The sequence below is a fragment of the Trematomus bernacchii genome, unplaced genomic scaffold (genome assembly GCF_902827165.1).
Source record: "Trematomus bernacchii unplaced genomic scaffold, fTreBer1.1, whole genome shotgun sequence".
Lineage (NCBI taxonomy): Eukaryota > Metazoa > Chordata > Actinopteri > Perciformes > Nototheniidae > Trematomus > Trematomus bernacchii.
In genome coordinates, this window is record NW_022987584.1 from 1079112 (window position 1) to 1151200 (window position 72089).

Genomic DNA, 72089 nt, shown 5'->3' on the forward strand with positions numbered 1-72089 from the left:
TCAGCAGGAGAGGACTCTTTAAAGTAGAGACACTACATACTGATATACACCTGAACATCAGCAGGAGAGGACTCTTTAAAGTAGAGACACTACATACTGATATACACCTGAACATCAGCAGGAGAGAACTCTTTAAAGTAGAGACACTACATACTGATATACACCTGAACATCAGCAGGAGAGGACTCTTTAAAGTAGAGACACTACATACTGATGTACACCTGAACATCAGCAGGAGAGGACTCTTTAAAGTAGAGACACAACATACTGATGTACACCTGAACATCAGCAGGAGAGGACTTTTTAAAGTAGAGACACTACATGCTGATATACACCTGAACATCAGCAGGAGAGGACTCTTTAAAGTAGAGACACAACATACTGATGTACACCTGAAGATCAGCAGGAGAGGACTCTTTAAAGTAGAGACACTACATACTGATATACACCTGAACATCAGCAGGAGAGGACTCTTTAAAGTAGAGACACTACATACTGATATACACCTGAACATCAGCAGGAGAGAACTCTTTAAAGTAGAGACACTACATACTGATATACACCTGAACATCAGCAGGAGAGGACTCTTTAAAGTAGAGACACTACATACTGATATACACCTGAACATCAGCAGGAGAGGACTCTTTAAAATAGAGACACTACATACTGATATACACCTGAACATCAGCAGGAGAGGACTCTTTAAAGTAGAGACACTACATGCTGATATACACCTGAACATCAGCAGGAGAGGACTCTTTAAAGTAGAGACGCTACATACTGATATACACCTGAACATCAGCAGGAGAGGACTCTTTAAAGTAGAGACGCTACATACTGATATACACCTGAACATCAGCAGGAGAGGACTCTTTAAAGTAGAGACACTACATACTAATATACACCTGAACATCAGCAGGAGAGGACTCTTTAAAGTACAGACACTACATACTGATATACACCTGAACATCAGCAGGAGAGAACTCTTTAAAGTAGAGACACTACATACTGATATACACCTGAACATCAGCAGGAGAGGACTCTTTAAAGTAGAGACACTACATACTGATGTACACCTGAACATCAGCAGGAGAGGACTCTTTAAAGTAGAGACACAACATACTGATGTACACCTGAAGATCAGCAGGAGAGGACTCTTTAAAGTAGAGACACTACATACTGATATACACCTGAACATCAGCAGGAGAGGACTCTTTAAAGTAGAGACGCTACATACTGATATACACCTGAACATCAGCAGGAGAGGACTCTTTAAAGTAGAGACACTACATACTAATATACACCTGAACATCAGCAGGAGAGGACTCTTTAAAGTACAGACACTACATACTGATATACACCTGAACATCAGCAGGAGAGAACTCTTTAAAGTAGAGACACTACATACTGATATACACCTGAACATCAGCAGGAGAGGACTCTTTAAAGTAGAGACACTACATACTGATGTACACCTGAACATCAGCAGGAGAGGACTCTTTAAAGTAGAGACACAACATACTGATGTACACCTGAAGATCAGCAGGAGAGGACTCTTTAAAGTAGAGACACTGCATACTGATATACACCTGAACATCAGCAGGAGAGAACTCTTTAAAGTAGAGACACTACATACTGATATACACCTGAACATCAGCAGGAGAGGACTCTTTAAAGTAGAGACACTACATACTGATATACACCTGAACATCAGCAGGAGAGGACTCTTTAAAATAGAGACACTACATACTGATATACACCTGAACATCAGCAGGAGAGGACTCTTTAAAATAGAGACACTACATACTGATATACACCTGAACATCAGCAGGAGAGGACTCTTTAAAGTAGAGACACTACATGCTGATATACACCTGAACATCAGCAGGAGAGGACTCTTTAAAGTAGAGACACAACATACTGATGTACACCTGAAGATCAGCAGGAGAGGACTCTTTAAAGTAGAGACACTACATACTGATATACACCTGAACATCAGCAGGAGAGAACTCTTTAAAGTAGAGACACTACATACTGATATACACCTGAACATCAGCAGGAGAGGACTCTTTAAAGTAGAGACACTACATACTCATATACACCTGAACATCAGCAGGAGAGGACTCTTTAAAGTAGAGACACTACATACTGATATACACCTGAACATCAGCAGGAGAGGACTCTTTAAAGTAGAGACACAACATACTGATGTACACCTGAAGATCAGCAGGAGAGGACTCTTTAAAATAGAGACACTACATACTGATATACACCTGAACATCAGCAGGAGAGGACTCTTTAAAGTAGAGACACTACATGCTGATATACACCTGAACATCAGCAGGAGAGGACTCTTTAAAGTAGAGACACAACATACTGATGTACACCTGAAGATCAGCAGGAGAGGACTCTTTAAAGTAGAGACACTACATACTGATATACACCTGAACATCAGCAGGAGAGAACTCTTTAAAGTAGAGACACTACATACTGATATACACCTGAACATCAGCAGGAGAGGACTCTTTAAAGTAGAGACGCTACATACTGATATACACCTGAACATCAGCAGGAGAGGACTCTTTAAAGTAGAGACACTACATACTAATATACACCTGAACATCAGCAGGAGAGGACTCTTTAAAGTACAGACACGACATACTGATATACACCTGAACATCAGCAGGAGAGAACTCTTTAAAGTAGAGACACTACATACTGATATACACCTGAACATCAGCAGGAGAGGACTCTTTAAAGTAGAGACACTACATACTGATGCACACCTGAACATCAGCAGGAGAGGACTCTTTAAAGTAGAGACACAACATACTGATGTACACCTGAAGATCAGCAGGAGAGGACTCTTTAAAGTAGAGACACTACATACTGATATACACCTGAACATCAGCAGGAGAGAACTCTTTAAAGTAGAGACACTACATACTGATATACACCTGAACATCAGCAGGAGAGGACTCTTTAAAGTAGAGACACTACATACTGATATACACCTGAACATCAGCAGGAGAGGACTCTTTAAAATAGAGACACTACATACTGATATACACCTGAACATCAGCAGGAGAGGACTCTTTAAAGTAGAGACACTACATGCTGATATACACCTGAACATCAGCAGGAGAGGACTCTTTAAAGTAGAGACACAACATACTGATGTACACCTGAAGATCAGCAGGAGAGGACTCTTTAAAGTAGAGACACTACATACTGATATACACCTGAACATCAGCAGGAGAGAACTCTTTAAAGTAGAGACACTACATACTGATATACACCTGAACATCAGCAGGAGAGGACTCTTTAAAGTAGAGACGCTACATACTGATATACACCTGAACATCAGCAGGAGAGGACTCTTTAAAGTAGAGACACTACATACTAATATACACCTGAACATCAGCAGGAGAGGACTCTTTAAAGTACAGACACGACATACTGATATACACCTGAACATCAGCAGAAGAGAACTCTTTAAAGTAGAGACACTACATACTGATATACACCTGAACATCAGCAGGAGAGGACTCTTTAAAGTAGAGACACTACATACTGATGTACACCTGAACATCAGCAGGAGAGGACTCTTTAAAGTAGAGACACAACATACTGATGTACACCTGAAGATCAGCAGGAGAGGACTCTTTAAAGTAGAGACACTACATACTGATATACACCTGAACATCAGCAGGAGAGAACTCTTTAAAGTAGAGACACTACATACTGATATACACCTGAACATCAGCAGGAGAGGACTCTTTAAAGTAGAGACACTACATACTGATATACACCTGAACATCAGCAGGAGAGGACTCTTTAAAATAGAGACACTACATACTGATATACACCTGAACATCAGCAGGAGAGGACTCTTTAAAGTAGAGACACTACATGCTGATATACACCTGAACATCAGCAGGAGAGGACTCTTTAAAGTAGAGACACAACATACTGATGTACACCTGAAGATCAGCAGGAGAGGACTCTTTAAAGTAGAGACACTACATACTGATATACACCTGAACATCAGCAGGAGAGAACTCTTTAAAGTAGAGACACTACATACTGATATACACCTGAACATCAGCAGGAGAGGACTCTTTAAAGTAGAGACACTACATACTGATATACACCTGAACATCAGCAGGAGAGGACTCTTTAAAGTAGAGACACTACATACTGATATACACCTGAACATCAGCAGGAGAGGACTCTTTAAAGTAGAGACACAACATACTGATGTACACCTGAAGATCAGCAGGAGAGGACTCTTTAAAATAGAGACACTACATACTGATATACACCTGAACATCAGCAGGAGAGAACTCTTTAAAGTAGAGACACTACATACTGATATACACCTGAACATCAGCAGGAGAGGACTCTTTAAAGTAGAGACACTACATACTGATATACACCTGAACATCAGCAGGAGAGGACTCTTTAAAATAGAGACACAACATACTGATGTACACCTGAAGATCAGGAGGAGAGGACTCTTTAAAGTAGAGACACTACATACTGATATACACCTGAACATCAGCAGGAGAGAACTCTTTAAAGTAGAGACACTACATACTGATATACACCTGAACATCAGCAGGAGAGGACTCTTTAAAGTAGAGACACTACATACTGATATACACCTGAACATCAGCAGGAGAGGACTCTTTAAAGTAGAGACACTACATACTGATATACACCTGAACATCAGCAGGAGAGGACTCTTTAAAGTAGAGACACTACATACTGATATACACCTGAACATCAGCAGGAGAGGACTCTTTAAAGTAGAGACACTACATACTGATATACACCTGAACATCAGCAGGAGAGGACTCTTTAAAGTAGAGACACTACATACTGATTTACACCTGGACCCATATTTAAAAATACGAGTCTGTAAAATAAACCCCACAATGATGAAGTTTGTTTTCTCCTTAAAGCTCCCATGTCATGCTTTTCCGGTTATTACCCGTCCCCTTGTGTTATGAAGGTTTCTCTGCATGTAAACGGTCTGCAGAGTCAAAACCCCTCAAAGTACACCCTGTAGCGAGTAAAACTCTAACACAGAAAATACCTCCCCAAAACGCCTCGTTGGAGATTTCTCATTTTCCATTGTTTACTTCCTGGGTATCGCTACGTAGGGATACCCAGTAGCCACGCCCAGAGCTATGAGCCCAGAGCTATTTACACCTCTGCCAGCCTTTCACGAAACAAAGCAATTACGTAACAATATCAAGCCACACTTATTGTTTTTACTTCGGCTGTGAGTGTTTGTGTGTGCTCAGGATGAGTTTCGCTTGTTCTAGCTTCATCGCCAAACCTGTCTGCTCCTCCAGCAGTGTGTGTGTCTGTGTGTGTGCGAGCAATGCTAACTGGGCTAACTAAGTTGCTAGCGTTTCCATCTCCAATGTTAGCAGATGGCCTTACATGTATCTGATAGCTGGAGAATGTCTGCAATCAAACACGAAATACTCAGACAGTATACTCCGGGTGATTTACCGTACGGTCAGTACATTATAGTTGGCGTTCCTGGCGTGTATGCTACCGAGCTACCGTTCATAGCGTGTATGCTACATAGCTAAACAACAAGGCTACCTACAGCTAGACATGCTAGGGAAAACATTGTTTTCATGCCAGCTAAAATGATTGACCGAACGTAGCAGACTACCCGTATAAGATTGCAATTGTAAACATGTTCTTGCTAGCCTAGACTAGCTGTATAGTAGATTGGCATATTACACTGAACAACTAGCAAACGTAGGTTAGCATATTAGCTGGCAAGCTAACTGTGTTGATTCGATAGATAGATTAGATAGATACACACTCCTACCACAACTACTACTAACGAATCTAAAACAACTAAGTTTCTCTAATATTTTGTGATTTGCATTTGATTTCGTCCAGCCAGATCAGGAAACTCCTGGCGTATCTGGCGGACAACACACACACGGGATGACCACTCTGATGCCTCGTCCTAAAAAGCCCCGGCAGCCGCTTACAAAGCTGCGATAGGCAAGATGCCGAAAACGCCTATAAGGGGAGGAATGGATGATATACAGTGTATATATGTATATTTACACATGTTCATTTTGTACATTTCTAAAAAAAAAAGTTTGATGGAAATACTTAGTAGCCTTTCTTCTCTGAATGATTTGCTCCTATAACATATCATTCATATATAGCAAACCATGATTTGATTTCTCATCAAACAGTAGTAGTTTATTACAGGTAAAAATAACTTACTCTTCTATAACAACAGTTGTAGGTACAGTTCGGTTAGTTAGCGTATAAAATATACGGCTGTACCGAGGCCATTATAAGACTGATGTTCCGCTGAGAGTGAGCCGAAAAAAGCACTGTTAGACATGGGCGGAGCCTCTCTGGTGGTTGACTAATCAGAACACACTGGGCTCACAGGGAGGGGGGGCAAGAGCTGCAACAAGCCGTTTAGTGGAGAGAGTGAATACCGGTGAATACACAAACTTTACAGAGATGCTGTATGCGAAACCAATGTGAGTTTGGAAAAATGCACAGTATAAATCTATTTTAGTATACCTCAACAATGGAATTATGATCAGTGGAAATGGCCATGACATGGGCCCTTTAAATAAAAGTACAGGTTTAAAGTCCTTAAATAACCCAAATGTCCCCCAGTGTAAGGGATAGCAGTGTTAGGAATATATTGTGATGAAGTGAACACTGACCTGAGGTCTGGGGGTCTCTTTGTTCTCCTCCATGCTGCTCTCAGTGCTCCTTCTCCTGCTGGGTCTCTGGAATAAGTATTAACACTACAGTCAACACAAAACCAATCTACAGCTAAGAAGTAGCTTAGCAGCAGAGGTGGGAAGTACATTTACTCAAGTACTGTACTTAAGTACAACCATAGAGGTACTTGTACTTTACTTGAGTATTTACATTGTATGCTACTTCTACTCCACTACAGTTCAGAGGTACATGGTGTACTTTTACTCCACTACATGTATTTAATACCTTTAGTTACTTCACAGATGTGGATGAATGATGTGAAATATAATCAAGTGTTAAATCAGAAAGGAACAAAAATGATGTTGCAAAGATTATGGGATAATATTACTAATTTACTAAAAAAACAAAGTATTCCTTTTCAATATACCAGCAGTTCAAATAAAGACCATTCATATAAACGTGTATATACTTGTACTTTACTTGAGTATTTCCATTTCCTGCTACTTTGTACAAATCAATACAAGACACAACATAAGTGTTTTTATACTTGAGATATGAGTGTCATTTCAAACTAGAGAATGCAATTCCTGAAGAAATTGCTAGTGGGAATGCTTTATGCTGAAAAGCTGACGCTAAGAAGATTGGGGGACGATTGGACCGTGTCCGTTGGACTAACAGCGACATCTTGTTTCATGGCGAGTGGTCTGTCGCCATGGCAACGGCATTTGATGACACCCCATACTATGCTTAGATGCGTTGATGGCTGCATCGTTACCAAACCTGTGAAGTTTTGGGCCGTTTGGAACATTGTGTGTGAGAGAGAGAGAGAGAGAGAGAGAGAGAGAGAGAGAGAGAGAGAGAGAGAGAGAGAGAGAGAGAGAGAGAGAGAGAGAGAGAGAGAGAGAGAGAGAGAGAGTGTGTGTGTCAGAGAGAGAGAGTGTGTGTGTCAGAGAGAGAGAGAGACAGTGTGTGAGTATGAAATGAACAGTTACGGCCCGTCCACACAGCGGCTTTGGAAAAAGCTTGCCGGCGGGCGTGTCTGAAGCTCGACCAACAACAAATCACATGAATCTCCCGCCCCTGAGACACAAGCAGCGGTTTGATTGGCTAGAGCTTGTACTGGCATATGATTTGATTGGCTGACGCTTCCACCGAAAGCTTCAGAAGCTTCAAAAGTTGAACATTGCTCAACTTTTGAAGCCTGAGATGCTTGGAAAGCTCCGCTCTGCTTCCCACAATGCAGTTTGGCGAAAAGTGAGGCAAAGTGACGTCACCCCATTCAAAGTGAATGGGCAGAAGCGTTGGAAGATTTTTTTAACGCTGCTGTGTGGACGTACCGTTAGAACTGACTGCTGTCAGTTGGAGTGATGACATCATCGTGTTCCATTACACAGGTGTTTATAGTTGAGCTAACGAGCTCTGAAGAGATCAAAGGTTTGCATTGTTCTGAATGAGAGATAAACCTCTTACATGTGAACGTTTTGTGGAAGAACGATAACAGATATCTGTGAAATTTCAAAACGTGAAGCATGTCAAGGAAGTTGAGTATCTGAAGTGTAATGTTTGTGTATTTTCGGGTTAATAATGTGGCCTTTTTGGCAATTTAAGAAAGGTGTGCGGCTGCTGCTGTGAGGAAATATCTGCCTGAAATTACAATGGGCTTTAATGGAGACATGTTGAACGTTTTTGTCACTTCATGCCCTCAAGAGGCATTTTGTTTAATTATTTTTGCTTAATTATTTGTCATTTTTCAAGCTACGAGATGTTTTCCTACGTTTGTCATGAAATATTATGTCTCAGGAATGTAGGGTTTGGGAATTATGGCAGTTTTAAATTTCAAGATTTGCTCCACTCTAGCTGTGACATCACGCACTCTAGTTAATGTTAAAATCTGAAGAAAACCTCTTTACCAAGGTCTGAACAATGTTTAATATCTCTAAAAGTAAGAATCAGATTTAAAAGTTGTCTTACACGAATAATGTGAGAAAGATGTGTAACATTTTAAAGTTGGAATGAGGTTTCTGAGTGAAAGTATGAATGAACAGTTAGCAGTTGAAGTCGCATGAAGATTTGTTGAAGTCTGAAGAATATCTCCATTGACTTCAATGGTTAAAAATGTGATGTATTATGGGATGTATCTCTGGAATTATGAAAGTTATGAATGAGAAAAGTAATAGCGCCCGATTCCCGACCGAGCTGAACGTTTTGATGTTTGAACGGAGTTTCTGCGATGTTGAATGTGGGAGGAGAAGACGGACAAAATAAGTCGGTGGAATAATAATAATAAACGTTTTGTCCGTAGCATAACATATAGTGGGAATGCTGTATCAGCATTCCAACTATATGAAGGCAGGGCTACACAGACTACTATAATGCTGTTTGAGTTTAAGCTTCAGTTGAAAGGAAACACAGTGTTTTTGTTTCATAAGTCAGGTGTCCATGTTCTGCATTAAACAACTCAAAGAATGCAAGTAGCCAAAATAAAAAGCAGAACGGAAATGAAGGCTGGTGGCAGCGCGTCTGAGGGGGGAGAATGCTACACACTGATCCACCATCTGCAGAGGGTTCTGGATGTGTGGGGCAGGTTCTGGGCTCACTGGGGGAGCATGCTACACACTGATCCACCATCTGCAGAGGGTTCTGGATGTGTGGGGCAGGTTCTGGGCTCACTGGGGGAGCATGCTACACACTGATCCACCATCTGCAGAGGGTTCTGGATGTGTGGGGCAGGTTCTGGGCTCACTGGGGGAGCATGCTACACACTGATCCACCATCTGCAGAGGGTTCTGGATGTGTGGGGCAGGTTCTGGGCTCACTGGGGGAGCATGCTACACACTGATCCACCATCTGCAGAGGGTTCTGGATGTGTGGGGCAGGTTCTGGGCTCACTGGGGGAGCATGCTACACACTGATCCACCATCTGCAGAGGGTTCTGGATGTGTGGGGCAGGTTCTGGGCTCACTGGGGGAGCATGCTACACACTGATCCACCATCTGCAGAGGGTTCTGGATGTGTGGGGCAGGTTCTGGGCTCTGTACTGGGGGAGTGTGTTTGTGTGTAGTGTGTTTGTGTACCGGGGAAACACTCACAAGAAACACCGGCTGTTGTTACGCCTGCTGTCACGTTAAATTACTCCGTTCTCTGCTTGTCATTATGCCGTTAAAAGCTTCAAAGTTGTATTTATCATCTGAATTTGCCGAAACAAGTTTAATATTCTGAAAGCCAAGACTTTGTTTATTTGAAAACAGATGAAAACAAACGGTCTTTTATATAAAATGGAAGTATTATACAAGTAAAACTACATTTAGCTTTAATCCCATGTAATTGTAGAATGAACACAGTCTTCCTTTGAAGATGTATAAGTCAGGTGTCTTGAGTAGTCAACATTACAAATCATTGGACACATTTGGAAATATTATTTTCCACTTGTTACCATTGGGAGTCTATTTGTATGCAGCTCTGCGTGATTTAGTGGCTACAATTCAGGCTAATACGCTACCAGAGGTGGAGAAGTACTCAGATCACTACTTGAGTAAAAGTAGAAGTACTCAGATCACTACTTGAGTAAAAGTAGAAGTACTCAGGTCACTACTTGAGTAAAAGTAGAAGTACTCAGATCACTACTTGAGTAAAAGTAGAAGTACTCAGATCACTACTTGAGTAAAAGTAGAAGTACTCAGATCACTACTTGAGTAAAAGTAGAAGTACTCAGGTCACTACTTGAGTAAAAGTAGAAGTACTCAGATCACTACTTGAGTAAAAGTAGAAGTACTCAGATCACTACTTGAGTAAAAGTAGAAGTACTCAGATCACTACTTGAGTAAAAGTAGAAGTACTCAGATCACTACTTGAGTAAAAGTAGAAGTACTCAGATCACTACTTGAGTAAAAGTAGAAGTACTCAGATCACTACTTGAGTAAAAGTAGAAGTACTCAGATCTTGTACTTGAGTAAAAGTAGAAGTACTCAGATCTTGTTCTTGAATAAAAGTAGAAGTACTCAGATCTTGTACTTGAGTAAAAGTAGAAGTACTCAGGTCTTGTACTTGAGTAAAAGTAGAAGTACTCAGGTCTTGTACTTGAGTAAAAGTAGAAGTACTCAGATCTTCTCCTTGAGTAAAAGTAGAAGTACTCAGATCTTCTCCTTGAGTAAAAGTAGAAGTACTCAGATATTGTACTTGAGTAAAAGTAGAAGTACTCAGATCACTACTTGAGTAAAAGTAGAAGTACTCAGATCACTACTTGAGTGAAAGTAGAAGTACTCAGATCACTACTTGAGTAAAAGTAGAAGTACTCAGATCACTACTTGAGTAAAAGTAGAAGTACTCAGATCACTACTTGAGTAAAAGTAGAAGTACTCAGATCACTACTTGAGTAAAAGTAGAAGTACTCAGATCACTACTTGAGTAAAAGTAGAAGTACTCAGATCACTACTTGAGTAAAAGTAGAAGTACTCAGATCACTACTTGAGTAAAAGTAGAAGTACTCAGATCTTGTACTTGAGTAAAAGTAGAAGTACTCAGATCACTACTTGAGTAAAAGTAGAAGTACTCAGGTCTTGTACTTGAGTAAAAGTAGAAGTACTCAGATCTTGTACTTGAGTAAAAGTAGAAGTACTCAGATCTTGTACTTGAGTAAAAGTAGAAGTACTCAGATATTGTACTTGAGTAAAAGTAGAAGTACTCAGATCACTACTTGAGTAAAAGTAGAAGTACTCAGATCACTACTTGAGTGAAAGTAGAAGTACTCAGATCACTACTTGAGTAAAAGTAGAAGTACTCAGATCACTACTTGAGTAAAAGTAGAAGTACTCAGATCACTACTTGAGTAAAAGTAGAAGTACTCAGATCACTACTTGAGTAAAAGTAGAAGTACTCAGGTCACTACTTGAGTAAAAGTAGAAGTACTCAGATCTTGTACTTGAGTAAAAGTAGAAGTACTCAGATCTTGTACTTGAGTAAAAGTAGAAAAACTCAGATCTTCTCCTTGAGTAAAAGTAGAAGTACTCAGATCTTGTACTTGAGTAAAAGTAGAAGTACTCAGATCTTGTACTTGAGTAAAAGTAGAAAAACTCAGATCTTCTCCTTGAGTAAAAGTAGAAGTACTCAGATCTTGTACTTGAGTAAAAGTAGAAGTACTCAGATCTTCTCCTTGAGTAAAAGTAGAAGTACTCAGATCTTGTACTTGAGTAAAAGTAGAAGTACTCAGATCTTCTCCTTGAGTAAAAGTAGAAGTACTCAGATCTTGTTCTTGAGTAAAAGTAGAAGTACTCAGATCTTGTACTTGAGTAAAAGTAGAAGTACTCAGATCACTACTTGAGTAAAAGTAGAAGTACTCAGATCACTACTTGAGTAAAAGTAGAAGTACTCAGATCACTACTTGAGTAAAAGTAGAAGTACTCAGATCACTACTTGAGTAAAAGTAGAAGTACTCAGATCACTACTTGAGTAAAAGTAGAAGTACTCAGATCACTACTTGAGTAAAAGTAGAAGTACTCAGATCACTACTTGAGTAAAAGTAGAAGTACTCAGATCTTGTACTTGAGTAAAAGTAGAAGTACTCAGATCTTGTTCTTGAATAAAAGTAGAAGTACTCAGATCTTGTACTTGAGTAAAAGTAGAAGTACTCAGGTCTTGTACTTGAGTAAAAGTAGAAGTACTCAGGTCTTGTACTTGAGTAAAAGTAGAAGTACTCAGATCTTCTCCTTGAGTAAAAGTAGAAGTACTCAGATCTTCTCCTTGAGTAAAAGTAGAAGTACTCAGATCACTACTTGAGTAAAAGTAGAAGTACTCAGATCACTACTTGAGTAAAAGTAGAAGTACTCAGATCACTACTTGAGTAAAAGTAGAAGTACTCAGATCTTGTACTTGAGAAAAAGTAGAAGTACTCAGGTCACTACTTGAGTAAAAGTAGAAGTACTCAGATCTTGTACTTGAGTAAAAGTAGAAGTACTCAGATCACTACCTGAGTAAAAGTAGAAGTACTCAGGTCTTGTACTTGAGTAAAAGTAGAAGTACTCAGATCTTGTACTTGAGTAAAAGTAGAAGTACTCAGATCTTGTACTTGAGTAAAAGTAGAAGTACTCAGATATTGTACTTGAGTAAAAGTAGAAGTACTCAGATCACTACTTGAGTAAAAGTAGAAGTACTCAGATCACTACTTGAGTGAAAGTAGAAGTACTCAGATCACTACTTGAGTAAAAGTAGAAGTACTCAGATCACTACTTGAGTAAAAGTAGAAGTACTCAGATCACTACTTGAGTAAAAGTAGAAGTACTCAGATCACTACTTGAGTAAAAGTAGAAGTACTCAGGTCACTACTTGAGTAAAAGTAGAAGTACTCAGATCTTGTACTTGAGTAAAAGTAGAAGTACTCAGATCTTGTACTTGAGTAAAAGTAGAAAAACTCAGATCTTCTCCTTGAGTAAAAGTAGAAGTACTCAGATCTTGTACTTGAGTAAAAGTAGAAGTACTCAGATCTTGTACTTGAGTAAAAGTAGAAGTACTCAGATCTTGTACTTGAGTAAAAGTAGAAAAACTCAGATCTTCTCCTTGAGTAAAAGTAGAAGTACTCAGATCTTGTACTTGAGTAAAAGTAGAAGTACTCAGGTCTTGTACTTGAGTAAAAGTAGAAGTACTCAGGTCTTGTACTTGAGTAAAAGTAGAAGTACTCAGATCTTCTCCTTGAGTAAAAGTAGAAGTACTCAGATCTTCTCCTTGAGTAAAAGTAGAAGTACTCACATCACTACTTGAGTAAAAGTAGAAGTACTCAGATCACTACTTGAGTAAAAGTAGAAGTACTCAGATCACTACTTGAGTAAAAGTAGAAGTACTCAGATCTTGTACTTGAGAAAAAGTAGAAGTACTCAGGTCACTACTTGAGTAAAAGTAGAAGTACTCAGATCTTGTACTTGAGTAAAAGTAGAAGTACTCAGATCACTACCTGAGTAAAAGTAGAAGTACTCAGGTCTTGTACTTGAGTAAAAGTAGAAGTACTCAGATCTTGTACTTGAGTAAAAGTAGAAGTACTCAGATCTTGTACTTGAGTAAAAGTAGAAGTACTCAGATATTGTACTTGAGTAAAAGTAGAAGTACTCAGATCACTACTTGAGTAAAAGTAGAAGTACTCAGATCACTACATGAGTGAAAGTAGAAGTACTCAGATCACTACTTGAGTAAAAGTAGAAGTACTCAGATCACTACTTGAGTAAAAGTAGAAGTACTCAGATCACTACTTGAGTAAAAGTAGAAGTACTCAGATCACTACTTGAGTAAAAGTAGAAGTACTCAGGTCACTACTTGAGTAAAAGTAGAAGTACTCAGATCTTGTACTTGAGTAAAAGTAGAAGTACTCAGATCTTGTACTTGAGTAAAAGTAGAAAAACTCAGATCTTCTCCTTGAGTAAAAGTAGAAGTACTCAGATCTTGTACTTGAGTAAAAGTAGAAGTACTCAGATCTTGTACTTGAGTAAAAGTAGAAGTACTCAGATCTTGTACTTGAGTAAAAGTAGAAAAACTCAGATCTTCTCCTTGAGTAAAAGTAGAAGTACTCAGATCTTGTACTTGAGTAAAAGTAGAAGTACTCAGATCTTCTCCTTGAGTAAAAGTAGAAGTACTCAGATCTTGTACTTGAGTAAAAGTAGAAGTACTCAGATCTTGTTCTTGAGTAAAAGTAGAAGTACTCAGATCTTCTCCTTGAGTAAAAGTAGAAGTACTCAGATCTTGTTCTTGAGTAAAAGTAGAAGTACTCAGATCTTGTACTTGAGTAAAAGTAGAAGTACTCAGATCACTACTTGAGTAAAAGTAGAAGTACTCAGATCACTACTTGAGTAAAAGTAGAAGTACTCAGATCACTACTTGAGTAAAAGTAGAAGTACTCAGATCACTACTTGAGTAAAAGTAGAAGTACTCAGATCACTACTTGAGTAAAAGTAGAAGTACTCAGATCACTACTTGAGTAAAAGTAGAAGTACTCAGATCACTACTTGAGTAAAAGTAGAAGTACTCAGATCTTGTACTTGAGTAAAAGTAGAAGTACTCAGATCTTGTTCTTGAATAAAAGTAGAAGTACTCAGATCTTGTACTTGAGTAAAAGTAGAAGTACTCAGGTCTTGTACTTGAGTAAAAGTAGAAGTACTCAGGTCTTGTACTTGAGTAAAAGTAGAAGTACTCAGATCTTCTCCTTGAGTAAAAGTAGAAGTACTCAGATCTTCTCCTTGAGTAAAAGTAGAAGTACTCAGATATTGTACTTGAGTAAAAGTAGAAGTACTCAGATCACTACTTGAGTAAAAGTAGAAGTACTCAGATCACTACTTGAGTGAAAGTAGAAGTACTCAGATCACTACTTGAGTAAAAGTAGAAGTACTCAGATCACTACTTGAGTGAAAGTAGAAGTACTCAGATCACTACTTGAGTAAAAGTAGAAGTACTCAGATCACTACTTGAGTAAAAGTAGAAGTACTCAGATCACTACTTGAGTAAAAGTAGAAGTACTCAGATCACTACTTGAGTAAAAGTAGAAGTACTCAGATCACTACTTGAGTAAAAGTAGAAGTACTCAGATCACTACTTGAGTAAAAGTAGAAGTACTCAGATCACTACTTGAGTAAAAGTAGAAGTACTCAGATCACTACTTGAGTAAAAGTAGAAGTACTCAGATCTTGTACTTGAGTAAAAGTAGAAGTACTCAGGTCACTACTTGAGTAAAAGTAGAAGTACTCAGATCTTGTACTTGAGTAAAAGTAGAAGTACTCAGATCACTACTTGAGTAAAAGTAGAAGTACTCAGGTCTTGTACTTGAGTAAAAGTAGAAGTACTCAGATCTTGTACTTGAGTAAAAGTAGAAGTACTCAGATCTTGTACTTGAGTAAAAGTAGAAGTACTCAGATATTGTACTTGAGTAAAAGTAGAAGTACTCAGATCACTACTTGAGTAAAAGTAGAAGTACTCAGATCACTACTTGAGTGAAAGTAGAAGTACTCAGATCACTACTTGAGTAAAAGTAGAAGTACTCAGATCACTACTTGAGTAAAAGTAGAAGTACTCAGATCACTACTTGAGTAAAAGTAGAAGTACTCAGATCTTGTACTTGAGTAAAAGTAGAAGTACTCAGGTCACTACTTGAGTAAAAGTAGAAGTACTCAGATCTTGTACTTGAGTAAAAGTAGAAGTACTCAGATCACTACTTGAGTAAAAGTAGAAGTACTCAGGTCTTGTACTTGAGTAAAAGTAGAAGTACTCAGGTCTTGTACTTGAGTAAAAGTAGAAGTACTCAGATCACTACTTGAGTAAAAGTAGAAGTACTCAGATCACTACTTGAGTAAAAGTAGAAGTACTCAGGTCACTACTTGAGTAAAAGTAGAAGTACTCAGATCTTGTACTTGAGTAAAAGTAGAAGTACTCAGGTCTTGTACTTGAGTAAAAGTAGAAGTACTCAGGTCTTGTACTTGAGTAAAAGTAGAAGTACTCAGATCTTCTCCTTGAGTAAAAGTAGAAGTACTCAGATCTTCTCCTTGAGTAAAAGTAGAAGTACTCAGATATTGTACTTGAGTAAAAGTAGAAGTACTCAGATCACTACTTGAGTAAAAGTAGAAGTACTCAGATCACTACTTGAGTGAAAGTAGAAGTACTCAGATCACTACTTGAGTAAAAGTAGAAGTACTCAGATCACTACTTGAGTAAAAGTAGAAGTACTCAGATCACTACTTGAGTAAAAGTAGAAGTACTCAGATCACTACTTGAGTAAAAGTAGAAGTACTCAGATCACTACTTGAGTAAAAGTAGAAGTACTCAGATCTTGTACTTGAGTAAAAGTAGAAGTACTCAGGTCACTACTTGAGTAAAAGTAGAAGTACTCAGATCTTGTACTTGAGTAAAAGTAGAAGTACTCAGATCACTACTTGAGTAAAAGTAGAAGTACTCAGGTCTTGTACTTGAGTAAAAGTAGAAGTACTCAGATCTTGTACTTGAGTAAAAGTAGAAGTACTCAGATCTTGTACTTGAGTAAAAGTAGAAGTACTCAGATATTGTACTTGAGTAAAAGTAGAAGTACTCAGATCACTACTTGAGTGAAAGTAGAAGTACTCAGATCACTACTTGAGTAAAAGTAGAAGTACTCAGATCACTACTTGAGTAAAAGTAGAAGTACTCAGATCACTACTTGAGTAAAAGTAGAAGTACTCAGATCACTACTTGAGTAAAAGTAGAAGTACTCAGATCACTACTTGAGTAAAAGTAGAAGTACTCAGGTCACTACTTGAGTAAAAGTAGAAGTACTCAGATCTTGTACTTGAGTAAAAGTAGAAGTACTCAGATCTTGTACTTGAGTAAAAGTAGAAAAACTCAGATCTTCTCCTTGAGTAAAAGTAGAAGTACTCAGATCTTGTACTTGAGTAAAAGTAGAAGTACTCAGATCTTGTACTTGAGTAAAAGTAGAAGTACTCAGATCTTGTACTTGAGTAAAAGTAGAAAAACTCAGATCTTCTCCTTGAGTAAAAGTAGAAGTACTCAGATCTTGTACTTGAGTAAAAGTAGAAGTACTCAGATCTTCTCCTTGAGTAAAAGTAGAAGTACTCAGATCTTGTACTTGAGTAAAAGTAGAAGTACTCAGATCTTGTTCTTGAGTAAAAGTAGAAGTACTCAGATCTTCTCCTTGAGTAAAAGTAGAAGTACTCAGATCTTGTTCTTGAGTAAAAGTAGAAGTACTCAGATCTTGTACTTGAGTAAAAGTAGAAGTACTCAGATCTTGTACTTGAGTAAAAGTAGAAGTACCAGAGTGTAGGAATACTCTGTTACAGTAAAAGTGCTGCATTCAAAATGTTCCTCAAGTGAAAGTAGAAAAGTATTATCATCAAAATACAGTTAAAGGGGACCTATCATGCAAAATGCACTTGTGTACGTCTTTTCTACATGAATATGTGTCCCCGGTGTTCCAGGGAACTCACCAAGTGTCAGAAAACACAACCCTCTCTATTTTCCTCCATACCCAAATCTCTAAAAAAGGGGCTGCAACGGATCTGATAAAAACTGATCCAGATTTGAACACTGTCCTGACGTCAGGACGGTGGCGCTACGGCTATTGGGCCAACTCCACCAATCAGGAGGAGACAGCCACGGCCATTGCCGTTGGAAAGCGCTGGAGACGCTGTAGTACATATGCCAGGCCAGTAGGTGGTGCTGTTCTCACTGAATCAGCCCAGAGCTAAAACAGAGCTAAAAAATGTCAAATTGAGCAAAATGAGGCATGGCTAAAATGCATGATCTGTTTGGTATTTTGAAAAACAAAAAGTATAAATATGCCTTATATAGGTATGGCCCTACAATATATTATTCAAATATAGCATGATAGGTCCACTTTAAAGTAGCGACAGTGAAAGTAGTCATTGTGCAGATTGGTCCATTTCAGAATAATATATATGATATGTTTTATAATGATTGATCATGAAAGTGTTCTCAAAGCTGGTAAAGGTGCAGCTAGTTTGAATGACTTTGTATACTGCAGGGTAGCTTGTGGATTTACTCCAGGTGGAACTCAAGTCTGATTTAACACTTGATTATATTTCACATCATTCATCCACATCTGTGAAGTAACTAAAGGTATTAAATACATGTAGTGGAGGAAAAGTACACCATGTACCTCTGACTTATGTTTACTGCCAACCTAAAAGTACCTCAGAAATAGTAATCAATAATGTATTGAAAGGTTATTTGGCTGATTGTTTTATATTACAATAATCATTTGAGTATAAGTATGTGTATATAAATATGTAATTTACAACAGCTGTAAGATGCTTGAAAAGCTTGAAAATGCACCTTGAATTTGACTTTGGAAAAGGTGTAAGAACCCTGTAAGCGACTCTTACTTTGAGTTTGCTCCCCACGGCGGGCGTGTTCTGGATCTCCCACATGGCTTCAGTGAAGCCTTTGATCCGGACGCCGCTGCCGAACTTCAGCTTGTTCCCGACGTACGGCACGATGTTCTCCGGAGGGATCGTTCTTCTGAGGACGGATATTACACTTTGAAGTCATCATGTCTTTGCTGTCAGGATTAGTGTGTGTGTGTGTGTGTGTGTGTGTGTGTGTGTGTGTGTGTGTACGTACATCTGATGCTCCCCGAAGAAGTAGACTGGGATTCTCTTATTTCTTCCACCGCCGTCACACTGACACACCTGAACACACAGAATATCACGTTAGCTAGGAATACACATCTGTACGTAGGTAGTTATATTGTGTGTGTGTGTGTGTGTGTGTATATATATATGTGTGTGTGTGTGTGTGTGTGTGTGTGTGTGTGTGTGTGTGTGTGTGTGTGTGTGTGTGTGTGTGTGTGTGTGTGTGTGTGTGTGTGTGTGTGTGTGTGTGTGTGTGTGTGTGTGTGTGTGTGTGTGTGTGTGTGTGTGTGTGTGTGTGTGTGTGTGTGTGTGTGTGTGTGTGTGTACCCTGGCAGGCCAGTGGGGGAACCCCTTCATCTTGGCGAACACCAGGTCTCCCTGTTTGAACTGGTCACCGTGTTCCCCCGGCATCGTGATAACTCTCACCTTAATGACAGAGAAACAGCCTGAAAGAAAACAGAAATATATTGAGATGACTTAATAACCATCATGTAATCAAGGGCCGTCTGAAAGACACATTTACTCATTCATTATATATATGTATATATACCAGTTTTAGTTTCACATGATGTGTAACTCTTCTCTTATCTTATTAAAAGTACATATTTATATCTGGTATGTAATTAAGGAGTAGTATAAAGTGACATCAAATGAAAATACTTAAGCTAATGCAACTACCTGCAATCTGTATTTGAGTAAATGTACTTTATTTACTTTCCATCCATGAAACACTGTTTATTGTTGTACCGTTAACTGTTGACAGTTGTTATCTGAAATGTATAAACCACATTAAAGTTTAAACAGGTCGTTTATTTCAATGTATAAGCATCAAAAACCTATTCCATTCAGTGTTTAGAAAGGGTGAAGTGTAAACTGTGACATACACTGAGTAGTTTCTGTGTAGAGTATCATATATTTTGCATTCATTTAGTAGCATTTATACATATATTACTGTTAATGCAAATGTGAGATATAATCCAGACAAACAAAGAGTATTAAAAGAACAATATGTATCTCTGATATGTAGCTAAGGAGTATAAAGTGACCTTAAAATATAGTTTCCAACCATAGAAAACGGTTCATTGTAAGGCTTTACCTGTTGCTAGATGTTATCTGAAAGGTATAAACCACATTCAAAGAGAGAACAGGTCGTTTCCTTCCATCAGAAACGTTTTTTAACCCGTTTTTAAGTATGTTTTGTTTCATTTCCAGCTCGTCTTTGTTTACAAATACAGACTGCTAGCTCTGAAGCTAACTTTAGCATGTGGCTAAACCCTGAGCTGTAGCTGGACCCTAACTCTCTGTGGTTCATATCTATCTTAATGCAAGTTTACCGGGACATTAGAAGGTTTACATACCGTAAGAAACCCAGGGGTTATGGTGTGAATCCGGAGATAAAGTCTCTGCTTTCTCTCGTTTCTAAGCTACGATGCTTCTCCTTCTTCTGTCGCCATGGTGACCGGGTACATCGTGTCGCGTGACAAACAGCGCTTTCCCGCTGGCAGTTGGACTGTACCATTGTGTGGGGAGACTGGACTATACCAACTCGGGGTAAATCTGTTAGAAAATGTAAAATAAAACGTAAAATAAAACGTAGCGAGTTCGAGTCCCACTGCAGTCAGCATGTCGTTGTGTCCCTGAGACACTTCTCCTCAAAGTGCTCCTGTGGGGGTTGTCCACAGTACTGAATGTATGTAAGTCGCTTTGGATAAAAGCGTCTAACAAATGACATGTGATAATAATTAAGAGGCACATATTTAACTTTCTACTCCACTATATTTAGTTGTGTAGTGCCGAGAGAAGGGAGTCGGAGGCTGTTCTGACACCATAGTGTATTGGCTCCCCCTAGTGGCAAAAGTCGGTACTGTAGCTTTAAGGCACCAAATAGCGCGACTCTCCATCTTGTGTTTTAGTTTACACAGCAAAGCCATGCAGAGCACTTCGTAGCTCAGTTCTATGCCACAGATCATTTTGTTTTAATCCTTGGAGTAGATCTGTCTGTAAGTATACAAACTTACCTGTGTGCCAAGTTATGTGTTTCTAAAATGTGGTTTAATTGATTGTGTGGTTTCAATGTTTAAGATAAGCTAAGCTAACTAGCTGCTAAGCTAACTAGCTGCTAAGCTAACGGACATAGCTCATTCTTAGCATAGGCTGTTGATTATACTGCACTCTATTTTGCATTATGTTGCACATGTATTATTTCAATTGTGTAACTTGTGTTGTATTTTTCTGTTTATTCTTGCAGTTTTACAATTTCAAGCCTCAGTAAATGGTCAACTCAACAACTGTCTTCTGAGTCTTTGTTCGCTATCTGTTAAGCTATGCAGTGCGATGCATACGCAAGGGTTTGAATAGAGGCGGTGCATCAAAGGTGCAAAGTTGGTTTTATTCAGCAGCAGAAAACCACATGTTGCCGGCTTGAAGCCCGGGAAGCAAAGAGGAAGAAGCAAGGAGGGCACACAATAAGTACAGTCAACAACATATATGTCCGTGCAGAAACAATACCCCCAACCTGTAGTTCCATGAGTGAATTATGATAAACAGTGATAAACAGCGATCACTACAGTTGATAGATTTCATATTCAAACTATACACACAATATTAAAGCTATGTTCACATTGATTAATCGATTTCTGAGTAATTATATTATAATATTTATGATTCAGGGATGGGCTATTCTATTGAACGAGTACTTTTACTTTTAGTACTGTAAGTACTTTGGTGCTTTCACTGTTTAATACACAACTTTTATTGACTGACATATTTCTTGTTACGTACTGGTACCGACAAGTTAAAATAAATACAGAATGAAACGATGTACAAGTGTGTTTCTTCAGGAATAGAGTATACAATGGGCAGAATTGACAAACCCATGCATTGTATTTGAAGAGATATGATATGACAAAGTTGTAAATATTTACATGTTTATTACAAAAGCATGTTTCTCAAACCCAGCAGACAGAACATAGAGCTGGTTGTTATGGTGTTTTTTAATACAATACCTGCTTTTTAGTACTGATACCCAGTGGCGTTTTTATATGTACAAAAGTGGTGGGGCACAAAAAACGTAGATGTCTATATATAAGCTTCTGCAGTGACGTGCAGTGAGGTTCATGGCTGCTGAGGCACTGGCACTGACTCTTCAGGTTTACACATATTATATTTTGACCTAAACCAAAATATAATATTATTTTCAAAAGCTTTTTTTGTCTGATGCTTCGATTAATTTTAAACAGACAGTTCAACAAAAGGATACCCAAAAAATGTAATTTTATCATTTAAATATTGAATTGTTCTCTCTTAGTAAGATCCCATTTTCAATCAAATTGCGGTCTTACCTTGACTTGAAGATGAAGTCCATTTGCCTATCCTTCTGGACAAACATGTCTATAACTTTTTTGTAAAAGTCCAAATCAGCTCTGAATGATGTGAGATGACGTATGGTGGGGATGGCAGCTCTGTGCCCCTAAGGACTTTTTTTTTTGCCACACATTACATTGAAAAATACTCTGAGCATGCGCAGTGTAGTTTTTACAGTCACCGTTCACTTTGACAGTGAGAGGGAGGGGCATGGTCAGGTTTTGTCCCACACGGCTCAAAACGGCACTGTAGACACTAATTAGAAGAACACAGACTAAAACAGCAATGTACAGACGAATCAGATGATTAAACATGACCTTAAAATATATTTTATATCTTTTTTTATTTCTTTTTTTGCATCTCTTTGCATTTTTTGTAATCATTATGTGTAATACTTTCTGCTGACACTAGGTGGGGCTGTGCCCCACCTGCCCCTAATGACCAGTCGCCACTGCTGATACCAAAAGAAAAGCAAAGAAAAATGTGTTTTATTTAACAAAGAATATGTAAGTTTTCTAAATACACAAAGAGATGTTGGTGTAAATCAGGATCGATCTGATCAGAGTAAATAAATTGTCTGACAGGGAATTTATAAAAGCTTTTTACAGTCCAACACTTCATATTTTAGTGTGTGATCATGTGTTCTTATATCAGTTCATCAACAGTCAGTTCGTCCAGTTTTTTAATCACTTCCACTATCTCTATCTTCTTCTTCTTCTTCCTCCTCCTCCTCCTCCTCCTCCTTCCTCCACGAGTCCGGCGAAGAAGTCGTTTTCTCCGTGATCAGCTGATCGTGGGCGCTGCTCACCAGGAAACGGGAGTCCCAGGATTTTGTTGATTTCCTCGACGGGTTCTCCGCCATGTTGCCCGATGCACCCGATGACCCGGTTGGGAAAGAGGTTCACGGCTCTGATGGAGGAAGGAGAGACATTTATATATAAGCATTCAATAAGGGTGAGGAATCAGGCTTATTGGTACAAGAGTGGTGGCCAACCAGGACAACACATTCACTTCATTTCATTGTTATTGGTTCCGTTCAACAAATATTTACAAATCATGTCTCTATAAACACACGGACCCGAAAAGGAGCAGGGAGAAGAAAATGATCTGATAGTACCATGCCCCTTTCTCTAAATAAAGAAATACATTGAAACAGATGGTCTGTCCTTCATATTTAAAATCCAAAGCAACTTGGATTGTCTCAGAACTAAAGGGTTGTTGGACTATACATTCATGAAGAAACCCATTCAGGCCACAATAACATCATATTGGACCATTTAAAGAGCATTTTGGTCCAAGTTATAGCATCAAGAAACCAGTTCATGATCCAAGAGTCATTCAGTTCTACCATTCAAAAAGTAGTTTGGACTACTTGAAGATGCGTAACCATCTCAAGCCATGATGACATCAGCTCAGACCATTACAAGCTGATTATTTGTATCATTTTAGAAAAGAAAGAAACCAGTATATGGAACCAAGATCATGTCTGACCATTACAACCAATTCTTCAGATTACAGCAGCATTGTTAAAAGAATACCTTGTACCACAAAAACGCCCATTGGACTACGAAAAGACCACCATGGATCTGGAACACTGGAAGAAGTGTAACGACTGTGTCATTTAATCAAAATACTTTTTTGAATTGGTCTAATTAAAGGTGGGGTAGGTCATTTTGGAGAAACCAGCTCGAGTGCGCTAGAATTTGAAAATACACAGCTGGAAAAACTCTGCCACTTCCTCACAGAGCCCCTCCTCCAACACACACGAACGCGCACATGACCAATGAGGGCACCAGATAAGTTTGTGCACAGATGGAAGGCTGACAGGCAAGTGGCGATTCTTTGTGGTGTCGGTTTGACTAGTGAAAAGTTTAAATAGTTGCAAATGTTATATTGGTTTCACATGAGGTATTTGTATGTGGCTATGGGTTAGCAAGTTTAGCCACGTGTTAGCTAGTTTTTAAGCAGTTTAACCAGGTCATCTTCATAAATGTATCATGCATGGGGCGCACTGACTAGTGGAAAGGTTGAGTTGCTGCGAACGTCATTTATTTATGTATATATATATATATACCTGTTGACGAGCAAACCGTGCCAGTCTGCTCTGTGCCTGGGTGTGGTCTGATCAAGGCCCGGGCTGGTGTGCTCCGACACACACACACACACACACACACACACACACACACACACACACACACACACACACACACACACACACACACACACACACACACACACACACACACACACACACACACACACACACACACACACACACACACACACACACACACACATTGGTGACTGAAATGCATATAACTGAGTGGCATGGGCCTTTGGAGTAAAAAGGAGAGAGTGTTTAATTCAAGCTTGTTTATGAACAGGGGCTGGGGCCGTCGGGGGCTAAACAGAGCACATAGTACAACGCTAACTTCATCAGCATCGCATGTCTTCATTCAAAAAATGCCTTTAAAATACGTGCTCCGCTCATAAAAAACACTGCAGCATATTAAATACACTAACAGCCAGACCCCAGCCAGCGTTAGAGCAACACACTCTCACTCCATAAACGTCCAGGAGCGACGCTTGGTCAGGGTCCATTGATAGGTTTTAGTGCACAATGCTTTTGTCACGTTCTCCCCTTCAATTCTGAGAAGTCGTTCTCTATGAGTTTTGGATGGCCGAAGACACTACAGTACATTACCCACAATCCTTGTTTCTCAGAATTGAAGGGGAACACGTGACAAAAGCATTGCACACTAAAACCTATCAATGTGGTTTAATTAACAAGATAATCTGGTGTTTCTGAGTTGATGAGTAGTGGAGATATCTCTGTCAAATCAATCCACAGTAAGGGGAATACTTACTTCCGGGTGTACAATTCTCCGTTATCCAATGGGAATGGACGCTCACATTGCCTTTAACAGCCTCCGACACAAACGAATGCCGTGCTTCCATGAGCGTCAAATCCCGCCGCCGATGGGAATACATTGCAATCAGTTGAAAGCTATTTGCGTCCCTTTATGAAGCTGAAGGAGCCTCGGAGCGTCCCAACTGCACGCCTCGGGACCCTGACCAAGCGTCGCTCCTGGACGCTCAGGACCCTGACCAAGCGTCCCAACTGCACGCCTCGGGACCCTGACCAAGCGTCGCTCCTGGACGCTCAGGACCCTGACCAAGCGTCGCTCCTGGACGCTCAGGATCCTGACCAAGCGTCGCTCCTGGACGCCTCAGGACCCTGACCAAGCGTCGCTCCTGGACGCTCAGGACCCTGACCAAGCGTCGCTCCTGGACGCTCAGGACCCTGACCAAGCGTCGCTCCTGGACGCCTCAGGACCCTGACCAAGCGTCGCTCCTGGACGCTCAGGACCCTGACCAAGCGTCGCTCCTGGACGCTCAGGACCCTGACCAAGCGTCGCTCCTGGACGCTCAGGACCCTGACCAAGCGTCGCTCCTGGACGCTCAGGACCCTGATCAAGCGTCGCTCCTGGACGCTTAGGACCCTGACCAAGCGTCGCTCCTGGACGCTCAGGACCCTGACCAAGCGTCGCTCCTGGACGCTTAGGACCCTGATCAAGCGTCGCTCCTGGACGCTCAGGACCCTGACCAAGCGTCGCTCCTGGACGCTTAGGACCCTGATCAAGCGTCGCTCCTGGACGCTTAGGACCCTGACCAAGCGTCGCTCCTGGACGCTCAGGACCCTGACCAAGCGTCGCTCCTGGACGCTTAGGACCCTGATCAAGCGTCGCTCCTTGACGCTCAGGACCCTGACCAAGCGTCGCTCCTGGACGCTTAGGACCCTGATCAAGCGTCGCTCCTGGACGCTCAGGACCCTGACTAAGCGTCGCTCCTGGACGCTCAGGACCCTGACCAAGCGTCGCTCCTGGACGCTCAGGACCCTGACCAAGCGTCGCTCCTGGACGCTCAGGACCCTGACCAAGCGTCGCTCCTGGACGCCTCAGGACCCTGACCAAGCGTCGCTCCTGGACGCTCAGGACCCTGGCCAAGCGTCGCTCCTGGACGCCTCAGGACCCTGACCAAGCGTCGCTCCTGGACGCTCAGGACCCTGACCAAGCGTCGCTCCTGGACGCTCAGGACTCTGACCAAGCGTCGCTCCTGGGCGCCTCAGGACCCTGACCAAGCGTCGCTCCTGGGCGCTCAGGACCCTGACCAAGCGTCGCTCCTGGACGCTTAGAGAGTGAGAGTGTGTTGGTTAGAGATGTTTATACTTTTGGCGAGCCGTTATTAAAGCTCCGGGAGCGCTATAGTTATGTGGCTGAAGGTGTATCTCTGCTCTGCAGCAACCCGCACTCGGACCACGCCGCTCCGGAGAGTGGGCTGTAAACAGTGGGGACGGGGGGAAACAAACAACCCGCTGCCCGTCTTGTTAACCATGCTTTGAGGGTGTGTGCTTTATGCTGGGTTAACATCGTTTAAATACACCTTATTTATGTATTTCCTTTGTGTTTACTGGTTTGCTGTTTCCGCTGAAGGTCACCATTTATGCTGATTTGGTAAGTTCCAAAATGAACTGTATGTAGTTTTCATGTACGTTTAAAAAGGAATGACAAACCCAAAATGGAGACTTACTCTACTCTAATCTCAAGTGATAATATATCTAGGCAATCATTTGCTCTGTCATTCCAGGCATGTCACTATTGTAAGAGAGACGTTTGCTTTCAGTGTATCATTATTACTAATAGTTGTTTATGTTCTTGTTTGTTCTAGTTCCTTTGGGGCTGCCTGACATGACCGTGAAAACGCCAGCCAAGTTGAGAATTCTTGTGAATCCCGATGACTCCAGGAAGCTAGTTCTGCCTAATGGCATCCCAGAGACAATGGAGCAGCTTACTGATGAAGTCAGGAAAGTGTGTGGAGGTTTGAGAATGCAATATCAAGACAGAGACGTTGGAGATGCACTAGTCAACCTGACATCCACTGCTGACCTTGAAGATTTGACAACTATCAAGGTCATCCCAATGCCTGATGATGGTGTCCAAGAATACATCTTTACCGCCGTTGAAGAAGCAGTGTCTGCTCAATCAGACGATACTGACATCTTGTCCACACCCTCCAGCTCAGGCTCTACAAGAACTCGTATCTGGTTGAAATGATTGAACTGACACAAAAGGCCGACCTTGTTCAAAGATTGCAATGCTAGTGATTGAACTGCATTTGTCGTTGCTTAATTGTTGTGGCCTCTGTATGTTTCATTTGAAGATAAAACAGAATGTGACTTCACAGATTCTGGTAATGCTACTTGAACCCTTCTTCATGTCCAAAGATATCTTGTCTTTTAACCAACTGCTTTTTGACCAACTGCAGCAAATAGATTTCTTTTGTTAGCGCTTTTCCAGGTGCTCAAAGTCGCTTTACAGAGATAGTGAAAAGAAAAGTCATTTATTGCTTTTATTTAAATGTTGGTAATTTGACTGTTTATAAGGTCAATATAGCTAAAACTCCTGGCAGTCTAATCTTAAAGGTCCCATGAAAATGCAGTCTCTGCCGGGTCCATGTTTTATGGCCAGATAATTCTGTTAGGGCTGGGTCAAAAGTTCAGGACCTACTATGGCAGAGACCAGATGGATTCAGTCTTTTAACAAAGTTTACTCTTCAACAAAAACAGCAAGAGAAAATCACACTAAACGAGATACTACGACGTTCAGCTCTACCGAGTGAGACGGAGTGATCTGGCACTGGAGTGTGAACATGACCAGGGTTTTATGGAGGAGTTGATTAGATGGTGCTCCTCATTGTGAACCAGCTGTGCCTTCTAACGATCACCACACTGCACAGGAGAGAGAGAGAGAGAAGACAGAGAGGAGGAGGAGAAAGCAAAACACCTAAACCATAACACTGTCCAGGAAATATGCCCAAATCAACAAAAACTGCGAGCCGGCAGGCAAGACGCTCCGCTTCTGAAATGCTTCTGAAATGCTTCTGAAACGCGCCTGGTAGGGTATGACGCCGGAGGAGGCCGGACCAAAACCGCGGCGCAGCCGTAACGCGGCGCAGACGGACCCGGTGGAATCTAGGGGTTAGAGTTTTACTCGCTACAGGGTGCACTTTGAGGGTTTGTGACTCTGCAGACCGTTCACATGCAGAAACACCTTCAACACACAAGGGGACGGGTAATAACCGTAAAAGCATGACATGGGACCTTTAATGTTAGCTAATAGCAAAGGTAGCTAACGTTAACTAAAACCACCATGCCATTCATGTTATAAGAGCTTTTCTGAAATGAATTGAAAATGTTTAAATGCTTATTAAAAACATGTTAACAATGTCACAAATGATAAATAACTGTCACAAAATGCATATGTACTGTTTCTGGTTTTGAACGTTTCTGAACATACAGCCATCATGTGGTGTCCTTTTTCTCAACCAAGGCTTATTTGAACTGGTCAAATATGCAGTCTTGATCAAACACAAATCAAGATTCTGTTACTGTACTGTTTATTTCTGCCCTCAAAAGTTTTCTGAAACGTATTTTAGTGCACTATTTAGCTGTAATTTGAGATCGTTTTTATAACAGACGGACGCCATTTTCAAATCAAATCAAATCAAGTTTTATTTATATAGCACATTTTTAAACGATTTTTGGTCGAGCCAAAGTGCTGTACATATAATAAAAAAATACCCTACAGTAAAGACACTTTACAGCAAATACAACAGCACAGTTTGTTCAGAATATCAGTATGAGAAAACGACACCCTCTGTCCTTAGACCCTCTGTCCTTAGACCCTCTGTCCTTAGACCCTCACATCGTACAAGGAAACACTTCCAGAGAAACCCCACAGTTTAAAGGGGAACATGGGAGAAACCTCAGGGTGTCCCGATCTGTCTGTGTTGTGTTGTGTCTTGTCTTTTTCTGTCTCTGGTTTCCTGTTTTGTTTTGAAATGTTTTCCTCCTTGTGTCTTGTCTGATCCTACTCCCTGTGTTTGCCTTCCCGTCGTTAGTTTCCCTGGTGTGTCTGATTTCCTGATTGTGTTCACCTGGTGCCCCTGTGTTTTCTCCTCCCTCCTCACCTGTGTCTTGTGGTGTGATTAGTCTTGTGTGTATTTAAGTTCTGGTTTTTCTGTCTGTCTTAGTTAGATCCTTGTTTGTCTGTGACTGTGTTCACGGGTTAGTGTTCTTTTTGTTACCGCTAAAACCTTAATAAAGGTATTTTCTTTGTTATCTGCATTCGGGTCCTGCCTGCTTCACTCAACCCTAACAGAAGGATCTAACCAGAGAATGGACCTAGCAGTGTTTTTCGAGGATGAGGTTGGCAAATTATCCTGCAAACTTTTATGTTTTCTTGGTGAGTGGATGAGGGCTCATGGTAAAGAGGCTCAGGAGGCTGCTCTTTCACGAGCACGCCGGGAAGTTGCAGATAAGCCCTGGTTAAGGAGCTCACTGAGTTTTTAAGGGACTTTGTGACTCCTCCCGATAAACTGCACGACTGCTTTAAACCTCGAGACCCAGCAGCCATGTTTCTGGCTCACGTTCCGGCCCCAGTTCTGGCCCCAGCAGCCATGGTTCCAGCCCCAGTTCTGGCCCCAGCAGCCATGGTTCCAGCCCCAGTTCTGGCCCCAGCAGCCATGGTTCCAGCCCCAGTTCTGGCCCCAGCAGCCATGGTTCCAGCCCCAGTTCTGGCCCCAGCAGCCATGGTTCCAGCCCCAGTTCTGGTCCCAACAGCCATGGTTCCAGCCCCAGTTCTGGTCCCAACAGCCATGGTTCCAGCCCCAGTTCTGGTCCCAACAGCCATGGTTCCAGCCCCAGTTCTGGTCCCAACAGCCATGGTTCCAGCCCCAGTTCTGGCCCCAGCAGCCATGGTTCCAGCCCCAGTTCTGGCCCCAGCAGCCATGGTTCCAGCCCCAGTTCTGGTCCCAACAGCCATGGCTCCGGCTCCAGAACCGGCCCATACAGCCATGGTCCAGGCCTTTGTTCCGGTCCCAGCAGCCATGGTCCCGACTCCAGTTTCGGCTCCAGTACTGGCTCCCCGGCCGACGCCAGCCCCCCGTGTTTTGTTAGTGGTTCGGCCCACTCCAGCCCCCCGTGTTTTGTTAGTGGTTCGGCCCACTCCAGCCCCTCGTGTCCTGTCGGTGGTCCGGCCGACTCCAGCACCTCGTCTCCTGTTGGCTCTCCGGCCGACGCCAGCCCCCCGTGTCCTGTTGGCTCTACGGTCGACGCCTACCCCCTGTCCTGTACCGTTGGAGGTCCCGCCGACTACTCTTCTGCCGGGGGTCTTGCCAACCCTATGTCCTGTCCCGTTGGGGGTCCCGCCGACTACTCTTCTGCCGGGGGTCCTGCCAACCCTATGTCCTGTGCCGTTGGAGGTCCCGCCGACTACTCTCCTGCCGGGGGTCTTGCCAACTCCATGTCCTGTCCTGTTGGGGGTCCCGCCGACTACTCTTCTGCCGGGGGTCCTGCCAACCCTATGTTCTGTGCCGTTGGAGGTTCCTCCGACTACTCTTCTGCCGGGGGTCCTGCCAACTCCATGTCCTGTCCCATTGGGGGTCCCGCCGACTACTCTCCTGCCAGGGGTCTTGCCAACTCCATGACCTGTCCCATTGGGGGTCCCGCCGACTACTCTCCTGCCGGGGGTCCTGCCAACCCTATGTCCTGTGCCGTTGGGGGTCCCGCCGACTACTCTTCTGCCGGGGGTCTTGCCAATCCTATGTCCTGTTCCGTTGGGGGTCCCGCCGACTACTCTCCTGCCGGGGGTCTTGCCAACTCCATGTCCTGTCCCATTGGGGGTCCCGCCGACTACTCTTCTGCCGGGGGTCCTGCCAACCCTATGTCCTGTCCTGTTGGGGGTTCCGCCGACACCTGCTCCGCCGGGTTTCCTGCCAACACCAGATCCTGTCCTGTTGGGGGTCCCGCCGACACCTGCTCCGCCGGGTTTCCTGCCAACACCAGATCCTGTGCTGTTGGGGTTTCCGCCGACACCTGCTCCGCCGGGTTTCCTGCCAACACCAGATCCTGTCCTGTTGGGGGTCCCGCCGACACCTGTCCCGCCGGGGGTCCTGCCAACTCTGTGTCCTGTCCTGTTGGAGGTCCCGCCGACACCTGTTCCACCGGGGGTCCTGCCAACTCTGTGTCCTGTTCCGTTGGGGGTCCAGTCGACACCAGCCCTTGCTCCATCCGGGGTCCCATTGACACCAGCCCATGTCATGTTCAGGATCCCATCTACGCCTGTCCTGTCGGCTCCGGTTCCTGTCCGGCCGATACTGGGTCCTGCCTGGCCTCCGGAGCTGTCCCGTCGGCGCCTTCCTGCTCGTCCTCCGGGGTTGTCCCGTCGCCGCCTTCTTGTTCGCCCTCGAGCCCGGCCCCCTGAGTGCCGCGGTCTTCGCCCTCGAGCCCGGCCCCCTGAGTGCCGCTGCCTTCGCCCTCGAGCCCGGCCCCCTGAGTGCCGCGGCCTTCGCCCTCGAGCCCGGCCTCCTGACTCTTTCAGCCGCTGCCTTTGCTCTCATGCCCGGCCCCCTGAGTTCGCCCGCTGTGCAGGGCTCGAGCTTAAGGACGTCCCGTCGTCCCGGGGCCGAAAAAAATAGGGTCGGGGAGGATAAAAAATAATCTTGGGACGAATTTGGGACGAGAGTTAAAATAAAAATACCCTGATAACTCTACTACAGTACGAACGGCGATGAAAATGAAACTGACTGCACGTTTTGTGTAGCACACAGTTATTAAACCTCCTTGTCAACATAAACACACACGCACAAAACATTTAGCAAACCGCGAAATACACACACACACACACACACACACACACACACACACAGCTGTGCCCGCAAACTCCTGGCCCGCAAATTATTGGGTCTAGCTATGTACTGAGTGTGTGTATTTCGCGTTGAGTGATGTACAATGACAATGGCATCCCGTGGAGGAATTCTGCAATTGTTTACGTTACATCACGAAAACGCACAGCAGAACCTAACCCTGGAGCGCCGGCCTCTTTATTTACTAACTCCTCTTCATCCCCTATGGGTAATAAGGCTGAGATGAGAACTCTCCATCGTATTTAGTCCTTAGCAATATGCTGCGTCTCTCCCCATGTAGGGATGGGTACCGAGCCCCGGTATTAAACGGGCCCCGGGCCGGAATTATTAAAGACAGTGGTAGCGTTAAGCTCCGACGTTATCTGACTTTTTATCGGTAGTGGAGACATTTAAAACATATATGTCATGTATTATTGCTACATGAACATTATATCGCAGTTTTAGTTTCGCCAACTCCGTTTCTAATATGCAATAAGTCTACAAAATGCGTCTATGATGTATTTTCGATCTTATTTTCGATCTTTCCAATCCAGACGAGAGAGCTCTCTCCCCCGTCTGTGTGCGAGGGGGCGGGGCAGTTTGTAAAGGTCTCCTGACTGTGTTACAGACTGTCATCCTGGTTAGTGGTTACTCTGGGTTCTGTCTTCTGTCTTCAGGACAGAGTGTTGGATGTTTTTGATAATTGGATAGAACTTGATTGGATTCAATATTAGAGTAACTTTCTCGCTTGTGTGTTTTTTTTTAAATATATTTGGCCTTTGTTTATGTGTTTGACTGATTTACTCAATTAAAAGGTTGATGAATTATCATCTAATGATTTGTATGATGTTTTATTTATGTTAAAGGTCACTTGAATGATTTTAACTAATGATAATGTAGAAAAACTAATATTTTAAATTCGGGACGGTCCACATTAATTTCGGGACGGCTTAGATTGTATTTCGGGACGGTTCCGGGAGGATGGTGAAAGAAGTTAGCCGAGAGCCCTGCCGCTGTGGTCTTCGCCCTTCCTTGATCTCTGCCTTGCCCCCGGGCCGTCCGCCTGAGACCCCTTCCGGGTCCTCCGCTGTGCCCCTGGGCTGACCCCTACTCTGCAGGACTTGCAAAATATTATTCTCGGCTATGACACAAAACCTTTTTCGGGCCTCAGTGTATTTCTCCTTAAGTCAGGAGCCCCCCCCCCCCTCCCCCTGTGTACTGCTGTGAGGGGAGAGAGAAGAAACTGCCTCTCCTCTTATCAGTGACACCCATAAACCATTACAGGCCTTACACTCTCAATTTAACAAACATAGAATTCCAGAGAAATATTGTACTTTAACACAAAACTTGAATTTTCCAATATATTTTATTTTTTCAAAAGAAATTGACTGTGAACACAGAAAAGAAACGGCTGTCACAATGAAGTCAAATGATGAACATGAGAGAAATCAGATTATACCAGAGTTTAAATAAAGGGTCTCTCTTCTCAAACCCAACATGTACTAGGAAAGCAGACATTTAGAAATGTAAATGTGCAGTAGTTGCTCAGAGACGACTGCTCTCAGACTTGATGTGAAACCTCCAGGAACAAAAGGATGGAGGAGTGAACACATTACCCTTCATCCCTCCCCCTAAATCCCACCCTTGATACCCCCTCCTCTCTAAAGATGACCCCAGTCTAGTCTCCTTCAAGTACTTTAGCTTCAAATGGGCCATTTCAATTCTGCATTCAGAAAGGAGATTATTCAAGAATAAAAGTAGCGATGCAGCACAAGATGTAAATATTTATTTAACGACCCTCCTTCACCGCAATTCAACGGAAGATGATGGACTTTCATATTTCAAACATTTAACACCTTTCTCCAGAAATAGTGACTCTCAGTGAGTTTCAGTTCTAACCTGGATAACTGCGACTGAGTCTCACATTACTAGTGTCTCTCTTCTCATACCCAACGTGTCTTAGTGTTTTAAAGATCACTTCAAAAAGGACAAAAACTCAAACATTTCAATTGAACATAAATGTGAAATAAAAATATTCAGTGAATGTTGGGCAACTAAACATAGCAAGAACCTTTCTGAACTCGATGCTCACTAAAATTGCAACTACACACAACGGGTAATTGATTAGGAAGTATTATACATAAAGACTATATTAAGAAATGTACGGAAAAGATCAAGAGATGCTTCTATTTACAGATGTTCCCTAAACGTCTCATTCACAGGCTGCTGGTAGACAGATCATTGTTACGTTCAGCATCGCAGCAACAGTATAAGGCTGCTTTATTCAAATCAAAAAACATTTTCATTAACCAGAGCACTCTCATATAGAGCTAAGTGTGTGAGGACAGCAGGGTTTTGGGAGGTCTGAATGTAGTCCATAAAAAACATGTTTATTAGAACGTAAAGTCACTGTTGGTCAGCTTTACATTTGGAGAAAAGCAGGAGGAATGCTAGCTTGACTCAGAAAAGGATCAGATGGAGGCAGAGTGAGTGCGCTGGTGGGCTTTAAGATTACTACATGAGAAAAGGTTTTCCCACACTCTTCACACCAGTATGGTTTCTCTCCTGTGTGAATACGATGATGGACTGAGAGATCACTTGATGAAGTGAACGTTTTTCCACACTCTTCACAGCTGTGTGGTTTTCCTCCAGTGTGAATGAGCTGATGAGTTGAAAGGGTGCGTTTCTGAGCAAAGGTTTTCCCACACATTTCACAGCTGTGTGGTTTCTCTCCAGTGTGGATGCTCTGGTGGGATGAAAGGCCGCTTTTTTGAGAAAATGTTTTCCCACATTGGTCACAGCTGTGTGGTTTCTCTCCAGTGTGAATACGATAATGCCTCTGAAGATCACTTGATGTAGTGAAATCTTTCCCACATTGGCCACAGCTGAAACGTTTTGGTTCCTTTCTTCTCATCTGTTTCTAAAAAAGACAGACAGATAAAGAGTCAGTGAGAGGACGTGATGCAGATATATCTAAAAACTAAAATAAGAGTCTGTAAAATAAACCCCACAATGTTCAAGTTTGATTTCTCATTAAATAAAAGTACAGGTTTAAATACATACTGATATACACCTGAACATCAGCAGGAGATGACTCTTTAAAGTAGAGACACTACATACTGTTATTACATGGCTTAGTTGAATACTCAATTCTGATTGGCCAATTCAGAACACGTGACACGTTGTTAATCCAGTAGTACAGACCGCTGTCAAGGACTTATTGACCGTTGTTAAGGACGCTCACATCTGCAGAAAGAAGTCCGGTCGATTGAACTGTATACTTTTCAAACTGTTTGCTTGTCTTTAGTTTTCCATTGTCTCCCGTCTGAGAACAACATGGAGGATTTTAATATTAATTGTAATATATTTGGAGAGCACAGATTAATGGCTGATGAGTCCCCAGCGAAGAAAAGAAAAAGAGAAGAGGGACAAGAAAACAGCGAATAAGTAACGGGGCAGAAACCCTCAACACGGAGCTGCGGTCCTTTTTACGCAACGTTCCAGCCATCAAACGGCAAAACATATTCAGTTAACAGTTACTTTGGCATTAGGGGAGGGGTATCTAGATACTTTCCAAGGTTTGACATCATGAATTGTGGTACTTTTAAAGCAAGCAACGATGTTTTCAAATCTGTAATAAAAAAACTCTATCGAAGCAGATCCTGCCGTTGCTACGTAGTCTTAGCGGATGCATGTCAGTTTAAATCAATAAAACAATTTTTTAAATCAATACAATTATTTTTTTAAATCAATACAATTATTTTCTAAATCAATAAAAGCATTTCAAATCAAACTTGCAAAATCCTGTAAAATTACAGATATGAACTATAAATTAACAACCCAAAACATTATTTTAAGTATTTTGACAATAACAACAAATAACATTTATTTCATTTTTTTTTTAAAGTAAATTTACTATATAATATTTACAGTATTTTTGCACTTTCAGAAAATACATGCAGATGTAGGTAAAATAAAAATTATTATCTGTAATTAAATATGTAACTCGTAATATAAAAGTGTATTACTATTATAAGATTTTAAGATATTTCTTTGTAATTTTAAGGTTATCATAAAACTGTAAAAAAAAGTGTAAAATACAAAAAACGTACATTTTTTTTACATAAATCATTTTCTCAATATTCGTTTGAATCCACCACAAACACAAAATATCCAATGTTGAAACAAAAGTAAATAAATATGTTTTCATGAAATTCCTAACTTACTATATTGTAAACATCTACAGTTGACAATATCATTTAAAAAAATAAAAATCATAGAAAGTGGAGAAATCTCTGCAGGGAGGACCCAGGTTTAAAACACACACTGTTATTTACTCAACAATAAGTCACAGTTATCCTTGTTTTATTTATGTGTTTTTTTTTCCATTGGTCAATATACAGTAATAAGCCTTAGTCTTACATGCAGTATAATGTGTATGGTTTTCGGATTCTGGCCGACAGCCAGAGCTACGGCACTTGAAATAGAATTCAGCCATAACACGGCAGACAAGTCAGGCAGAATTGGAATGAGTCCACAACACTCCTGATTGGTTAATATTAACGTAATCGAAGAAACCTGCCAATGAGAACTGCCCGCGCCTGTTGTTCACATTTGAAACATTCACGTCAGTTTGAGCGGCTCTCCTGCGGAGCTACAGCTGTCTGTATTTCTGCTGCAGGAGTTTATGGATTAATATCGGGATCGTTTTACATCTACACGTTGAATATGAGCATCGGGACGTCAACAAAGAACAGAAGACTTGAGATCTGGTGAGTCCTGCGACTGTAATGGAGTTAAACATGTATTTAGATAATCCTTAGTTTGTGAATGTTTTATTTTTTATTTAAGGTTACGTTTCTTCTTCTAGTTAGCTGAGTTTTGGTCGTACAGTGAATAAACTTATACATATGGAATCTGTGGAATCTCAGCTTTCATATGATATGTCGATTGTGCAGATAATATGAAGTAGAAAAGATCGCCTTTATGTGCTAAAGTAGCGTTAGCCCCGTTAGCCCGTTTTCGCTAAGTGCTGATTTAGAGCTTGGCGTTAGAATTGAATTTCGTTTAGGTAAAAATTGTTAATATCGTCAGTTTGCTGAGTTTCTTCCCGTTAAGTGGGTATGCATCATTAATAGGTTGTTAAATGTTAAGAAGCCCTGAGATGCTGTTTCTTGCAAGATGTTGCGCCCGGGAAACCGGGCTTAACAGGTGGCTGCTAACGTTAGCTTACAGCTTATTGCAGTGCTGCTGCGCCACCCTCTCGTCTCCAACACGGGAGAATTACACATAAACATGCAGCGGGTTGTCACAGTGTTGTCGCCAAGTTTATTGTAAAGTTTCACAGCTTTCTTACAGCGGAATCCAGTTTGTTAATGTTCAGTAGCCAACAGCTAGCATAGCATAAACGGCTAACCGCTAACGTTTGGCTAACTTGCTAGTTAGCTCTGCTCGATATATTACAAGCTAACATGACTAGCTAATGTCACAGTGTGTGAACTAAAATAGTTTTGTATTACTACATCATACATGCTTGGTCCAAATCACTGCTAAAATAACATAATATTCAATGTGGTTTAGTAAAGTATTTAAAAATACCCCACATTGTACATGTACAGGACAATCAGACCTTGTTCAACAAAGATCATCAGAGAATTGTTTTGTCTTTTGAGGTACAGCCGCAGCAGAGAGTCTGAGTTTGAAGAAAACACTAACATTTTATTTAGTGTTGTTTAATCAGTCAATATTTACTGGTCTTGAATTTCCTCACTGGATTACAAAATGCTCGAATCTTATTGTACAGGGACATTATGCAGATTGAATCACCTGAAGATGAAAATATAGATTCAGCGATATGTACCATTTGAAGGAAATAGACTGTTAGCGGTATTGACCGAAGCTCCGCAGCTGTAGCTAGGCGCTGCTAATGAAAACTCAAGTGCTCAATTTGTTACTTTTGCTTTTTTATTAAGAATTGACCAAGCATATCTTCCTCTTCGAAATCCCAGTTGTACTTCGCTAACACGCAGTGCCTGGGAGGGTGCGTTTGATTGTTCCCACCCTTACCTCATTTATGGACTAGGTCATGTTAGACAAGCAATCCAGTGGTTAGTTTTAGGGTAAGCTCCATTGTTTAATGTATTCACTTTAAGAGAAAGGGATTTCAGAAACAAGTCTCACAAGTTTGGCTCGAGGTAACATTAACAAAAGCTAACTGTTAGACTATGTTCCCCCTTCTAAACTTATGAAATGAATGAGAAAAATATGAACGACTCTTCATAGAGCCACATCCACACAGCTTTAAAGTGGTAGGAAGCTGAAGCATTGCATTCGTGCCAGCGCCTAGTTGTAGTTTCTAAGGTTTTAGAAAGTAGTTTTTTCTGGAAGGGGTTTAGCATTCGATCAATTCCCTTGGGATGCTATCAAGAACTGTTTTACAATCAATAGTGTGTTTAAGTTTCCAACCCTGCTTCAAAGGTCCATCATACAAGATGGGGGATCTATTGGCAGCTGCTGATAATAACATTCATCATTATGGTTTACTAATTGTTGTCTTTTTGTCCTCTAGGTTGCACTGCCACGTCTACAGTAGCGCAGAATGGACAGAGGAAACATGATTGGGCCTCAAGTTTTTTGCAGCCAATATACATTCTCCTACAAACTTGGGATAGGAGGGTGAGTGAACAAGTTATCCATTGGTTGGAACCTACCATTGTTAGACGTACTAAATCCTGCACACTGCTCCTTCAAATGGAAAATGCGAACATATGTCGCCATTTTGTAATTTCTGTTATTTTCAGTTGAGAATGTTTCAAAGTAATCTTAAAAAATTAAACTTACTTTTTGTTTATACTGTTTATAAGTAGATGTTTAAATATTAAATGCTGTATTCATTAATGGTTGTATAATTCTACAAATATCTTTATATTTTAAGTTTTCAGAGTAATTGTTCCCTACAGAACATTTTGTGCTGTCATTTTATTGAACGTGTTTGATTGGAAAATGTTAGAAGAAAGCTGTAAAATAACAGTATTCTCCCCGTAGAACTTTAGGTTCTGTATTTATTTTGTGTTTGATCATAAAAATCTAATAAAGAAAATGTAAAAAACAGTTTTTCTCATCAGAACTTTATTTAACCTGTTACGCACCGCCCCCCCGGTACCGGGCGGATAAACGCGTCATTTGCAGGAAACAACGTCTAAGGAATCTTAATATTTAATAAACTAGTAATGTTTGATATCCATGTAACGGGAAGAAACTCAGCTAACTGATCTTTTAAACCTTTTTTTTTTTTTAAAAACCCACAATGCTAACACTCACATTAGCCACGAGCGAAAAATGTAACCTATCACTGCACCTAAACTCACAATAACTCCCTTATTACTTATCCTAGATGCACAGCCAACCCCTCGATTAGCATCTCCTGGAGACACTGAATCTGGGGGTGCCCACCTCAACACTCAGTGATAAACATTTGCGACACTATAAACGAAAGCGTACATCATAACATGTGGAGCTAGGTAGCTAGAAACGCTAACATGGCTTACCTTGGTCAAAACTGGTCTTCAATGGCATTAAAACGATAAAAACGATGCTGCAGTTAATCCATAGGTTCATCCAATGTGTCTGTGTCCTCTTTGAAATGATTTCTGATAATCCATAAGCAATAAAACTGCTTTTTAGTTTCCAAATGTCAGAGCTAGAGCTAGGTCCACTCTGCTGCTAAATTACATGCGCGCAGCCCCCACCTCTTCTCTTCACAACGTACGTGTGTGTGTGGGGGCCTCCCCCTTCGATTCTATTGGCTCTAACGGTCAGAAAGAGGTGTCAACCATCACAATCGACCAAGGGGGGCCAGAGATATGGAAAAAAAAAACATTTTCACCCAAATCACCTCAGAGGTGGGGTGGTTTTGGCTAAACCTCTCTAAAAAGGTCAAATGTCACTTGTTTTGCATCAATCTTGATACAGGGTACTTATTATATGTTGTACTTTGGATTCCTAAAGCTTTTAGTCTACTAACCCATCATCCAAGGGTAGTTTTCACTATCTGTAAAAAATAATTTTTGGACGGACACTATAATTTACAGTTTTTTACTACATTCACAGTAAATTGCTGTGAAAGTCATGCAAAGAGTTTTATTGTGAATATTTTTACAGTGTAGAGATGATTAAAGTAGAGACACAACATACGGATATACACCTGAACATCAGCAGGAGAGGACTCTTTAAAGTAGAGACACTACATACTGATATACACCTGAACAGCTGCAGGAGAGGACTCTTTAAAGTAGAGACACTACATACTGATATACACCTGAACATCAGCAGGAGAGGACTCTTTAAAGTAGAGACACTACATACTGATATACACCTGAACATCAGCAGGAGAGCACTCTTTAAAGTAGAGACACTACATACTGATATACACCTGAACATCAGCAGGAGAGGACTCTTTAAAGTAGAGACACTACATACTGATATACACCTGAACATCAGCAGGAGAGGACTCTTTAAAGTAGAGACACTACATACTGATATACACCTGAACATCAGCAGGAGAGGACTCTTTAAAGTAGAGACACTACATACTGATATACACCTGAACATCAGCAGGAGAGGACTCTTTAAAGTAGAGACACTACATACTGATATACACCTGAACATCAGCAGGAGAGGACTCTTTAAAGTAGAGACACTACATACTGATATACACCTGAACATCAGCAGGAGAGGACTCTTTAAAGTAGAGACACTACATACTGATATACACCTGAACATCAGCAGGAGAGGACTCTTTAAAGTAGAGACACTACATACTGATATACACCTGAACATCAGCAGGAGAGGACTCTTTAAAGTAGAGACACTACATACTGATATACACCTGAACATCAGCAGGAGAGGACTCTTTAAAGTAGAGACACTACATACTGATATACACCTGAACATCAGCAGGAGAGGACTCTTTAAAGTAGAGACACTACATACTGATATACACCTGAACAGCTGCAGGAGAGGACTCTTTAAAGTAGAGACACTACATACTGATATACACCTGAACATCAGCAGGAGAGCACTCTTTAAAGTAGAGACACTACATACTGATATACACCTGAACATCAGCAGGAGGGGACTCTTTAAAGTAGAGACACGACATACTGATATACACCTGAACATCAGCAGGAGAGGACTCTTTAAAGTAGAGACACTACATACTGATATACACCTGAACATCAGCAGGAGGGGACTCTTTAAAGTAGAGACACGACATACTGATATACACCTGAACATCAGCAGGAGAGGACTCTTTAAAGTAGAGACATAACATACTGATGTACACCTGAAGATCAGCAGGAGAGGACTCTTTAAAGTAGAGACACTACATACTGATATACACCTGGACATCAGCAGGAGAGGACTCTTTAAAGTAGAGACACTACATACTGATATACACCTGAACATCAACAGGAGAGGACTCTTTAAAGTAGAGACATAACATACTGATGTACACCTGAAGATCAGCAGGAGAGGACTCTTTAAAGTAGAGACACTACATACTGATATACACCTGGACATCAGCAGGAGAGGACTCTTTAAAGTAGAGACACTACATTCTGATATACACCTGAACATCAGCAGGAGAGGACTCTTTAAAGTAGAGACACTACATACTGATATACACCTGAACATCAACAGGAGAGGACTCTTTAAAGTAGAGACACTACATACTGATATACACCTGAACATCAGCAGGAGAGGACTCTTTAAAGTAGAGACACTACATACTGATATACACCTGAACATCAACAGGAGAGGACTCTTTAAAGTAGAGACACTACATACTGATATACACCTGAACATCAGCTGGAGAGGACTCTTTAAAGTAGAGACACTACATACTGATATACACCTGAACATCAGCAGGAGAGGACTCTTTAAAGTAGAGACACTACATACTGATATACACCTGGACCCATATTTAAAAATACGAGTCTGTAAAATAAACCCCACAATGATGAAGTTTGTTTTCTCCTTAAAGCTCCCATGTCATGCTTTTCCGGTTATTACCCGTCCCCTTGTGTTATGAAGGTTTCTCTGCATGTAAACGGTCTGCAGAGTCAAAACCCCTCAAAGTACACCCTGTAGCGAGTAAAACTCTAACACAGAAAATACCTCCCCAAAACACCTCGTTGGAGATTTCTCATTTTCCATTGTTTACTTCCTGGGTATCGCTACGTAGGGATACCCAGTAGCCACGCCCAGAGCTATGGCCGCACCCTCTGCCAGCCTTTCACGTAACAAAGCAATTACGTAACAATATCAAGCCACACTTATTGTTTTTACTTCGGCTGTGAGTGTTTGTGTGTGCTCAGGATGAGTTTCGCTTGTTCTAGCTTTATCGCCAAACCTGTCTGCTCCTCCAGCAGTGTGTGTGTCTGTGTGTGTGCGAGCAATGCTAACTGGGCTAACTAAGTTGCTAACGTTTCCATCTCCAATGTTAGCAGATGGCCTTACATGTATCTGATAGCTGGAGAATGTCTGCAATCAAACACGAAATACTCAGACAGTATACTCCGGGTGATTTACCGTACGGTCAGTACATTATAGTTGGCGTTCCTGGCGTGTATGCTACCGAGCTACCGTTCATAGCGTGTATGCTACATAGCTAAACAACAAGGCTACCTACAGCTAGACATGCTAGGGAAAACATTGTTTTCATGCCAGCTACAATGATTGACCGAACGTAGCAGACTACCCGTATAAGATTGCAATTGTAAACATGTTCTTGCTAGCCTAGACTAGCTGTATAGTAGATTGGCATATTACACTGAACAACTAGCAAACGTAGGTTAGCATATTAGCTGGCAAGCTAACTGTGTTGATTAGATAGATAGATTAGATAGATACACACTCCTACCACAACTACTACTAACGAATCTAAAACAACTAAGTTTCTCTAATATTTTGTGATTTGCATTTGATTTCGTCCAGCCAGATCAGGAAACTCCTGGCGTATCTGGCGGACAACACACACACGGGATGACCACTCTGATGCCTCGTCCTAAAAAGCCCCGGCAGCCGCTTACAAAGCTGCGATAGGCAAGATGCCGAAAACGCCTATAAGGGGAGGAATGGATGATATACAGTGTATATATGTATATACCTATAACAGTGTTAGGAATATATTGTGATGAAGTGAACACTGACCTGAGGTCTGGGGGTCTCTTTGTTCTCCTCCATGCTGCTCTCAGTGCTCCTTCTCCTGCTGGGTCTCTGAAATAAGTATTAACACTACAGTCAACACAAACCCAATCTACAGCTAAGAAGTAGCTTAGCAGCAGAGGTGGGAAGTACATTTACTCAAGTACTGTACTTAAGTACAACCATAGAGGTACTTGTACTTTACTTGAGTATTTCCATTTCCTGCTACTTTGTACAAATCAATACAAGACGCAACATAAGTGTTTTTATACTTGAGATATGAGTGTCATCTCAAACTAGAGAATGCAATTCCTGAAGAAATTGCTAGTGGGAATGCTTTATGCTGAAAAGCTGACGCTAAACTGCTATGCTGAAATGTAATGTGTAAGAAAGTGAAGAATTTAGATTGAAATGATACATGAACACTGGGGGCTTGAATGTGTGATGAGAGAAGAAAAGAAAGTAAAAAGGCTTGGAAAAGCAGCAGAATATTTGAACTGCAAACTTTTGAACTAACTTGATGGCGAATGATCTGTCGCCATGCCAACGGCATTTGATGACATGCCATAACACGCTTAGATGCGTTGATGGCTGCATCGTTACCAAACCTGTGAAGTTTTGGGCCATTTGGAGCATTTTCACGCCATGGCAACGGCATGTCCCGTATATGTCTTCACGGCTGGACTGTTAGCACACATGTGAAGTTTGAGCACTTTTTGAAAATGTTCATAGGAGTTATAGCGACATCATGTTTTATGGCGAGGGATGCGTTTCCATGGAAACGGCATATGGTGAGATCTCAGATTTGGCGTAGAGCTGTTGAGCCATGGACCGGTGATATACAAGTGAAGATTGGGGGACGATTGGACCGTGTCCGTTGGACTAACAGCGACATCTTTTTTCATGGCGAGTGGTCTGTCGCCATGGCAACGGCATTTGATGACACCCCATACTATGCTTAGATGCGTTGATGGCTGCATCGTTACCAAACCTGTGAAGTTTTGGGCCATTTTCACTGAAGTTGAAACCGTGTTTCATGGCGGGCATTGTGTTGCCATGGCAACGGCATGTCCCGTAGATGTCTTCACGGCTGGACTGTTAGCACACATGTGAAGTTTGAGCACTTTTTGAACATTTTCATAGGAGTTATAGCGACATCGTCTTTTATGGCGAGGGATCAAAGGTTTGCATTGTTCTGAATGAGAGATAAACCTCTTACATGTGAACGTTTTGTGGAAGAACGATAACAGATATCTGTGAAATTTCAAAACGTGAAGCATGTCAAGGAAGTTGAGTATCTGAAGTGTAATTTTTGTGTATTTTCGGGTTAATAATGTGGCCTTTTTGGCAGTTTAACTAAAGGTGTGCGGCTGCTGCTGTGAGGAAATATCTGCCTGAAATATCTCTAAAAGTAAGAATCAGATTTAAAAGTTGTCTTACACGAATAATGTGAGAAAGATGTGTAACATTTTAAAGTTGGAATGAGGTTTCTGAGTGAAAGTATGAATGAACAGTTAGCAGTTGAAGTCGCATGAAGATTTGTTGAAGTCTGAAGAATATCTCCATTGACTTCAATGGTTAAAAATGTGATGTATTATGGGATGTATCTCTGGAATTATGAAAGTTATGAATGAGAAAAGTAATAGCGCCCGATTCCCGACCGAGCTGAACGTTTTGATGTTGGAACAGAGTTTCTGCGATGTTGAATGTGGGAGGAGAAGAGGGCCAAAATAAGTCGGCGGAATAATAATAAACGTTTTGTCCGTAGCATAACATATAGTGGGAATGCTGTATCAGCATTCCCACTATATGAAGGCAGGGCTACACAGACTACTATAATGCTGTTTGAGTTTAAGCTTCAGTTGAAAGGAAACACAGTGTTTTTGTTTCATAAGTCAGGTGTCCATGTTCTGCATTAAACAACTCAAAGAATGCAAGTAGCCAAAATAAAAAGCAGAACGGAAATGAAGGCTGGTGGCAGCGCGTCTGAGGGGGGAGAATGCTACACACTGATCCACCATCTGCAGAGGGTTCTGGATGTGTGGGGCAGGTTCTGGGCTCACTGGGGGAGCATGCTACACACTGATCCACCATCTGCAGAGGGTTCTGGATGTGTGGGGCAGGTTCTGGGCTCACTGAGGGAGCATGCTACACACTGATCCACCATCTGCAGAGGGTTCTGGATGTGTGGGGCAGGTTCTGGGCTCACTGGGGGAGCATGCTACACACTGATCCACCATCTGCAGAGGGTTCTGGATGTGTGGGGCAGGTTCTGGGCTCACTGGGGGAGCATGCTACACACTGATCCACCATCTGCAGAGGGTTCTGGATGTGTGGGGCAGGTTCTGGGCTCACTGGTGGAGCATGCTACACACTGATCCACCATCTGCAGAGGGTTCTGGATGTGTGGGGCAGGTTCTGGGCTCACTGGGGGAGCATGCTACACACTGATCCACCATCTGCAGAGGGTTCTGGATGTGTGGGGCAGGTTCTGGGCTCACTGGGGGAGCATGCTACACACTGAAGGACTCTCTCATACTGACGTTTGAAAAGATAGGTGTAGTCTTTGTGTTGAAAGTGTGTAAAGGAGGATGATATTTCATTGTAGTCAATCTGCTTATTTATGAATTGAAATGTATTGTTTTTTTCTATCCTCACCTCCTTGTTTCCTTCACTTGTTCCCTGATTGGTTTCCTCCTCCTCGTCCCCTTTCCTCTTGACTCCTTTCCTCTCTGATGAAGATTTCTCCTCCTCTTCCTCAGACTTTGGTTCTGGGCTCTTCAGTTTCTTGTTGACTGTTGGAGAAAAAAATCATCCTTACAAAGTGTGTGAGTGAGTGTGTGTGAGTGTGAGTGTGAGTGTGAGTGTGAGTGTGAGTGTGAGTGTGTGTGTGTGTGTGTGTGTGTGTGAGTGTGTGAGTGAGTGAGTGTGTGTGAGTGTGTGTGTGAGTGTGTGTGTGAGTGTGAGTGAGTGTGTGAGTGTGTGTGTGTGTGTGTGTGTGTGTGTGAGTGTGTGTGTGAGTGTGGTGTGTGTGTGAGTGTGAGTGTGAGTGTGAGTGAGTGTGTGTGTGTGTGTGTGTGTTGTGTGGAGTGTGTGTGTGAGTGAGATGTGCGTGAGTTGCTGTGTGATAGTGTGAGGTGTTCGTGAAGTGCGTGGAGTTGTGAGTGAGTGTGAGTGAGTGTGAGCTGTGAGTGGAGTGTTGAGTGTGTGTGTTGTGTGGGTTGTGTGTGAGTGAGTGTGGAGTGAGTGTTCTGTGCTGTTGAGTGTGTGAGTGAGTGAGTGAGTGAGTGAGTGTGAGTGAGTGTGTGTGTGAGTGAGTGAGTGAGTGAGTGAGTGTGAGTGTGTGTGTGTGTGTGTGTGTGAGTGTGTGTGAGTGTGTGTGAGTGAGTGAGTGAGTGTGTGTTTCACCTGGAGGGGTGACAGCAGGAGCGTTGCTCTTTTCTCGCTCTGATTCAATCTGACAGATAAAGTTCAAAAGAGAAGAAAACACTGAGATGAGTCGCTAATGGGACGATAAGGAGCACGGCTTCATCAAATACAAATAATCAATAATCAATTACATTGAAAGTGGATCAATACAAAAGGTAAGAAGAATTAATAATAATACAAAACAGGAAAATAAATAAATAAGATACCTTGTTTATCCACAGTATCAAAGCAAATACAAGAAATACAAATAATGAATAATAATAATGAAAGGAGGAAATGATTGAGTAGAAGTTGCAGGACAGGAAGTCAAAGCAGAAAAAGGGAAAGAGGGCACAAATATAGAGTTTAAATAGACTACAAAATGGATGTAAAGCTACTTTTTCTATGTTTGTATAAATACTTTTCATTATATTTTATTGAAAAAATGGACAAGCAGTCCCAAAATCCACGTTCCCCTCCCCAGATTGTTACGTGTGCGTTAGCTTTAAGGTGAGAGCAGCTGGTTGTAAACTGGAGTCTAATGAAGAGAGGGGATTGAACAGAATATCACTTTGAACTAGAGAATGCAATTCCTGAAGAAATTGCTAGTGGGAATGCTTTATGCTGAAAAGCTGACGCTAAACTGCTATGCTGAAATGTAATGTGTAAGAAAGTGAAGCATTTAGATTGAAATGATACATGAACACTGGGGGCTTGAATGTGTGATGAGAGAAGAAAGTAAAAAGGCTTGGAAAAGCAGCAGAATATTTGAACTGCAAACTTTTGAACTAACTTGATGGCGAATGATCTGTCGCCATGCCAACGGCATTTGATGACATCCCATAACACGCTTAGATGCGTTGATGGCTGCATCGTTACCAAACCTGTGAAGTTTTGGGCCATTTGGAGCATTTTCACCGAAGTTGAAACCGTGTTTCATGGCGGGCATTGTGTTGCCATGGCAACGGCATGTCCCGTAGATGTCTTCACGGCTGGACTGTTAGCACACGTGAAGTTTGAGCACTTTTTGAACATTTTCATAGGAGTTATAGCGACATCGTCTTTTATGGCGAGCATGTCAAGGAAGTTGAGTATCTGAAGTGTAATTTTTGTGTACTTTCGGGTTAATAATGTGGCCTTTTTGGCAGTTTAACTAAAGGTGTGCGGCTGCTGCTGTGAGGAAATATCTGCCTGAAATTACAATGGGCTTTAATGGAGACATGGTGAACGTTTTTGTCACTTCATGCCCTCAAGAGGCATTTTGTTTAATTATTTTTGCTTAATTATTTGTCATTTTTCAAGCTACGAGATGTTTTCCTACGTTTGTCATGTAAAATGATGTCTCAGGAATGTAGGGTTTGGGAATTATGGCAGTTTAAAAAAAATATATGAAGGCACATTTCAAGATTTCCTACCCTCTAGCTGTGACATCACGCACTCTAGTTAATGTTAAAATCTGAAGACAACCTCTTTAACAAGGTCTGAACAATGTTTAATATCTCTAAAAGTAAGAATCAGATTTAAAAGTTGTGTTACACGAATAATGTCAGAAAGATGTGTAACATTTGAAAGTTGGAATGAGGTTTCTGAGTGAAAGTATGAATGAACAGTTAGCAGTTGAAGTTGCATGAAGATTTGTTGAAGTCTGAAGAATGTCTCCATTGACTTCAATGGTTAAAAATGGGATGAATTATGGGATGTATCTCTGGAATTATGAAAGTTGAAAGTAATAGCGCCCGATTCCCGACCGAGCTGAACGTTTTGATGTTTGAACAGAGTTTCTGCGATGTTGAATGTGGGAGGAGAAGACGGACAAAATAATTGGACGAAATAATAATAAACTTTTCGTCCGTAGCATAACATATAGTTGGAATGCTGTATCAGCATTCCAACTATATGTTAAGCACAGGGTGCTGGAAATCCTTGAAAATGCTTGAAATTGTACGAGGTGCTTTCAAGGTTTGAAAAGTGCTTGAATTTTGGGAATGGTGCTTGCATTTGGGATAAAGTGCTTGAAATTGTAAATGCTTTACTTCGCTTTTTAGATTAAAAGAAAATAAAGAAGTCAGAGCTTAATTGCTTCGCTTTTACATAAAACATCTTCGCTCCAGCTTTCCCTGCGGCAGCAGAGCCTTTCCCTAGACCTTTGATTTATTACCACCCTTTGATTTGATTTGTATTGTTTGTTTGCATACATATATTGTCTTCATACATACATACATACATTCTTCTCTTGCATACATATATTGTCTTCAGACATGCATATATTATTTATAATATTAAATGTAAACATTGAATGAATGTGCATGAGAGCAAAATGTATAAATATGAGCATTAAAATATATGAATATGAGAACAAAATGTAAAAATGTGTGAGTGAAAAACTTATAAATGTGTGAGTGACAATGTATGAATGTGTGCATTGAAATATGATAATATGAGAGCAGAATGTGTGAGTGTAAATATATACGTGTGTGAGAGTGAAAATATATGTATGTAAAAGGAGAATGTATGTGCGTGAGAGGACCAGTATGAATTACGGCCTGTACGGCCCCTCATACTTCCTCCCTCCCTCTGACATCTCTCCACCCTGCCCCAAATGGACACACACACACACACACACACACACACACACACACACACACACACACACACACACACACACACACACACACACACACACCACACACACACCACACACACACACACACACACACACACACACACACACACACACACACACACACACACACACACACACACACACACACACACACACACACACACACACACACACACACACACACACACACACACACACACACACACACACACACACACACACACACACACACACACACACACACACACACACACACACACACACACACACACACACACACACACACACACACACACACACACACACAGGCTGTTGTTACGCCTGCTGTCACGTTAAATTACTCCGTTCTCTGCTTGTCATTATGCCGTTAAAAGCTTCAAAGTTGTATTTATCATCTGAATTTGCCGAAACAAGTTTAATATTCTGAAAGCCAAGACTTTGTTTATTTGAAAACAGATGAAAACAAACGGTCTTTTATATAAAATGGAAGTATTATACAAGTAAAACTACATTTAGCTTTAATCCCATGTAATTGTAGAATGAACACAGTCTTCCTTTGAAGATGTATAAGTCAGGTGTCTTGAGTAGTCAACATTACAAATCATTGGACACATTTGGAAATATTATTTTCCACTTGTTACCATTGGGAGTCTATTTGTATGCAGCTCTGCGTGATTTAGTGGCTACAATTCAGGCTAATACGCTACCAGAGGTGGAGAAGTACTCAGGTCACTACTTGAGTAAAAGTAGAAGTACTCAGGTCACTACTTGAGTAAAAGTAGAAGTACTCAGGTCACTACTTGAGTACAAGTAGAAGTACTCAGGTCACTACTTGAGTAAAAGTAGAAGTACTCAGATCACTACTTGAGTAAAAGTAGAAGTACTCAGATCACTACTTGAGTAAAAGTAGAAGTACTCAGATCACTACTTGAGTAAAAGTAGAAGTACTCAGATCACTACTTGAGTAAAAGTAGAAGTACTCAGATCACTACTTGAGTAAAAGTAGAAGTACTCAGATCTTGTACTTGAGTAAAAGTAGAAGTACTCAGATCTTGTCCTTGAATAAAAGTAGAAGTACTCAGATCTTGTACTTGAGTAAAAGTAGAAGTACTCAGGTCTTGTACTTGAGTAAAAGTAGAAGTACTCAGGTCTTGTACTTGAGTAAAAGTAGAAGTACTCAGATCTTCTCCTTGAGTAAAAGTAGAAGTACTCAGATCTTCTCCTTGAGTAAAAGTAGAAGTACTCAGATATTGTACTTGAGTAAAAGTAGAAGTACTCAGATCACTACTTGAGTAAAAGTAGAAGTACTCAGATCACTACTTGAGTGAAAGTAGAAGTACTCAGATCACTACTTGAGTAAAAGTAGAAGTACTCAGATCACTACTTGAGTAAAAGTAGAAGTACTCAGATCACTACTTGAGTAAAAGTAGAAGTACTCAGATCACTACTTGAGTAAAAGTAGAAGTACTCAGGTCACTACTTGAGTAAAAGTAGAAGTACTCAGGTCACTACTTGAGTAAAAGTAGAAGTACTCAGGTCACTACTTGAGTAAAAGTAGAAGTACTCAGGTCACTACTTGAGTAAAAGTAGAAGTACTCAGATCACTACTTGAGTAAAAGTAGAAATACTCAGATCACTACTTGAGTAAAAGTAGAAGTACTCAGATCACTACTTGAGTAAAAGTAGAAGTACTCAGATCTTGTACTTGAGTAAAAGTAGAAGTACTCAGGTCTTGTTCTTGAATAAAAGTAGAAGTACTCAGATCTTGTACTTGAGTAAAAGTAGAAGTACTCAGGTCTTGTACTTGAGTAAAAGTAGAAGTACTCAGGTCTTGTACTTGAGTAAAAGTAGAAGTACTCAGATCACTACTTGAGTAAAAGTAGAAGTACTCAGATCTTGTACTTGAGTAAAAGTAGAAGTACTCAGATCACTACTTGAGTAAAAGTAGAAGTACTCAGATCTTGTACTTGAGTAAAAGTAGAAGTACTCAGATCACTACTTGAGTAAAAGTAGAAGTACTCAGGTCACTACTTGAGTAAAAGTAGAAGTACTCAGGTCACTACTTGAGTAAAAGTAGAAGTACTCAGATCACTACTTGAGTAAAAGTAGAAGTACTCAGGTCACTACTTGAGTAAAAGTAGAAGTACTCAGGTCACTACTTGAGTAAAAGTAGAAGTACTCAGATCACTACTTGAGTAAAAGTAGAAGTACTCAGGTCACTACTTGAGTAAAAGTAGAAGTACTCAGATCTTGTACTTGAGTAAAAGTAGAAGTACTCAGATCACTACTTGAGTAAAAGTAGAAGTACTCAGATCACTACTTGAGTAAAAGTAGAAGTACTCAGATCACTACTTGAGTAAAAGTAGAAGTACTCAGATCACTACTTGAGTAAAAGTAGAAGTACTCAGGTCACTACTTGAGTAAAAGTAGAAGTACTCAGGTCACTACTTGAGTAAAAGTAGAAGTACTCAGGTCACTACTTGAGTAAAAGTAGAAGTACTCAGATCACTACTTGAGTAAAAGTAGAAGTACTCAGGTCACTACTTGAGTAAAAGTAGAAGTACTCAGGTCACTACTTGAGTAAAAGTAGAAGTACTCAGATCACTACTTGAGTAAAAGTAGAAGTACTCAGGTCACTACTTGAGTAAAAGTAGAAGTACTCAGGTCACTACTTGAGTAAAAGTAGAAGTACTCAGATCACTACTTGAGTAAAAGTAGAAATACTCAGATCTTGTACTTGAGTAAAAGTAGAAGTACTCAGGTCTTGTTCTTGAATAAAAGTAGAAGTACTCAGATCACTACTTGAGTAAAAGTAGAAGTACTCAGATCTTGTACTTGAGTAAAAGTAGAAGTACTCAGGTCTTGTACTTGAGTAAAAGTAGAAGTACTCAGGTCTTGTACTTGAGTAAAAGTAGAAGTACTCAGATCTTGTACTTGAGTAAAAGTAGAAGTACTCAGGTCTTGTACTTGAGTAAAAGTAGAAGTACTCAGGTCTTGTACTTGAGTAAAAGTAGAAGTACTCAGGTCTTGTACTTGAGTAAAAGTAGAAGTACTCAGATCTTCTCCTTGAGTAAAAGTAGAAGTACTCAGATCTTCTCCTTGAGTAAAAGTAGAAGTACTCAGATCTTGTACTTGAGTAAAAGTAGAAGTACTCAGGTCACTACTTGAGTAAAAGTAGAAGTACTCAGATATTGTACTTGAGTAAAAGTAGAAGTACTCAGATCACTACTTGAGTAAAAGTAGAAGTACTCAGATATTGTACTTGAGTAAAAGTAGAAGTACTCAGATCACTACTTGAGTAAAAGTAGAAGTACTCAGATCTTGTACTTGAGTAAAAGTAGAAGTACTCAGATCACTACTTGAGTAAAAGTAGAAGTACTCAGATCACTACTTGAGTAAAAGTAGAAGTACTCAGATCACTACTTGAGTAAAAGTAGAAGTACTCAGATATTGTACTTGAGTAAAAGTAGAAGTACTCAGATCACTACTTGAGTAAAAGTAGAAGTACTCAGATCACTACTTGAGTAAAAGTAGAAGTACTCAGATCACTACTTGAGTAAAAGTAGAAGTACTCAGATCACTACTTGAGTAAAAGTAGAAGTACTCAGATCACTACTTGAGTAAAAGTAGAAGTACTCAGGTCTTGTACTTGAGTAAAAGTAGAAGTACTCAGGTCACTACTTGAGTAAAAGTAGAAGTACTCAGATCTTGTACTTGAGTAAAAGTAGAAGTACTCCGATCACTACTTGAGTAAAAGTAGAAGTACTCAGATCACTACTTGAGTAAAAGTAGAAGTACTCAGATCTTGTACTTGAGTAAAAGTAGAAGTACTCAGGTCTTGTTCTTGAATAAAAGTAGAAGTACTCAGATCTTGTACTTGAGTAAAAGTAGAAGTACTCAGGTCTTGTACTTGAGTAAAAGTAGAAGTACTCAGGTCTTGTACTTGAGTAAAAGTAGAAGTACTCAGATCACTACTTGAGTAAAAGTAGAAGTACTCAGATCTTGTACTTGAGTAAAAGTAGAAGTACTCAGATCACTACTTGAGTAAAAGTAGAAGTACTCAGATCTTGTACTTGAGTAAAAGTAGAAGTACTCAGATCACTACTTGAGTAAAAGTAGAAGTACTCAGATCACTACTTGAGTAAAAGTAGAAGTACTCAGGTCACTACTTGAGTAAAAGTAGAAGTACTCAGATATTGTACTTGAGTAAAAGTAGAAGTACTCAGATCACTACTTGAGTAAAAGTACTCAGATCTTGTACTTGAGTAAAAGTAGAAGTACTCAGATCACTACTTGAGTAAAAGTAGAAGTACTCAGATATTGTACTTGAGTAAAAGTAGAAGTACTCAGATCACTACTTGAGTAAAAGTAGAAGTACTCAGATCACTACTTGAGTAAAAGTAGAAGTACTCAGATCTTGTACTTGAGTAAAAGTAGAAGTACTCAGATCACTACTTGAGTAAAAGTAGAAGTACTCAGATCACTACTTGAGTAAAAGTAGAAGTACTCAGATCACTACTTGAGTAAAAGTAGAAGTACTCAGATCACTACTTGAGTAAAGTAGAAGTACTCAGATCACTACTTGAGTAAAAGTAGAAGTACTCAGGTCACTACTTGAGTAAAAGTAGAAGTACTCAGGTCACTACTTGAGTAAAAGTAGAAGTACTCAGATCTTGTACTTGAGTAAAAGTAGAAGTACTCAGGTCTTGTTCTTGAATAAAAGTAGAAGTACTCAGATCACTACTTGAGTAAAAGTAGAAGTACTCAGATCACTACTTGAGTAAAAGTAGAAGTACTCAGATCACTACTTGAGTAAAAGTAGAAGTACTCAGGTCACTACTTGAGTAAAAGTAGAAGTACTCAGATCACTACTTGAGTAAAAGTAGAAGTACTCAGATCTTGTACTTGAGTAAAAGTAGAAGTACTCAGGTCTTGTTCTTGAATAAAAGTAGAAGTACTCAGATCACTACTTGAGTAAAAGTAGAAGTACTCAGATCTTGTACTTGAGTAAAAGCAGAAGTACTCAGATCTTGTACTTGAGTAAAAGCAGAAGTACTCAGATCTTGTTCTTGAGTAAAAGTAGAAGTACTCAGATCTTGTACTTGAGTAAAAGTAGAAGTACTCAGATCTTGTACTTGAGTAAAAGTAGAAGTACTCAGATCTTGTTCTTGAGTAAAAGTAGAAGTACTCAGATCTTGTTCTTGAGTAAAAGTAGAAGTACTCAGATCTTGTACTTGAGTAAAAGTAGAAGTACTCAGATCTTCTCCTTGAGTAAAAGTAGAAGTACTCAGATCTTGTACTTGAGTAAAAGTAGAAGTACTCAGATCTTGTACTTGAGTAAAAGTAGAAGTACTCAGATCTTCTCCTTGAGTAAAGGTAGAAGTACTCAGATCTTGTACTTGAGTAAAAGTAGAAGTACTCAGATCTTGTTCTTGAGTAAAAGTAGAAGTACTCAGATCTTGTACTTGAGTAAAAGTAGAAGTACTCAGATCTTGTACTTGAGTAAAAGTAGAAGTACTCAGATCTTGTTCTTGAGTAAAAGTAGAAGTACTCAGATCTTGTACTTGAGTAAAAGTAGAAGTACTCAGATCTTGTTCTTGAGTAAAAGTAGAAGTACTCAGATCTTGTACTTGAGTAAAAGTAGAAGTACTCAGATCTTGTACTTGAGTAAAAGTAGAAGTACCAGAGTGTAGGAATACTCTGTTACAGTAAAAGTGCTGCATTCAAAATGTTCCTCAAGTGAAAGTAGAAAAGTATTATCATCAAAATACAGTTAAAGGGGACCTATCATGCAAAATGCACTTGTGTACGTCTTTTCTACATGAATATGTGTCCCCGGTGTTCCAGGGAACTCACCAAGTGTCAGAAAACACAACCCTCTCTATTTTCCTCCATACCCAAATCTCTAAAAAAGGGGCTGCAACAGATCTGATAAAAACTGATCCAGATTTGAACACTGTCCTGACGTCAGGACGGTGGCGCTACGGCTATTGGGCCAACTCCACCAATCAGGAGGAGACAGCCACGGCCATTGCCGTTCGAAAGCGCTGGAGACGCTGTAGTACATATGCCAGGCCTGTAGGTGGTGCTGTTCTCACTGAATCTGCCCAGAGCTAAAACAGAGCTAAACAATGTCAAATTGAGCAAAATGAGGCATGGCTAAAATGCATGATCTGTTTGGTATTTTGAAAAACAAAAAGTATAAATATGCCTTATATAGGTATGGCCCTACAATATATTATTCAAATATAGCATGATAGGTCCACTTTAAAGTAGCGACAGTGAAAGTAGTCATTGTGCAGATTGGTCCATTTCAGAATAATATATATGATATGTTTTATAATGATTGATCATGAAAGTGTTCTCAAAGCTGGTAAAGGTGCAGCTAGTTTGAATGACTTTGTATACTGCAGGGTAGCTTGTGGATTTACTCCAGGTGGAACTCAAGTCTGATTTAACACTTGATTATATTTCACATCATTCATCCACATCTGTGAAGTAACTAAAGGTATTAAATACATGTAGTGGAGGAAAAGTACACCATGTACCTCTGACTTATGTTTACTGCCAACCTAAAAGTACCTCAGAAATAGTAATCAATAATGTATTGAAAGGTTATTTGGCTGATTGTTTTATATTACAATAATCATTTGAGTATAAGTATGTGTATATAAATATGTAATTTACAACAGCTGTAAGATGCTTGAAAATGCACCTTGAATTTGACTTTGGAAAAGGTGTAAGAACCCTGTAAGCGACTCTTACTTTGAGTTTGCTCCCCACGGCGGGCGTGTTCTGGATCTCCCACATGGCTTCAGTGAAGCCTTTGATCCGGACGCCGCTGCCGAACTTCAGCTTGTTCCCGACGTACGGCACGATGTTCTCCGGAGGGATCGTTCCTCTGAGGACGGATATTACACTTTGAAGTCATCATGTCTTTGCTGTCAGGATTACAGTGTGTGTGTGTGTGTGTGTGTGTGTGTGTGTGTGTACGTACATCTGATGCGTTCCGAAGAAGTAGACTGGGATTCTCTTATTTCTTCCACCGCCGACAAACGGACACACCTGAACACACAGAATATCATGTTAGCTAGGAATACACATCTCTGTGTGTGTGTGTGTGTGTGTGTGTGTGTGTGTGTGTGTGTGTGTGTGTGTGTGTGTGTGTGGTGTGTGTGTGTGTGTGTGTGTGTGTGTGTGTGTGTGTGTGTGTGTGTGTGTGTGTGTGTGTGTGTGTGTGTGTGTGTGTGTGTGTGTGTGTGTGTGTGTGTGTGTGTACCCTGGCAGGCCAGTGGGGGAACCCCTTCATCTTGGCGAACACCAGGTCTCCCTGTTTGAACTGGTCACCGTGTTCCCCCGGCATCGTGATAACTCTCACCTTAATGACAGAGAAACAGCCTGAAAGAAAACAGAAATATATTGAGATGACTTAATAACCATCATGTAATCAAGGGGCGTCTGAAAGACACATTTACTCATTCATTATATATATGTATATATACCAGTTTTAGTTTCACATGATGTGTAACTCTTCTCTTATCTTATTAAAAGTACATATTTATATCTGGTATGTAATTAAGGAGTAGTATAAAGTGACATCAAATGAAAATACTTAAGCTAATGCAACTACCTGCAATCTGTATTTGAGTAAATGTACTTTATTTACTTTCAGACCATGAAACACTGTTTATTGTTGTACCGTTAACTGTTGACAGTTGTTATCTGAAATGTATAAACCACATTCAAGTTTAAACAGGTCGTTTATTTCAATGTATAAGCATCAAAAACCTATTCCATTCAGTGTTTAGAAAGGGTGAAGTGTAAACTGTGACATACACTGAGTAGTTTCTGTGTAGAGTATCATATATTTTGCATTCATTTAGTAGCATTTATACATATATTACTGTTAATGCAAATGTGAGATATAATCCAGACAAACAAAGAGTATTAAAAGAACAATATGTATCTCTGATATGTAGCTAAGGAGTATAAAGTGACCTTAAAATATAGTTTCCAACCATAGGAAACGGTTCATTGTAAGGCTTTACCTGTTGCTAGATGTTATCTGAAAGGTATAAACCACATTCAAAGAGAGAACAGGTCGTTTCCTTCCATCAGAAACGTTTTTTAACCCGTTTTTAAGTATGTTTTGTTTCATTTCCAGCTCGTCTTTGTTTACAAATACAGACTGCTAGCTCTGAAGCTAACTTTAGCATGTGGCTAAACCCTGAGCTGTAGCTGGACCCTAACTCTCTGTGGTTCATATCTATCTTAATGCAAGTTTACCGGGACATTAGAAGGTTTACATACCGTAAGAAACCCAGGGGTTATGGTGTGAATCCGGAGATAAAGTCTCTGCTTTCTCTCGTTTCTAAGCTACGATCCTTCTCCTTCTTCTGTCGCCATGGTTGTACATCTGTCGCCAAACTTGTACATCGTGTCGCGTGACAAACAGCGCTTTCCCGCTGGCAGTTGGACTGTACCATTGTGTGGGGAGACTGGACTATACCAACTCGAGGTAAATCTGTTAGAAAATGTAAAATAAAACGAATTTTGGACAAAGACAAATATAAAGACAATTATTATCTTTCAAGGAAACGTGTTAAGATATTTTTAATTACTCTTAATGTAGATTTTATGCCAAATTATTCTTTACAGCCTTTAAGAGGATAGTGTGCTGGACTTCGAATCAGAGGGTAGCAAGTTCGAGTCCCACTGCAGTCAGCATGTCGTTGTGTCCCTGAGACACTTCTCCTCAAAGTGCTCCTGTGGGGATTGTCCACAGTACTGAATGTATGTAAGTCGCTTTGGATAAAAGCGTCTAACAAATGACATGTAATAATAATTAAGAGGCACATATTTAACTTTCTACTACACTATATTTAGTTGTGTAGTGCCGAGAGAAGGGAGTCGGAGGCGGTGCATCGAAGGTGCAAAGTTGGTTTTATTCAGCAGCAGAAAACCACATGTTGCCGGCTTGAAGCCCGGGAAGCAAAGAGGAAGAAGCAAGGAGGGCACACAATAAGTACAGTCAACAACATATATGTCCGTGCAGAAACAATACCCCCAACCTGTAGTTCCATGAGTGAATTATGATAAACAGTGATAAACAGCGATCACTACAGTTGATAGATTTCATATTCAAACTATACACACAATATTAAAGCTATGTTCACATTGATTAATCGATTTCTGAGTAATTATATTATATTATAATATTTATGATTCAGGGATGGGCTATTCTATTGAACGAGTACTTTTACTTTTGTACTGTAAGTACTTTGGTGCTTTCACTGTTTAATACACAACTTTTATTGACTGACATATTTCTTGTTACGTACTGGTACCGACAAGTTAAAATAAATACAGAATGAAACGATGTACAAGTGTGTTTCTTCAGGAATAGAGTATACAATGGGCAGAATTGACAAACCCATGCATTGTATTTTAAGAGATATGATATGACAAAGTTGTAAATATTTACATGTTTATTACAAAAGCATGTTTCTCAAACCCAGCAGACAGAACATAGAGCTGGTTGTTATGGTGTTTTTTAATACAATACCTGCTTTTTAGTACTGATACCAAAAGAAAAGCAAAGAAAAATGTGTTTTATTTAACAAAGAATATGTAAGATTTCTAAATACACAAAGAGATGTTGGTGTAAATCAGGATCGATCTGATCAGAGTAAATACATTACAAGTCTGACAGGGAATTTATAAAAGCTTTTTACAGTCCAACACTTCATATTTTAGTGTGTGATCATGTGTTCTTATATCAGTTCATCAACAGTCAGTTCGTCCAGTTTTTAATCACTTCCACTATCTCTATCTTCTTCTTCTTCCTCCTCCTCTTCCTCCTCCTCCTCCTCCTCCTCCTCCTTCCTCCACGAGTCCGGCGAAGAAGTCGTTTTCTCCGTGATCAGCTGATCGTGGGCGCTGCTCACCAGGACGGGTTCTCCGACATGTTGCCCGATGCACCCGATGACCCGGTTGGGAAAGAGGTTCACGGCTCTGATGGAGGAAGGAGAGACATTTATATATAAGCATTCAATAAGGGTGAGGAATCAGGCTTATTGGTACAAGAGTGGTGGCCAACCAGGACAACACATTCACTTCATTTCATTGTTATTGGTTCCGTTCAACAAATATTTACAAATCATGTCTCTATAAACACACGGACCCGAAAAGGAGCAGGGAGAAGAAAATGATCTGATAGTACCATGCCCCTTTCTCTAAATAAAGAAATACATTGAAACAGATGGTCTGTCCTTCATATTTAAAATCCAAAGCAACTTGGATTGTCTCAGAACTAAAGGGTTGTTGGACTATACATTCATGAAGAAACCCATTCAGGCCACAATAACATCATATTGGACCATTTAAAGAGCATTTTGGTCCAAGTTATAGCATCAAGAAACCAGTTCATGATCCAAGAGTCATTCAGTTCTACCATTCAAAAAGTAGTTTGGACTACTTGAAGATGCGTAACCATCTCAAGCCATGATGACATCAGCTCAGACCATTACAAGCTGATTATTTGTATCATTTTAGAAAAGAAAGAAACCAGTATATGGAACCAAGATCATGTCTGACCATTACAACCAATTCTTCAGATTACAGCAGCATTGTTAAAAGAATACCTTGTACCACACAAACGCCCATTGGACTACGAAAAGACCACCATGGATCTGGAACACTGGAAGAAGTGTAACGACTGTGTCATTTAATCAAAATACTTTTTTGAATTGGTCTAATTAAAGGTGGGGTAGGTAACTTTGGAGAAACCAGCTCGAGTGCGCTAGAATTTGAAAATACACAGCTGGAAAAACTCTGCCACTTCCTCACAGAGCCCCTCCTCCAACACACACGAACGCGCACATGACCAATGAGGGCACCAGATAAGTTTGTGCACAGATGGAAGGCTGACAGGCAAGTGGCGATTCTTTGTGGTGTCGGTTTGACTAGTGAAAAGTTTAAATAGTTGCAAATGTTATATTGGTTTCACATGAGGTATTTGTATGTGGCTATGGGTTAGCAAGTTTAGCCACGTGTTAGCTAGTTTTTAAGCAGTTTAACCAGGTCATCTTCATAAATGTATCATGCATGGGGCGCACTGACTAGTGGAAAGGTTGAGTTGTTGCAAACGTCATTTATTTATGTGTATATATATATATACCTGTTGACGAGCAAACCGTGCCAGTCTGCTCTGTGCCTGGGTGTGGTCTGATCAAGGCCCGGGACACACACACACACACACACACACACACACACACACACACACACACACACACACACACACACACACACACACACACACACACACACACACACACACACACACACACACACACACACACACACACACACACACACACACACACACACGACTGAAATGCATATAACTGAGTGGCATGGGCCTTTGGAGTAAAAAGGAGAGAGTGTTTAATTCAAGCTTGTTTATGAACAGGGGCTGGGGCCGTCGGGGGCTAAACAGAGCACATAGTACAACGCTAACTTCATCAGCATCGCATGTCTTCATTCAAAAAATGCATTTAAAATACGTGCTCCGCTCATAAAAAACACTGCAGCATATTAAATACACTAACAGCCAGACCCCAGCCAGCGTTAGAGCAACACACTCTCACTCCATCAACGTCCAGGAGCGACGCTTGGTCAGGGTCCATTGATAGGTTTTAGTGTACAATGCTTTTGTCACGTTCTCCCCTTCAATTCTGAGAAACAAGTCGTTCTCTATGAGTTTTGGATGGCCGAAGACACTACATTACCCACAATCCTTGTTTCTCAGAATTGAAGGGGAACACGTGACAAAAGCATTGCACACTAAAACCTATCAATGTGGTTTAATTAACAAGATAATCTGGTGTTTCTGAGTTGATGAGTAGTGGAGATATCTCTGTCAAATCAATCCACAGTAAGGGGAATACTTACTTCCGGGTGTACAATTCTCCGTTATCCAATGGGAATGGACGCTCACATTGCCTTAACAGCCTCCGACACAAACGAATGCCGTGCTTCCATGAGCGTCAAATCCCGCCGCCGATGGGAATACATTGCAATCAGTTGAAAGCTCTTTGCGTCCCTTTATGAAGCTGAAGGAGCCTCGGAGCGTCCCAACTGCACGCCTCGGGACCCTGACCAAGCGTCGCTCCTGGACGCTCAGGACCCTGACCAAGCGTCGCTCCTGGACGCTTAGGGACCCTGACCAAGCGTCGCTCCTGGACGCTCAGGACCCTGACCAAGCGTCGCTCCTGGACGCTCAGGACCCTGACCAAGCGTCGCTCCTGGACGCTCAGGACCCTGACCAAGCGTCGCTCCTGGAGGCCTCAGGACCCTGACCAAGCGTCGCTCCTGGACGCTCAGGACCCTGACCAAGCGTCGCTCCTGGACGCTCAGGGAGTGAGAGTGTGTTGGTTAGAGATGTTTATACTTTTGGCGAGCCGTTATTAAAGCTCCGGGAGCGCTATAGTTATGTGGCTGAAGGTGTATCTCTGCTCTGCAGCAACCCGCACTCGGACCACGCCGCTCCGGAGAGTGGGCTGTAAACAGTGGGGACGGGGGGAAACAAACAACCCGCTGCCCGTCTTGTTAACCATGCTTTGAGGGTGTGTGCTTTATGCTGGGTTAACATCGTTTAAATACACCTTATTTATGTATTTCCTTTGTGTTTACTGGTTTGCTGTTTCCACTGAAGGTCACCATTTATGCTGATTTGGTAAGTTCCAAAATGAACTGTATGTAGTTTTCATGTACGTTTAAAAAGGAATGACAAACCCAAAATGGAGACTTACTCTACTCTAATCTCAAGTGATAATATATCTAGGCAATCATTTGCTCTGTCATTCCAGGCATGTCACTATTGTAAGAGAGACGTTTGCTTTCAGTGTATCATTATTACTAATAGTTGTTGATGTTCTTGTTTGTTCTAGTTCCTTTGGGGCTGCCTGACATGACCGTGAAAACGCCAGCCAAGTTGAGAATTCTTGTGAATCCCGATGACTCCAGGAAGCTAGTTCTGCCTAATGGCATCCCAGAGACAATGGAGCAGCTTACTGATGAAGTCAGGAAAGTGTGTGGAGGTTTGAGAATGCAATATCAAGACAGAGACGTTGGAGATGCACTAGTCAACCTGACATCCACTGCTGACCTTGAAGATTTGACAACTATCAAGGTCATCCCAACGCCTGATGATGGTGTCCAAGAATACATCTTTACCGTCGTTGAAGAAGCAGTGTCTGCTCAATCAGACGATACTGACATCTTGTCCACACCCTCCAGCTCAGGCTCTACAAGAACTCGTATCTGGTTGAAATGATTGAACTGACACAAAAGGCCGACCTTGTTCAAAGATTGCAATGCTAGTGATTGAACTGCATTTGTCGTTGCTTAATTGTTTTGGCCTCTGTATGTTTCATTTGAAGATAAAACAGAATGTGACTTCACAGATTCTGGTAATGCTACTTGAACCCTTCTTAATGTCCAAAGATATCTTGTCTTTTAACCAACTGCTTTTTGACCAACTGCAGCAAATAGATTTATTTTGTTAGCGCTTTTACAGGTGCTCAAAGTCGCTTTACAGAGATAGTGAAAAGAAAAGTCATTTATTGCTTTTATTTAAATGTTGGTAATTTGACTGTTTATAAGGTCAATATAGCTAAAACTCCTGGCAGTCTAATCTTAAAGGTCCCATGAAAATTCAGTCTCTGCCGGGTCCATGTTTTATGGCCAGATAATTCTGTTAGGGGCTGGGTCAAAAGTTCAGGACCTACTATGGCAGAGACCAGATGGATTCAGTCTTTTAACAAGGTTTACTCTTCAACAAAACAGCAAGAGAAAATCACACTAAACTAGATACTACGACGTTCAGCTCTACCGAGTGAGACGGAGTTATCTGGCACTGGAGTGTGAACATGACCAGGGTTTTATGGAGGAGTTGATTAGATGGTGCTCCTCATTGTGAACCAGCTGCGCCTTCTAACGATCACCACACTGCACAGGAGAGAGAGAGAGAAGAAGAGAGGAGGAGGAGAAAGCAAAACACCTAAACCATAACACTGTCCAGGAAATATGCCCAAATCAACAAAAACTGCGAGCCGGCAGGCAAGACGCTCCGCTTCTGAAATGCTTCTGAAACGCGCCTGGTAGGGTATGACGCCGGAAGAGGCCGGACCAAAACCGCGGCGCAGCCGTAACGCGGCGCAGACGGACCCGGTGGAATCTAGGGGTTAGAGTTTTACTCGCTACAGGGTGTACTTTGAGGGTTTGTGACTCTGCAGACCGTTCACATGCAGAAACACCTTCATAACACACAAGGGGACGGGTCATAACCGTAAAAGCATGACATGGGACCTTTAATGTTAGCTAATAGCAAAGGTAGCTAACGTTAACTAAAACCACCATGCCATTCATGTTATAAGAGCTTTTCTGAAATGAATTGAAAATGTTTAAATGCTTATTAAAAACATGTTAACAATGTCACAAATTATAAATAACTGTCACGAAATGCATATGTACTGTTTCTGGTTTTGAACGTTTCTGAACATACAGCCATCATGTGGTGTCCTTTTTCTCAACCAAGGCTTATTTGAACTGGTCAAATATGCAGTCTTGATCAAACACAAATCAAGATTCTGTTACTGTACTGTTTATTTCTGCCCTCAAAAGTTTTCTGAAACGTATTTTAGTGCACTATTTAGCTGTAATTTGAGATCGTTTTTATAACAGACGGACGCCATTTTCAAATCAAATCAAATCAAATCAAGTTTTTTTATATAGCACATTTTTAAACGATTTTTTCGAGCCAAAGTGCTGTACATATAATAAAAAAATACCCTACAGTAAAGACACTTTACAGCAAATACAACAGCACAGTTTGTTCAGAATATCAGTATGAGAAAACGACACCCTCTGTCCTTAGACCCTCTGTCCTTAGACCCTCTGTCCTTAGACCCTCTGTCCTTAGACCCTCACATCGTACAAGGAAACACTTCCAGAGAAACCCCACAGTTTAAAGGGAACATGGGAGAAACCTCAGGGAGAGCAACAGAGGAGGGATCCCTCTCCCAGGATGGACAGACGTGCAATAGATGCCGTGTGTAAATCCAAGAGATAATACATTTTACAGCTTTTAATTTTAATTTTAATACATTTTGTGATTAACTTCAAGCGGAATCTTTCCAAACTCGGATAAAACTGTAAAAATATGCAGTGCTGATCAAACATGAATAACAGTTAGTTGTATAGATAGATAGTTATATAGTTAGGTAGATTGTTTTCACATTTGTGTACATATATCCGGATGCGCCAAAATGTCCAATGCCCCTACCAGGATTGTCATTTTGAAACCAGTGACATTTAATTCCCACAAAAGCAGGAACCAGGATGGCAGACAGAGGCAGAGCCAGTTGCAGTTTAAGCCAGGAATTTTGATGAATACAGAAACATTTGATCAAACTGACCGGACTGAAAATGAAAGGGACATTCAAGACACAACAGATGTTGAAGAAGATGATTTGGTGGTAGATATATCGATGACTTGTGTCGGAGTCGGGAGGGCTGATCATTTATTCCGGCAAATGACTCAGACCTACTAATTGACCTAACAGAAGTTATTGAGTCTACGTAAGTTTACTGCTTGGCTTAGATCCACCAACGTCAGCAAGATCTCACCTCTATTAACTCCTGAAGAACCAGGTTCAATGAACTGCTGTTTCAATTCAGACGACCCTCTAAATCTGTTTAAGCGATCCCGAAGGATTCTGATATCAGTAATGAGGTGTGGCCCTACCTAAGTGTGAGTGTGGCAGTGTGCAATCTCACCTTTGAAGCAGGAGAGGAGAGCGCAGATGTCTTTCAAGTTGTCCCAATCCAAAAGGTGGGATCAGTTTATTTGAAGAAAAATAGGTCCACACTTGAACAGGGTTTTTACCTTCTCTCATTACAACATTATAATCATACTAAACATATCATGCTGTGATCATGTTCTAATGTGAAACTTTGATTCACAGTTTTACATTTATTACACTAAATTGTAACTTCAACTGCCCAATTCAGTTGTGACATTTAAAATCTCCCGACAGAATTTAGAGGCATCTCCTCATAAATGACCGGTGATAATAAAAAGCACATTCAAACTTTCATTCACCAAATCAGTTCATTTTCTCATTTCCACATTCGTATACTTCAACTAGTCCCGCATGAATTCAGAGGACCTTTCCTCACAGGTGGCAGGGTACTAACTTTCAACAAACATCAATTCATTCCACTCATTTCACAAAGAAATTCACTCAGCATTCAACAAAGAAATTCGAGAGATATTTACCAAGTTTGAGAGAACCTTACCGAGAACAAAACCCCAGCTCTCAGGGAGAGAGCTACCAGGGGAACCCCCCCCCCCGCCCTCTCTCGAGTCTGCTCCCTCTCCACCAGTGTCTTTATGCTCAAAAACAGGACAGAGAAACCTAAAGACCCCTCCTCCATACCCATATCTGTGGAAACTGGGCATCTGATGCACAGGACTGGACATGACCAGACATATTCCATGGCTCTGGCATAAGACACACCTTCCCATGTTTGTGTAAAAAGGTCATGACCCCTACTCTGCAGGACTTGCAAAATATTATTCTCGGCTATGACACAAAACTTTTTTCGGGCCTCAGTGTATTTCTCCTTAAGTCAGGAGTCCCCACCCCCTGTGTACTGCTGTGAGGGGAGAGAGAAGAAACGTCGGGTTACGTATTGTAACCCTTGTTATATAAACACACAGGCGGAGCCCTCTACTGGACTCTATGGGTACTACCTTATCATGCAAGCATTCACCTACTGAGATTTCTATAGACGTAGCCGGGGCGGGCCTACCTGAATGCGTGCGCATCTCACTTCCCTATAAAAGGAGGCCTCGCCTCCTGACCACCATCCTACACCACTCTTCAGCGAGCGGTATAGGACAGACAGTGCCCCCAAGGTAGAGGGCTCCGCCTGTGTTAATATAACGTCGGGTTACAATACGTAACCCGACGTTATATCTCTCACAGGCTCCGCCCTCTACTGGACTCTATGGGTACAGTGGGCGGAGCCCTGATGTATGCACGCACTGTCGTCCAGCACACCGTTCCACCTCACTGTCCCTGACCGGCTTTAGCAGCCACTGCGCCTCACTCACCTCTCCCTCGGTTGTAACCGTGGAGAAGTCCGGGCTGCGGCCGATAGAGCACACCCTGACGCGCTTGCCTCGCAAAAAAGTGTGCTCAAAAATAGTGCTGAGGACTCCCGTGCGTCTGCCCCTAGGCAGACAGGGAAAGTCCGCAGCCCTGTATGGGTTCACTATGCACTCTCCCTCCTGAGTCCCTAAAGAGCACGGGGAGAACGCAAGTGCCCCCTACGTCCCCCCTCAGCCACTGACCCTGTGCAGAGTGTGTAGGGACAATAATATGGAGGGCTCTCCCCCTCCTGCCCCCAGGCAGGTGAGGGGAGCCCTTCAGCCCTGTAAGGGCCCAGAGCGCATTACATCACCCCGCGACCCTCCAGGGGTCCGGAGAAATGTAAGCGCATTTACGCCCGGGGAGGGGGTCAGATGCCCACTGACCCACAGCCCCCCCCCTCCTCACCAGTCCTGTGTTGCCCCAGCAAGCACAGACGTTGAGAAAGAGCCAGACATATCCAAGAGATAAAACTTTATGAAGGGGCCTGGCGTTGACCAAGACGCCGCCGTGCATATATCCTCCACACTCACACCGCTGAATAAGGCTGTTGATGCAGCCACAGCTCGTGTGGAGTGCGCACGGACCCCATGGGACAGGCTCTCCCTGCCCGCTCGTAGGCGTGTGCAATGGTTTCACAAAGCCAGCCTGCCAGGCGTTTCTTGGACAGAGCTTTTCCAGTCACCCCGCCCCCGAAGCACACAAACAACTGTTCAGTGCGTCTCAGGGTAGCTGTGCGCTCTACATAATATGCTAATGCGCGCACCGGGCAGGAGGTGTAATTTAGCTTCTCTAGCCCCCCCATGGGGTGGAAGACTAAAACCCCCCAACTGAATAGCCCTCGACCTGAACACACTCCTTAGGCTTTTGGGCACAAAGGGGGGTTCGGTCTGAGTGTCGCCCCACTCTGGTCACCCCGAATCAATAAACAGCTCGGGTGCACCGACAGAGCGGTTAACTCGGACACTCTTTTGGCTGACGTTAAGGCAAGTAGCAACGCTGTCTTCCACGACAGTGCTTTCAGGGAGGAGAGCTCAAGAGGCTCAAAAGGCCCCGTGACCAAAGCCTCGAGCACCAGCAGCAGGTCCCACTGTGGGGCGGAGGCGTGCACCACCGGGCGCAGCCTCCTGACCCCCTGTAAAAACCGCAACATCAGTGGATGAGAGAAGGCTGACCTGCCGTTGAATCCCTCATGACAGGACGAGATGGCTGCTGCATACACCTTCACTGTGGAATGAGCAAGCCCTCTGTCCACCAGTAACTGTAAGAAGGATAAAATAGAGCCCAACTCCCAAGATAGGGGCTCTATTCCCCGCTCCTTACACCAATGCTGGAATCTCAGCCACTTTGGCCTGTAACAGGCTGTGGTGGATTCTGCTCTAGCTGCCTGGATAGACTGAATAACGCTGTCAGACAATCCACCCTGTCTCAGCCTGTCCCTCTCAGGAGCCAAGCCTGAAGAGGACGGCTCAGAGTGGGTAACGCCCCGATTGCACCTGCCTCTTGAGACATCGCCCCCCAGAACTGGGGGATCGCCCAGGGCTGGCCCACCTTCATCTGTGTCATTTCTGAGTACCACGGAGCCCCGACGCGATCCGGTGCCACCAGAATGACTGCCAGACGTTCTCAGCCTCACTCTCCCCAGGAGAGGGAGAATGAGACGCAGCGGTGGAAAGGCGTATAGCAGCTTTTTTGGCCATGGCTCGTGTGCAAACGCGTCCACCCCCAAAGGCGGGTCGTCGCTCAGGGCCATGGAGAACCACAGGGCACAGTGGCTGTTGTGCCGGCTGGCGAACAGGTCCACTTCCGCTCTCCCGAACTGGGCCCAGATCTGCTTCACACACCTCCGGGTGAAGCGTCCATTCGCCTGGCAGGGGGCCGCCCCTCGACATGAGGTCGGCCCCCCTGTTCTCCAGTCCCGGGATATGGAGGGCTCTCAGAGATAATACCACCTATGATGCCCATAACCACAGCCTCTCCGCTGTGGCCAACAAGGCGGCGGAGCGGACTCCGCCCTGCCTGTTGATATAAGCCACTGTGGTGCTGTTGTCGCTCCTGACCAATACATGTCTCCCTTGAATTAGGGGCATGAAATGTTGGAGGACTAACACTACTGCCCGTAGCTCTAGGGGTTGCTGTGTCGTGTTTCTGTTAGAGACCAGCGCCCACCTATAGCCCTCTTCAGGCAGGTCCCTCCCCATCCTGTTCTGGATGCGTCCGTGAACACTGTGATGTAGGAGGTTACCCGCCCCGTGGAGACCCCCTCCGGAGGTGCCCGGGAGACCCCCAGAACCGGAGGTTGCCCTCCACTGAGGGGGGGATGGTCACCAGCCGCCGTTTGTGCCTCTTGGGATCCAAACGCAGACTGGAAAACCACCTCTGCAGGCGGCGCATATGCAGTAACCCCAATGGGACCACAACGTGAGCAGCCGCCATGAGACCCAGAGACTGTACACCGCCCTGAGAAGGGACGTACGCCTGCTTTCTGACAGGGTGGCACGTAGCGCGTCTGCATCGAGCACCACTCCCAAATACAACGCCTGTTGGAGAGGTATGGGGGTGCTCTTTCCCCAATTGATCGCAAAGCCTAATTTGGTTAGGTGTGTGATCAATTGTGCTGTGCAAAACATTGCCTTTTCCCGGGACCCAGCCATGACTATGAGGTCGTCTATGTAAAAGAAAAACTCTCATACCCTGGGCGCGCAGCGGTTGAAGCGCTGTGGCCACACATTTGCTGAATGTGCGTGGGGATAGGGAGTAGCCGAACGGCAGTCTGTTGTACTCGTAGGCTATCCCTTGAAAGGCAAAACGCAGATACTTCCTGTGCTCTGGCACAATTTCCACATGAAAGTATGTGTCTTTCAGGTCGATGGTGGTGAACCAATCGCCCGGCTGCACTAGCCCCATTAACTGTTTGATAGTTAACATGCGAAATTTCCTGCGGCAAATGTGAAGATTCAGGCTGCGCAAATCTAGAATAGGTCTGAATTCCCCTGTCTTCTTGAAAACCAGGAAGTACATGGAATAAAACCCCTTTCCTTTTGCTGAGGATGCACCACAGACACTGCCTGTTTCTGCACCAAGCCTGAATCTCTGTTGAGAGGAAAACCCATCTCCTCCTGGGATGACAGAATTACCTCTCGCATGCCTCTGAATGGAGGTGGGACGCTGCAAAACTGGAGTGAATAACCCCGTTTCAGCGTCCTGTCCATCCACTCTGACAGTACACAGCTGAGTTTCCATTCCCCATAATATTGTTTAATGGACAAGCCCTTAGCTGTGGGCCGCAGCTATAAGCTGTGATACTCTCTGGTGACCCGTTCCCCGCCGCAAAATCCCCCGTGAAAGGAAGATTTGCCCATGGAGGGTCGACACAGAAAGGGCCGATTTTTTATTGAGGTCCCTGAACACACCGTCGCGCGCTCTTGTGTGAGCGCGCGCTCCACCCTAACGCTGTTCTCATTACCATGGTAACCAGCATTAACCGGAGTTTTTATTGACGTAATGTGTTCACCTGAGGTCCCTGAACGAACATCAGCAGGAGAGGACTCTTACAAGTAGAGACACTACATACTGATATACACCTGAACATCAGCAGGAGAGGACTCTTTAAAGTAGAGACACTACATACTGATATACACCTGAACATCAGCAGGAGAGGACTCTTTAAAGTAGAGACACTACATACTGATATACCTGAACATCAGCAGGAGGGACTCTTTCATACATAGAGACGCTTTTGTTTGAAGTGATTTCAAAACAAAAGCACTCGTTTGCTTGGAACGTTGATAATATTATAAACAAGGGGAAACGAGGTGAATTTAGCGATCACAACGAAAACGGCCAAGACACACATTGAGCCCAGAAAATGAATGTTATTAAGGGCTGTAATATAATATAATAAGTCTATGTCTAAAATGGACAACATTGTTAGGAGATTTAAACTATACAGCGATTCTGCACTGCGGTCACTCAGCCGTCTCTCCACGTTGTTTTTTCAAATCAGCTGCTCTTCATTTTTTTTTTACAAATATTTTTTACCACAAGTTCTTAATAAAACTGACACTGTTGGACTCGGTATTAGTTTGCCTGCTACTAACAATACATTGAAGTACTTTTACTGTGTATTTTTTGAGAAATACCCTGTCAAAGTCCCCTCCTGAGAACAAAAGCAAGCCACTTCTGCTAAGTTTGATGAGGGAATTCTTTTTTGTTGTCATTAGTTCTTCGTGAGATTGATCCTGTTGGACTCAGTACTAGTGAAACCCCCACAAGTACTATGAAGTACTTTTACTGTGTAGTTACTTTATAAACTCTGAATCTTGTGGTGCTTGAAGAAATACAGACTGGTTAAGCCGGCCAGGTTATATATATGCCCTTTTTTGCAATATTTATTAAAATGTCACTAGTTATTTAAACAAACCACTATCTGAGGATAATACAAGCAACCATAAAACGCCCTTTATCTCGAGAGCCATTGAAGCCCATGAAGAATTTATCCTTCCACAAATCTTTTCATCTGCTGTATTAATAAAGTTGCCACGTGTTTTCAAATTCAAGTTAAGGCACTATCTGTGCAGAACATGAACCTTTTAACTGCCAGACCAAGAAAAAACTATGGAACAATTATTTGTTTGCATTTTTTTATCAAATGGGCCACAACTAACCACAAACACATTTCTTTTTTTTTGACTGACCACACAGTTTTGTTTTTTTGAGCCAGACTACCAACTGGTCGAGCTGGCCTTCTATGGTAAAAGTGCATTTTCAACAATCATCATACAGTACAGTATTTGTATGCATCAAACTCAAATAAAACACAAACTGAAATAAAAAATATTATTTTATGGAAAATTAGCAATATATAGATATATTCATAAAAGATAATAAATTATAATTGTAAAAAAAGGAAAAAAGTAATGTTAAGTGTTTTTCATAATAAAAAAAAGACTTGCTCATCTTACTGTAGCTGAATTGGCCTAACAAGAAACCACTGGCCTAACAGCAAATGTCTATATCCTGTGTTGGCCTAACTTGCTCATCTGTGTGCAACTTCGGGCTGAATGCCATGCATGAAAGCTGCTTTATGAATTATTATCACTCTTTCACTCTGAGAATCATAAGGCAGTACTAGATGTAGTAATATTACCACAAATCTAGCCATTTATTTACCATATTTTATTGAAAAACATCTCTGAAACTCTGAAAAAGTCATATTGCTAGTTTACCATAAAAGGCCAATTCGACCGGTTGGTTGAGCATATTTTCAAAAAAATAATTACACCCTTGTTAAAACTTTTTTTGTGCATCAAGTTATCTGATTATGTTCACTCAGTGCTCTGACACTAAAATATGTCAAAAATGACATGGTTACCTTACAAAAGTTGACCAAAAAGTGATTTCGTCAGCAGTGATTTTTAGCATGCCAACTTTCTCAGTGGAAGCTAGCTGAAGGGCTTTCTATTCGAACCACAGTGACATCTAGAGGTTGTTTTGTGCATAACATGTCAACCAAATGGTAGAGCTGGCTGAATCAGATGGAGTAAAACTTTTTTATTTATTTTTCAACAAGATATCAAGACACAAAATGAGCTCTACCAAATGGTGGCGCTGGCTGTTAAAGGGTTACAAATATTCTTCATTTGCAGTATTTTATTTAAAAGTGTTCAGAAAGACTGCATCAATGAT

General features: G+C 41.6%; 1 protein-coding gene and 1 pseudogene across 1 annotated transcript; both read right to left on the minus strand.

The window, feature by feature from the left end:
• Positions 1–20233, minus strand: part of LOC117480800 — a 67321-nt pseudogene extending 47088 nt beyond the window's left edge.
• A 13387-nt stretch (positions 20234–33620) lies between these two features.
• Positions 33621–57580, minus strand: LOC117480808 (zinc finger protein 22-like). Its single transcript, XM_034128290.1, has 8 exons — positions 57493–57580; positions 56462–56580; positions 56180–56247; positions 55948–56083; positions 46560–46608; positions 45810–45946; positions 43158–43223; positions 33621–34866 (listed from the first exon to the last, which is right to left on the minus strand). Exons 2-8 carry the CDS (start codon positions 56543–56545, stop codon positions 34369–34371), a joined length of 1038 nt encoding a protein of 345 aa, XP_033984181.1. The 5' UTR covers positions 56546–56580; positions 57493–57580; the 3' UTR covers positions 33621–34368.
• Positions 57581–72089: the final 14509 nt, after the last annotated feature.

Excerpts from the sequence above, each read along its gene's own strand:
- LOC117480808 (XM_034128290.1), bottom strand. The coding sequence starts at position 56,545 with ATGCCGGGGGAACACGGTGACCAGTTCAAACAGGGAGACCTGGTGTTC. Across the intron at positions 46,609-55,947 it reads CCGTGGGGAGCAAACTCAAA|ATTGAATCAGAGCGAGAAAA; the intron begins GTAAGAGTCGCT and ends TTTATCTGTCAG. Across the intron at positions 45,947-46,559 it reads TCCTGCTGTCACCCCTCCAG|TCAACAAGAAACTGAAGAGC; the intron begins GTGAAACACACA and ends TTTCTCCAACAG.